This window comes from Setaria viridis, chromosome 3 (genome assembly GCF_005286985.2).
Source record: "Setaria viridis chromosome 3, Setaria_viridis_v4.0, whole genome shotgun sequence".
Classification (NCBI taxonomy): Eukaryota; Viridiplantae; Streptophyta; class Magnoliopsida; order Poales; family Poaceae; genus Setaria; species Setaria viridis.
In genome coordinates, this window is record NC_048265.2 from 13,282,209 (window position 1) to 13,343,156 (window position 60,948).

At 50.6% G+C, this 60,948-nt stretch overlaps 7 protein-coding genes and 1 pseudogene across 10 annotated transcripts; 4 read left to right on the plus strand and 4 right to left on the minus strand.

Annotated features, from left to right (window-relative positions):
- The first annotated feature begins 9,281 nt into the window (after positions 1–9,281).
- LOC117851071 (small nucleolar RNA Z247) lies at positions 9,282–9,380 on the plus strand (annotated as a pseudogene).
- A 15,429-nt stretch (positions 9,381–24,809) lies between these two features.
- Positions 24,810–27,279, minus strand: LOC117848894 (uncharacterized). Of its 4 annotated transcripts, XM_034730477.2 has the most exons (3): positions 26,894–27,279; positions 25,341–26,023; positions 24,810–25,256 (listed from the first exon to the last, which is right to left on the minus strand). In XM_034730477.2, the coding sequence occupies exons 2-3, from the start codon at positions 25,992–25,994 to the stop codon at positions 25,110–25,112; spliced, it is 801 nt and encodes a 266-aa protein (XP_034586368.1). In that variant the 5' UTR covers positions 25,995–26,023; positions 26,894–27,279; the 3' UTR covers positions 24,810–25,109. The 4 variants fall into 4 exon arrangements, with proteins under 4 accessions (XP_034586368.1, XP_034586366.1, XP_034586367.1 ...); XM_034730475.2 differs by having other exon boundaries at positions 24,810–26,039; positions 26,894–27,278; XM_034730476.2 differs by having other exon boundaries at positions 24,810–26,059; positions 26,894–27,278.
- An 8,810-nt stretch (positions 27,280–36,089) lies between these two features.
- LOC117850667 (uncharacterized) lies at positions 36,090–38,520 on the minus strand. The gene is made up of 3 exons (XM_034732527.2): positions 38,340–38,520; positions 37,623–37,896; positions 36,090–36,795 (listed from the first exon to the last, which is right to left on the minus strand). The coding sequence occupies exons 1-3, from the start codon at positions 38,389–38,391 to the stop codon at positions 36,432–36,434; spliced, it is 690 nt and encodes a 229-aa protein (XP_034588418.1). The 5' UTR covers positions 38,392–38,520; the 3' UTR covers positions 36,090–36,431.
- A 1,201-nt stretch (positions 38,521–39,721) lies between these two features.
- LOC117850158 (uncharacterized) lies at positions 39,722–42,730 on the plus strand. Its single transcript, XM_034731961.2, has 6 exons — positions 39,722–40,066; positions 40,166–40,238; positions 41,697–41,748; positions 41,829–41,898; positions 42,093–42,215; positions 42,327–42,730. The coding sequence occupies exons 1-5, from the start codon at positions 39,995–39,997 to the stop codon at positions 42,174–42,176; spliced, it is 351 nt and encodes a 116-aa protein (XP_034587852.1). The 5' UTR covers positions 39,722–39,994; the 3' UTR covers positions 42,177–42,215; positions 42,327–42,730.
- Positions 42,731–44,147: 1,417 nt separating this feature from the next.
- On the plus strand, positions 44,148–46,002 carry LOC117850156 (uncharacterized). Its single transcript, XM_034731959.2, has 2 exons — positions 44,148–45,195; positions 45,279–46,002. The coding sequence occupies exons 1-2, from the start codon at positions 44,368–44,370 to the stop codon at positions 45,678–45,680; spliced, it is 1,230 nt and encodes a 409-aa protein (XP_034587850.1). The 5' UTR covers positions 44,148–44,367; the 3' UTR covers positions 45,681–46,002.
- Positions 46,003–47,201: 1,199 nt separating this feature from the next.
- LOC117850157 (uncharacterized) lies at positions 47,202–48,427 on the plus strand. Its single transcript, XM_034731960.2, has one exon. The coding sequence runs from the start codon at positions 47,647–47,649 to the stop codon at positions 47,998–48,000; it is 354 nt and encodes a 117-aa protein (XP_034587851.1). The 5' UTR covers positions 47,202–47,646; the 3' UTR covers positions 48,001–48,427.
- Positions 48,428–49,451: 1,024 nt separating this feature from the next.
- On the minus strand, positions 49,452–52,531 carry LOC117847168 (uncharacterized). The gene is made up of 6 exons (XM_034728332.2): positions 52,262–52,531; positions 51,971–52,120; positions 51,623–51,881; positions 51,318–51,536; positions 50,602–50,744; positions 49,452–49,946 (listed from the first exon to the last, which is right to left on the minus strand). The coding sequence occupies exons 1-6, from the start codon at positions 52,508–52,510 to the stop codon at positions 49,647–49,649; spliced, it is 1,320 nt and encodes a 439-aa protein (XP_034584223.1). The 5' UTR covers positions 52,511–52,531; the 3' UTR covers positions 49,452–49,646.
- Positions 52,532–53,776: 1,245 nt separating this feature from the next.
- LOC140222357 (uncharacterized) lies at positions 53,777–55,145 on the minus strand. Its single transcript, XM_072292704.1, has one exon. The coding sequence runs from the start codon at positions 54,603–54,605 to the stop codon at positions 54,081–54,083; it is 525 nt and encodes a 174-aa protein (XP_072148805.1). The 5' UTR covers positions 54,606–55,145; the 3' UTR covers positions 53,777–54,080.
- Positions 55,146–60,948: the final 5,803 nt, after the last annotated feature.

The following is a 60,948-nucleotide window of genomic DNA, read 5'->3' on the forward strand; positions in this document are numbered from 1 at the left end:
CACCGCGCGCAGTCGAATCCCGCAATTCCCGCCATCTTTTTCCCCTCCCTTCCCTCTCTTTCTCTTCCTTCTTTCTTTTTCCTCCCCTTTCTTTCCCTTCTCTTTTTCCTTCTCTTTCTTCCTCCTCTCCCTTTTCCCTTTCTTCTCTCTCTTCTTTTACTCCCCTGGCAGCCCCCCCCCACTTGCGCCAGGCGCTGGCGCACGCAGGCACGCGCGCCGGGCCGCGCCGCGCGCGCCCGCGCGCCTGCTGCCATGCCGCTGCCGCCCGCGCCGCGCCGTCCGTGCCCGCGCCACGTCACGTCGCCCGTGCCACGCCCGCTCGTGCCTTGGCATCTAGCGCTTGGCTCGGTGCGTCGCGTCGTGTCGCCGGTCGCCGCCCCTGTGGCCTCGTCGACCACGCCGCCACGCCATCCACGAGCTCCACCACTCCGGCACGCCACCGACCAAGAGTCCGGCCGCCATCATTACCTCGGCCCACGCCCGCCCGTGCGCCGCCTATAAAAGGGGGGAGCCGAGCCTTCACCTCCACACCCTCACCACGAGCACCTTGCCTTCCTCCACTCCCACCACCAGAGCGCCGACGACCATCTTCCTCTCAACCTTCTGTTGCCTCCAGGAAGAAGAAGGGGTAAATCCCTCTCCTCGCGATCCAACCCACTAGTTTCCCTGATTCGCGAACAGGTCCTCCCACCATTCCAAAAATAATTACGAATAGGCCCCTGCTCTCGCGGTTCAGTCCTAAACCTCATTTTAAAGCCCCTAATACTCCTTTAACCCGTCATTTCATGCGCCAAATTTCCTCCAATCCACCCCAAATTCGACCACAGCCTCCTCTCATATATTTCCGCCGAGGCATATCAAAATTTCATGAAAATACCCTGTCTACCTATTTTCCGTTCATGTTTCCTGCTCGGAGCTCATCGGGTAAAACCTTTTTCCTTTTTATTTATTGTGTGCTCGTTTGTGTGTGCCGTAGATCGTGGAGTACCCGAGGAGGAGCGCGAGGAGGAGTTCGACCGCGAGCCCGAGCCCGAGGACCAGTACCGCGAGCAGGAGCTCCCGGAAGGCTTTGAGAACGGCAAGTCCAATCTCACCCTTTGATGCATATTTAATACCCAGTTTTTCAGACACAACCTATTGGCCTGTTTTATAACATGCATATTGTTTTATCGCGAGACATGGTTGGATAGCCACCCCTTGATTGTTATGACTATTCCTTGATTGTCCCATATTTATCTCTAAATATGAGTTGCTCTGTTTAGATGATAAATACCGCTAGAACGCTTAGGAACTCATTATCCAAATTCAAACATGACTACACCTGTTTACTCGGAAAATAATGTGTGAGTATGTTTAACTGAGGAGTTGGGTTTTCGGGTGTAAAGAGAGGTGGTGGATGAGATGGATGGGTGTTTCTTGTGTGTAACGCCGGGTTGATAGGCTCGTACCTCAGTGGTTGAGCAGTGTGGGAGATATCCATCTTGTCATGGCTAAGGGCCGAGTTGATGTGTCATCCTGCCTAATTCCATCATCGTACAACCACTCGACCGTTGTATGGGCAACGGCTTAGCATAAATCCCACTAGCTAAACTGCTAGGCTTCAGGTGTGCTGGCGAGCAACGGGAGGCCATGGAAAAGGACTAAGCTCTTGGTGACTTAGGTCCCGGTTTCGGCCCCGTGGATGGGTTGCTAACCCCTTGAGCGCTTCCGTGTTGACTAGTCAGTGTTGGCTAAGGTGGGTAATGGCTTTGTTAGGATCCGTACCGACACTAAGGTGATCGCGATACGGTACCCTACTTGTGGGAAAAGTGTACAACCTCTGCAGAGTTAAAACCTATCCGGGTAGCCGTGTCCACGGCATTGGACGAGTTACGGCTCGGTCACACAACTAGCTTTTGGGGATGACTGGTATTTTACTGCGTGTGTGGGTGCGTAGAATTTTGGAAGTGTCCGGCAGGTGTGCTGTGCGCTACGGCGGACGGGGAGTCCGGTAGCGATAAAACTTGGATCCTTTGTGTAGGATCAACCCCACTTGATATATTGTTGACTAAAATGTTTTTCATTAAACCTCTTCGAAATGGAACCCCGCATGTGTCTAAAAATTTAGCTTTACTGCAAATAAACCATAGCTTATTCCTTGATTACTCTTATGCATATTCTTGTTGTATCCCCCTCCGTGGATGGGGTTGGACTTGCTGAGTACTTTTGTACTCACCCTTGTGCTGTTACTTCAGAGGAAGATCCGAACTTCGTCGCCGAGGACTTCGAGTAGGAGGTTGCGTCTGCACCCAACGCTGCCTGCGGTGTTGGCCCTTTTGCAGGATGCTTCCGCTAACGCTTAGCTCCGATTGCAGCCCGGAGTCCGACTGGACTGCAACTTGGATTTGTGTTGTTATCGCTTTAGTCTTGCTTTGGGTGTGGCTTGCCCGCCCGCTCCTTCGGGAGCTGTACGGTTTCTGAACTATCTGTTGAATAAATATGTTATCAGCCTCCTGGGACTGATAATTTGGATCACATTTAGTCTCTACTTATGTGGGGACGCTTCACCATCCATACCAGAACAAGTCACACCACCAGTGATCAAGACTACAGAAGTTACTCGAGAAATCATGATGATAGAAGTCGACTAGAGGACACCCTTCATCGACTACATCAGAGATCATAAATTACCATCCGACAAAAATCAAGCTGAGCAAATTTCCCGACGAGGCAAAAACTACGTTTTAGTCGGAGACAAGCTCTACAGGAAAAGTGCATCATCAGGGGTACTCAGGAAGTGTGTTACCCGTGAAGATGGCCAAGAAATCCTAGAAGAAATTCACAAAGGAATCTATGGCAACCATGCATCCTCATGAACGATAGTAGGCAAGGCTTTCCGAGCAGGTTTCTACTGGCCCATGGCTTTGGCAGATGCGAAACAGTTAGTTCAAAAATGCAAAGGCTGTCAATTTTTCACTAAACAGCAACACGTCCCTGCGTACAAACTAGTTACAATCCCTCCAACATGGCCTTTTGCCTGCTGGGGGCTGGACATGATAGGACCATTGCCAACTGCGCCAGGAAGATTCAACCGAGTACTAGTGGCCATTGACAAATTCACCAAATAGATCGAGGTCAAACCAGTCACTTGCCCCAAGGCAGACCGAGTCCTCAACTTCTTGGATGAAATCGTACACCGTTATGGCTTTCCAAACAGAATCATCACAGACCTGGGGTCCAACCTCAACAATCATGACTTCTGGGAATACTGCGAGAATAGTGGAATTGACGTCCGCTACGTCTCGATTGCTCACCCACGAGCCAATGGACAACTCGAGCGTGCCAATGGCATGATACTCAAAGCTCTCAAGAAAAGACTACACGACGTCGGCAATACAAAAGGTGGTAAATGGCTCAAGAAATTACCTAATGCTCTGTTGGGACTACGAACCCAACCATGCAAGACTACTGGGCTCTCTTTCTATTTTCTAGTATATGGCTCAGAAGCTATATTACCCGCGGACGTCATGTGGCAATCTCCTTCAATCGAACAATATGACGAAGAAATGGCAGAAGAAACGAGACGCACGGATCTGGAGAGCCTAGAAGAAACAAGATGCGCAACATTAGTCCAATCAGCCAGATACCTTGACGGGTTAAGACGATACCAGGACCGCAATGTTAAGGAACGATCTTTCAACTTAGGCGATATGGTCCTCAAACGAATCCAAGACACGACAGGATTGCATAAACTCAATTCACCATGGGAAGGTCCCTACATCATATCCAAGGTCACAGGACCTGGATCTTACCGACTACAAGAACTCTCAGGAGAACAAGTACCAAACTCCTGGAATATAGAACATCTCTGTCGCTACTACCCGTAGTAGACAAAAGAACTCGAGTTTTTGCTTCAAGCAGAAACTCATTTCAACTACTCGAGCCAACAGCTCGACTACCGACTACAAGATATACTACTCTTGACACAAGACTACCAACTCAACAGGCATTCCAGCCTTGGTACAAAGCCTCAAGGGCAGAGCAATTTTCTACTCAAGTCTGAGGTAAAATCAAAAGTTACATACGAGTAGAGGTACTCGACATACAATATAAAAGGACTACAAGCAATTGCCAACTGGCGGTCTACATTTAAGCCTCAGGCTTTTACAATATCACAAGGCCACTCAGGTCTGCTGACTACAATGGGAAGGGCCCACACGTAAGGAAGCTATGCAAAACGCAGCCATATCCAGGTCCTCCTCCCAAGGCAGCACCAGGAACTCCTGCATCGCTGCTACCTCGACAGCGGCAACGATGAATCCTGCGTGTTGTGCAAAGAAGGAAACAAGGCTACTCTTTTGCTAGCCTTGTCGAACCGTCCCACACTGCGGCCACACCTCCACCTCTAAGAGAGCGGGATAAAGATCGCGGCACTCATCACCCATCACCCGCGAGTTCCAGCGCGTAACCGGCTGCATCATGAGGTGCAAGCTAAGACGCGCGATGAAACCACCTACGAGGATTTTTCTAGCATCGCGGCTATCCCTATGAGTGTTAGAGTCTGTGGAGGGAAGGTGGCTCTAACCTACGAGGAATCTTCTAGCACCGGTGTACTCTTTGAAGGCTCTCTACACTCAAACAACAACAACCGAAGGCAATCCATCGCTACTCAAAGCCTGATCCGGGTCAACCTCCATGGCGGTCTATTTATAGCCAAGCGCTACAACCACCAACCACCCCAGAGTTACTATTCGCTCATGAAAGATGAGTCTGGATGACCTATGACTCTGCCCACGTGAAAACATTCACGCCACAAAAGATAAAAGAGTACAGTACACCCGTGCAACACCCCCCATCAAAGAGTAAAAAGCAGAGTACTCGACAAACAGCGCGACTACTCAAACTCAGCACTCGGAATTGCCCCATACAACAGGGGATGGACAAGTACCCACTTTCAAATAAAAACATTGTTTCAAGTACTCGAAAGCTTACAAGAGTACAAAGCCTAAGGCTCCTCCAAAGATACAAATTCGGACATCTTCGAAGCAATTGGCTCAGCCTCCTCAAGGTATTGCGCATAGGCTTCTTCCGTGCAGTTGCGAGCAACGCCGTCACCAGCCGCCGTCAAATTCGCGTGCGGGTAATATGACTTGACCACAGCAAGGACTTGTTTACATACAGCCTTGCAGAGGCTAGCAACCTTGCCCGGAGCAGCCTTCAAATGCTCGACTAGTGAACGAGGTCCTGCGTCCTCTTCAAGGGGAGCAATGGCATTCACCAAGCCCTGAGCAGCATCTGTTAACTCTTGAAGCTCGCCTCGAAGTCTTCCTATGGTCTCGCCATGATCCCTATAGGCCACCATGGCCATAGCAAGCATCACTCCATTCTGGTTCTTCCTATCCCTCTGATGCTCGCAGGCAGCCTACGCTTCAGCCAGCAAAGTCCGAAGACGATTAGCTTCATCAGCTACTCGGTCATGCGCGTTCCTCCAATCAAGGAGCTGACTACTCGCAACAGCCTCCTTTCTCTTGAGCTCTGCAAAAACAACCAAGTTCAAAAAACCAACCACAGTCGGACATACTCGAAGAATGGAAAGTACTCACCTTGATACTTTTTATTCAAAGACTTATAGCGGCTCTCCAGTTTTTCTTGCAAAACTTCGTGATCCGACCGCTCAACGACGAAAGACTTCGCAGCATCTTCATGAACTCTCAAGGATTCCGTCAGACGGGCGCACTCCTGCTCCAATTGTTCATTTTGTTCCTGAAGGGCCCGAGCATTCATTCGAGTGCTATCATATAGATCCTGCAAATGAAAGCGAATTGTCAAGTTTTTAGCAAAAAACAGTCAGACAAAAGAAACACCATACCCGAAAGCTCTGCATAGCTCTCTGAAACTCCGACTCCGATGGAAGCCCGAGTAATGAACCTTGATCACTCTTTACAACATGAGGCTCTGGAGTTGTACCCAAGGCTGTACCTGAAACGACCTACATCAGTCAACACAACACAACGACTACAACACCTATATCTCAACTACATACCTGGCACATTCGCCTCTTTGGCCTTAGCCACATCAACCAAAGCAAGAACACCGACAGTAGACGTCGAGGACGGTACACCACCAAAACCTGAAGCAACCGCAGGATCCTCTACCCAGCGGATCACTTCTTGAAGCATGGACATGGTGGCTCCAAGATGACTAGTATCAACTTCGGATACATCATCAACAGACAAATCATCCAAGGGAGCAGAAAGAGTAGTCGAGGGACAACACTCTACTCCTGCCTCCACAGGGATAGTGTCCTCCGCATCCCTACATCAAAATACAAAGTCGTCATACGACTTTCAGAAAGCTCGAAGATACAAACCAAGAATAAAAAACTCACCGAGTTGATCGTGGCGGCAATCGCACACGTTTATTCTCAGCAACAGGCGGCCGAGTACTCGGCACCGCAAGAGCAGCTGAAGGTGCAGTTTTCTCGCTAAGTCCTGCAAAAACAAGGTCAAGACTACAATAAAATCAGACTAATAAAAATAGTCGAGGAGAAAGCTCACCACTAGCGATCACATTGGATAATAAAGAGCCAGTAGCAACTACTGGCGATCCTCCCTTCGCAACATCCGAAACTCCAGCAGGCAAACCCAGAACTGCCTGGTCAGGGAATGGCAGCGCGGTAGCCGACGAAGTCTAGACTGTTGGCTCAGGGGCTACTCCAGCATCCACTGGCGGCACCTCCCCTGTCACCTTTTCAACAGACGCAACATCTACGCCCTTGGCGGTCGTGACTACCTCATCAGAAGTAGCCTCATCACCAAGGGTCGCGTCGACAACCTTTTCAGACAAATAAAGTGGTCAGGAGGCTACAAGATAAACTCTACCAGCTACCAATGAACAAACAACTACATACCTTGGTATTCTGTGACTTCTCAGGGGTCGAAGTCGAGGCAGACTTAGCAGCAGACCTCTTGTGAACTACTCAACATTTCTTCGCAGGAGGAGAAGGCTCATCTTCCGACTCTTCAACAACCGACTCTTCCTCTGAATGCGCCAGATAGCCGGAGAGAACTCAGGACTACAGAACAAGTTGTTACTCAAACAATGTTCCAACATCTTGAAAAGTACAAGTCAAATAAAAACATACCTTTGATGACCCATACCAAGCATCAAATTGGCGAAGAGTTGAAGTAATAACAGGTACTCCTTGATAGTTCCTGAAGAACATGGTCGGTAGCACCTCCACTTCATCGTCAGATATATCCTCAGGGGACATACGCGATGGATCATCAAATCCCGAGTACTCCCCACCCGAGTGAGCCCGTTTTTGCAGAGGCTGAACGCTCCTCTTAAGAAAGCTGGCCGCCACATTAATTCCAGTCAAACCCAGTGCCTTCAACTCGGCAATCTGTGTCAGCAAGTGATCGAGCTCTAGGGTATCTTCAGGCTCGCTCACCTAGTTCTCCGCATGCTTGGGGGCGTGACCAGTGACTATCGGCAAGTGAGGGCTATGATTCCCGATGTAAAACCACTTCCTTTTCCACTCACCATGGGAATCCGTCAAGTTATAGTCAAGATAAGCACCTGAATTCCTAAGTTGGAACCCGACGCCTCCAAAAACCTCTGTCCTAATGGCACTAGGCTGAGGCTTGCAACAGAACAATTTCCTAAAAATCTCAAGGCTAGGAGGAATGTCGAGGTAAACCTCACACAGATGTACAAAAATGGACATATGAAGCACACCATTGGGATTCAAGTGAACCAACTGAAGCTTGTAGTACTCGAGGATACCTCTGAAGAAGTCGGATGTGGGCACTGCCAGTCCCCTCTCCACAAAGTGTGCGAGCATAACTGTCTTGTTTGGATGCTCCTAGAACTGCCACACGTTAGCAAAGGCAGGCCTCCACTCGAGTACCTCCTTTGGCTACAGAAGCTTGGCATCAACACGCGCCTGAACGGCCGCATCCTTCATCACAGAATTCTGCCACGTAATTCCAGGCGGTGGCGGCGCAGTCTGGTTCGTCGGACCAACATTCGGCGTCGACAACACCAGCTCCTTTCCCTTCTTCGATTTCACCTCACCCACCGCCAGGGCCTTGCCCTGAGTTTTCTCGGGTTTCTTCCCTATCTTCTTGGTGCACATCAGGCGATCTCAGCCGTAGCAGAGAAAAGTCAACCTCGGATCTCTCTCAAAGAACAGCAATGGCGGCGGTGGCGCTGGAAAATCGCGACGGCGCAAAAGAGGAACAGAAAAATGGGGAGAAGAAGAAAAACAGATCTGCTACAATAGAACGTAACCCTAACCGAAAGGGGACCTCCCAGTTATATCTCCTCCGCCTCCGGATTCCAAGCGTCAGTTACGCAATGGTCAGGTTTAGAACAGATTTATTGTCATAATACCCAACGGCTACTCAAATCAACGGGCTTTTGACCACTTCATCGACAAAAATCGCCTAAGTGCTCGGGGGCTGCGGGTACCGTACCCGATGGACAAAGTTTTCTTTTTCAGACTACCAGAGGGAAACAGCCAAAGAACAGATTTGACCCTAAGCCTGAGTTTTCAACTCAAACTAAGGCTCGGGAGCTACTCCATATGGAGTGAGATTGTCATCGCACTACCATATAAAAAATTTTCTTGGAACAAAAGCAACTCGGAGGAACAAGAAGAGTACCTTCCAGCCACGCGACAGTACTCGAGCACTTTGGACACTACAACCACTACGAAGAACTACTCGGATGGTGCCCACAGTACTCGTGACTGCGACACATGACTACAAAGTACTCGGGGGCTTGTCGGGCATGCTCCCTAGGCCCACGAGTAGGCCCTGAACAGCCCACTAAGGGACGTACTCGGGCACAACCAAGACAAGGGGGCTACACAGCTATAGGCGTATCCCACTCAGACTAGTTAAGTGTGCATAAGGAAACTATTCGGACCACACCGAGTAGAACTCTGTAATTGTATACCCGACTAGGATTCAGACTTGTAACCCTGCCCTCCCAAGTATATAAGGGCGGGCAGTGACCCCTCCTAAAACAACAACTTCAGTTCATCTAAGATCAATACAACCAAACTCACAGGACGTAGGGTATTACGCGATCTAGCGGCTCGAACCTGTCTAAATCGTGTTCCTTGCGTCACCATCAACTCCTTGATTCTCAACGGCCCCTACTGCATAAAAGACTACCTAGGGTACCGCCTAGGCGGGTTGCCGGTCTAAAACAACGACAAGGGGAGCATGACCACAGCCGTCTACTTCAACAAGATGAAGGCATTGGGTGATGAATTGGCGCCTGTTGGTAGTAAGGTAGAAGATGATGAGATGGTGTCCTTCATCCTCACCGGGCTAGATTCAGATTATAATCCCATGGTCACCTCAGTCATGGGAAGATTAGATCCAATCCCACTGTCCGAACTTTATGCTCAAGTTATGGCATACGAAACAAGACTTGAGATGCTTCATGATCAGGGTGGACAATACCAATCCTCAGCAATTATGCGTCACGTGGTCTAGGTGGAGGCTACAACTTCAACCGCGGACGAGGAGGAGGCTTTCGCGGCAAGGGTCGTAGAGGCTGTGGTACTGGAGGGCAGCACAACTTGTCTACTAACACAAAGCCTGGAGGACAAAGTAGTAACTCCAAGCCAAGGTGTCACATATGTGATAGACCGAACCAGTCAGCCCTTGAGTGCTGGTATAGGTTTAAGGAGGATTTCCAACCCAACAACAAGAAGACAGCTGCATTTGAACATACTATGGAGTTGACACAAATTGGTATGTTGATAGTGGATCGACAGATCACATTACAACCGATCTTCACAAGATGATAGTACGGGAGAAATATGGAGGCCGTGATCAAGTTCATACCGCCAATGGTTCAGGTATGAGAATTAGTAATATTGGTCATTCTATTTTGCACTCCTAAATTCAAAATTTTCATCTAAAATATGTTCTTCATGTCCCTTCGGCTCACAAAAATCTTGCATCTGTTCATCGTTTAGCTCGTGATAATGATGTCTATCTTGAATTTCATCCTACTTTTTTCCTTATCGAGGATCGGACAATGAGGAGAATTCTTCATCATGGAAGATATGAAGGAGGTCTTTATCCTTTGGTTAAAGGGACTAAAAAATCAATAAAGTATTCCATTCCAAATTTTGAAGCTGCTTTTTGCCTTTGGATTGAGCAAAACACATTCTTGTTTCACTAAGGAAAAGAAAAAAATGAAGATAATAAACTCTGGATCCTTTCTTTCACTTCCATTCTTACGTTTCCATATTAAAGTGTAGTTTTCTTACTTAAATTTAATAATATTAATCTAATATGCCCTATCTTTTTTAGTAGTTGAATAAATATTTTTTTAACTAATAACTAGATAACATAACTAGATAACGAAATTCTCCCTCCCATTGTAGCACGTGTGCCGCCCGAATTAGATTTGGAAAGATTAATTAATCAATCATACCCTGCAACATTGGAAATACTACTGTATTTTGGCTTCCTTATTGCACTATTACGTGTAATGTAGGTTTAGCGGTTCTCGAGCCATCTAATTTATATAGTACTAATTTCATTTTTACCAGATCAAAAAAATTTATGTTGAAAAGGAAAATTTGTCTCATGGTAGCCTGCTCATCTATTTAATGAATAGCATAAGATTCATTGAATTCTCGTCGCACTCCTTTGTGAAAGAAAGAGTAGAATGAGAAAGAATTTCGATTTCTTCTTTAAAAAGAAAAAATGTTTTACTTAAAATATTTTTCTTTCGCCCATTGCGGGAAAGTTCCCCACTGCTGAGAAAGAGTTAATATCCTGTTTGGGTATTTCAATTGAAATACCCTTTATGGGTGTTTTACGTAGAAATACTATTTTTTCTTATTTTGATAGAAAAGTGGATTCGTTCCAGAAAGGTTCCAGAAGATGTTAATCGTAAGCAAGAAGATACCAAGGTCTATCTTTTTGATCAGAGGTTAACGCCAAAAGCGAGAAAAACTCCATCCCTTTCCTTTGGCATTCATTTTCTTTGCATCGATTTCGATCTGTGTTTGGAAGTCCTCGACCAAACGAGTATTTCACGGAAAGCCGACAAGGCCTATTCCGACCGAGGAGAATAGGCCATTCTACAGGGCGGTTCGGAAATTGCGGAAGCTTGGTTTGATCAAGCTGCTGAGTATTGGAAACAAGCTATAGCGCGAGCTTAACTTCTTAATTGGAAGGATTCCCCGATCTAATTAGATGTTAAAAATGTATTAGTGCCTGATGCGGGGAAAGGTTAGGTTTTCCGCCAATAGCACTCATCCATAAACCGATGACTAATAAACTAGAAAAGATCGATATCAAGATAAAACTTGCACATTTTCCATTCTGAAATGTTGAATCTTTTGGGACTTATCATGAGATTTATGCCCAGCTCTTTAGAAGGGAGTTGGAATAAACAAGCTTTTGTAACTAGTAGGCCATCCACCGAGCGATGGCATAGTTGCTTAGATCATCCTACCTTTCCTATTGTGTCATCCCATGTTCTTAAGAACAATGGTTTACCTTTTATTAGTGATAATAGTGAAGAGTCTATTTGTGATTCTTGTCAAAGAGCCAAGAGCCATCAACTTCCGTACTCCAAATCTAGTAATATCTCTATTATTTCGCTTGCCTTAATACACTCTGATGTTTGGGGGCTGGTACCTACATCTATAGGAAGACACACTACTATGTTAGTTTCATTGACGATTATAGTAGGTATACTTGGATATATCTTCTTCGACAAAAGTCTAATGTCTTCAATGTCTTTCATGATTTCCAGAAACTTGTAGAAATAAAGTTTGATAGGAAGATCTTATCGATGCAAACCGACTGGGTGGAGAGTATGAGAAGCTCAACTCGTTCTTTAAAAAGATAGAAATTTCTCATCAAGTTTCTTGTCCTCATGAACATCAACAAAATGGCTCAGCTGAGAGGAAACACATCACATCGTAGAGGTTGGTCTAGCCCTTCTTGCTTCTATGCCTCTAAAATTTTAGGATGAAGCTTTTCTTACAGCTACCCATCTTATTAATATCTTACCAAGCAACGTCATTGGTTTCCATACCCCAGCCGAGCTTCTTCTCAAAGAAAAACCAGATTATATGTCTCCAAGAGTGTTTGGATGTGCTTGCTAGCCAAATCTAAGACCTTTTAATACTAAGAAGTTTTCTTTTCGGTCCAAGCAATGTGCCTTTCTTGGTTATAGTTCTCTTCATAAAGGGTTCAAGTGCTTAGACATTTCATTAGGGCGTGTCTACATCTCGAGGGACGTTGTGTTTGATGAAGTTGTGTTTCCTTTTGAGTCATTGCATGAGAATGCAGGCGCTCATCTCCAACATGAAATCTTGCTCCTTCCTGATCATCTTCGTAACACCAATCAAGGGGGGGCAAATAGCAATGAGCCAATATTTACTAATGATCATGACCCTAATTCCTCTTCTAGTGATGTGATTGGTGTACAAGAACAAGGAGGAGAAAATTCCGGTGAAGAAACTAATCAAAATAGCCAGCAGTAGCAATTGTTTCCATTTTTAGCTAAAGACAGCACGGAAACTCAGGAAGATCTCCTGACCAGGTCCGGCACGAAAATTCAGGTGGATACGGCGTCAAGCCTCCCCAGCGGCTCCGACATGCACAGCGCGCCTGCTGTTAGGGCTGCGGGGGAATCTCCGGCACGTGGCGCACCGAGACTGGTGAGCACGAGCGTTGGAGGCATAGCTTCCTCAGTATCACATGCTGCTGCACCTGGATCCAATGCTGCTGGCAATTCTGCACTTCAGTCCATGTCTCCAACAGCTCCTTATCCAAGAACCAAATCACAAACTGGTGTTTCAAAATCCAAAGTTTTTACTGATGGAACAATTCACTATTCTACCTTTCGTTCCACAGGAGAACCTGATGATCTAGCTGAAGCTCTAACTTACTCAAAGTGGACACATGCCATGGAAGAAGAAATAATGGCGCTCCACAAGAACAAGATCTAGGTTCTTGTTCCTCCAAAGCAAGGAGTAAACTTGATTGACTGCAAATGGGTGTACAAACTAAAGAGAAAATCAGATGGAAGCATTGATCGATACAAGGCTCGATTAGTAGCAAAGGGGTTTAAACAAAGGTATCGCATTGACTATGAAGATAATTTTAGTCCCGTTGTCAAGTTTGCTACAATAAGGTTGGTCTTATCTGTTGCTATATCAAGAGGCTGGTGTTTAAGGCAGCTAGATGTACAAATTGAGTTCTTACATGGTGTTCTTGAAGAAGAGGTTTATTGTAACGACCGACCCCTAACCTTTCCCAGTTAGGTTCGATCTCAGCCCTTAACCGTAGTCAGCTGTTTTGTTGACCGCACCTAAGTGCTCAGTCTTCCGCCAGTCCTGACCCCTGAGATCCGACCCCTACCGCTTCGTTCCTTTCCCGACCCCGGCGAGCTTAGCCCTCCGTCGAATCCTGCTGATCTTCCTCACCCGTCCGATCTATCCCCCGGTGGACCCGTGAGATCTCTTTCCAGATCCCCAGCGTCAGCCGCACTCGAGTTGCATGGCCGCCTCAGAGTCTTCCTGCCGCGTGGCTCGTCTTCTCCGACGCCATCGCCCAGTTTTGTCTCTGGCAAGGAACAGAGTTGGTTCCCGCGCCCCTTTTCCCCAATGGCAGCGGAAGCCCTCTGCACCCTTTCTGCAGAACCTCGTCTCCCGCGCCCATCATCACGATACCAGATCCCGGCCCCGGAGATCGATGTCGCCCGTCTTTTCCGTCCCTTCCAGCAACAGTTGTGCCGCCCGGTCGTCGCTACCCGACGATTCCCCCATCGCCAACCCCGACCGCGGCCGCGACAGTTCCTTTCCCCGCTCTGTCAGAAGCTGCCCGACAATCTGTTGTTCCGCGCTCTCCCCCGCGCCGCGACCGCTTGTCTTCCCACCTGTGCGCCCTCGATTCTAGCGCCGTTTAACCGGTCGCTCCTATCACCTCTTCCGCACGACGACGCCCGCTCTCCGCCAAATCCCAACCACCGGTCTACCCGCGCCTACGCCGCCCTGACGGTATAGCGCAATGATCGCTGGCGTCACCCCCGGAGTCCTGCAGCACCGCCCTGTTTGCCCAATCGCCGCCACGGCAGAGCACTCCATTGCTTCTCCCCGGCCTTCGCGCCGCTCCCTTCTCTCTCTCCGCGACGTTTCCGTTTCCTCTGCTCCAGCAGCTATAAAAGGAATGCCCCCGTCACCGGAGTTCCCTCCGCCTTTGTTGCCTTTAGCCTCCTCTAGCTCCCCGCTCAAGCTCCTAGCGCCACCCATCCAGTTCTTGAGAAGTTCTTCTCCCAGTTCCGTCTCAGTTCCTCCAAGTCACCCAGCAGCTTGCTCCTTTGTGCTGCGTAGAGCTCTCTTGTGATCCGCAAGAAGCACCGCCGCCGGAGCATCGCCAGTCTTAGTCCTTGCTCAAAGCTTTAGTCCCTTCGCCCAAGTCTGCCTCTTCCCGACCCCAAGCTTTCCTTTCAGGAAGAAGGTGAGTTGCCGACCCTATGTCCGCTTCGCCTGACCCCTCCTATCCGCCCGACCCCAGTTCCGTCTCGTCCGACCCTGTCTGTTCCGCCGACCCTTGTCCGCCTCGCCCGAGGGCTTGGCTGTGATCTTTTTCTTCAACTCGAGGGTGTAGGTGTAAAACATGGGAACCCTTCAGCGCTTGCGTCTGAGGACCCCGATTATCACATCCTCTAGTTCAAGGATCAGACCACTAGTTTCCCTTCCTACCCTTGCCTGTTGATCATCATCAGCTCTCTCGAACCACCATAACCTCCTGCTCTTTGTCGCAAGTTTCTGGGCTCAGGCGAGCCAGTGTTGCTGTTGAATCAAACGTTAAGCTAACCCTTGCATTGCATTCGTGTAGAGCTGCACCTCGCCGACGGCTTCTACGAGTTGCACCCGGCGCCCGACGAAGAAGCTGTAGCCGAGTTCCTGCCCGCGGAAGCCGAAGCCGCCCCCGAAGTCGAGCAGTTCTCTTCTTCCTTGCTTGCAGGCAAGCCCCGGTTACATGAAAATCCTACGTGTTTTGCCAAACTTGCGCATGCCTTCCGTATAGCATGTTTGTGCATTTACGTTTAGGAGTTGTGTGAAACCCTAGGTGCATGACTTAGGTAACCATGATCTGAGCACTAGCTGTTGGACCGAGTAGCTGCATTGCTTAAATAGGAGGCGGTAAAAGTCGAGTGATCTCCTGTCACTCGCGAGTTGTAGGAGTTGCATGATTTACTCTCCTGTTACAACTATAAGGACGATGGACGGGGCAGGGTATGGTAACTTTTTGGTGGTCGGATGGACGCCCCGTCTGTCTATGAAAACTCGCTAAGGCCCGACAGTGGTGGTGTTCGTGATCAAGTGTTTGAAAGTACTAGCCTCATACTTAGTATGGGATGAGGAAGCCTAGTACCTGATTGAACCTAGACGTGAGCGGTCGCCCCATTGTTCTTGGAACGGAGTTTCCCCTGCTGGTTGTCGCACGTGGTGGCAATGTGTGGTCACAGGACGGCAGAGGCCGGTTCTGTGAAACCTTGCACCAAAGGAAATGGGCCCGACACGGGTTAGGGGATTGATGGGGAAGGCCGACACAGGAAGCGACCTCCGGGTGCGCGGATGTCGTGAGGCTAGGTTCACCATGCATGGTTAAAGAACTCGAATCGATTCGTCTGCCTCTCACAGTCTGAGATTTCTTGATCGCTATGTCACCCTGAGTAAATGAGGAATCTGATGATGGCAATGTTTGTTGTTATATCTACACATCTTGTTTGGTTCTATGTTTGCTTAGAATAGGTTGCAAAACCTAGATCGGTTAATCAACTTAGAACCGGAGCTAAAACTTGAAAATAGGTTATACTTAGTGCTTTTGGCAAACAAACCCCTCAGCCAAAAAGCTTGCATGTCTAGAAGGAGGAGTAGTCCTTACTCCGGTCGGTTAAGTCTTGTTGAGCTTAGTAGCTCAGCCTTGTTGTGGCTTCTGTTTTCAGGTGAAGCTGCCGCGTCCGACCCCTCTCTGGTTGGTGCTTGGCCGCCCCAGCTCCCGCCAGGCTGGACGGTCGAGTGGGACCCCTCCTCGGACGGCGAGGAGAGGACCCAGTGATGTTCTGGCTGGCCTCGCCCAGGACATCCGACCCCGACGAAGTCTTCCGCTAGCTGTCTCTGTTGATCTTTGTTTTGTAAACCCTAATGTTGGATTTTATGGTAGAACCAAAATGAGTGAAACTTGTTTAAATCCGTGGACTTGTTGTATTCTCTGTAACCGCTCACCTTGTGTGGGTTTGCTGAACTCGATCCTGTTTAAGTGGTTAAATCGGATGAAATCCGACGGCACCCCGTGTTAGCTCGGTTTAAGCAGAAGTGTCGCATGTTAGGCGGCTTAACCTTGCTTAATCAAGCTAATTCGAGGTGGTTCCGCCACATTTATATGAAGCAACCACTAGGTTTTGAGGACCCTTCAAAGCTAAATTATCTGTGTAAATTGGACAAAGCACTATATGGTTTGAAACAAGCTCGCAGGGCATCATACTCAAGGCTAAGTGCTAAGTTATATAATCTTGGATTCTGGGCTTCAAAATCAGATACATCTCTGTTCATTTATTCAAAGGGAGATGTAACTATATTTATGCTGATCTATGTAGATGACATTATTGTTACTAGTTCATTTGCTCATGTCGCGACTATCTTACTTGGCAAGCTTAGGGAGGAATTTGCTCTCAAGGATCTAGGAGATCTGAATTATTTTCTTAGCATTGAGGTGAACAAAACAAATGGAGGGATACAACTCTCACAAGAAAAATAGGCCTCGAACATCTTGACAAGAGTAGGCATGATGAAGTGTAAGAGTTCTCCAACTCCGTTCTCAGCTTCTGGAAAGATATCAGGAGAAGATGGAACACCTCTCCTTAGAAGATGGAACATGGTACATGAGTATAGTAGGATCCTTGCAGTACCTAACACTTACTCGACCTGATCTTGCTTACTCAGTGAATAAGGTGTGTCAATATTTGCATGCACCAACTACCTCTCATTGGAGTTCAGTTAAGAGGATCTTGAGATATGTCAAAGGAACTATGGATGTTGGTTTGAGTATAAAGCTGTCCAACCCTACTCTGCTCAGTGCATTTTCAGATGCTGATTGGGCCAGTTCCATAGATGACAGAAGGTCTACAGGTGGTTTTGCAATATTTCTTGGGCCAAACTTGATATCATGGAGTGCGAGAAAGCAACCAACTGTCTCACGGTCAAGTACCGAAGCTGAGTATCAGTCTTTGGCAAATGCTACTGCTGAATTGATATGGACTAAAGCCTTGATAAAGGAGTTAGGTGTTCAAGTGAATCAGATTCCATGCTTGTGGTGTGACAATCTTGGCGTCACCTATCTTTCAGCCAATCCAGTGTTTCACGCAAGAGCTAAACATATCGAGATTGATTTTCACTTTGTGAGAGAAAGAGTTGCTAGGAAGCAATTACAAATTCGGTTCATTCCTTCCAAGGATCAGCTAGCCAACGGTTTTACGAAAGCTCTAGCAACGCAAAAATTTGAAGAATTTAGGAACAATCTCAACCTGAAAAGAAAACCAATTGAGAATGAGGGAGGCTATTAAAGTATGAGTTTGATCTTTGTAAAACGTAATGCACAAGGATTTATAACATGTGTATGCACCTAGCTTCTAGAATATTTGTACATACGTGCTTGACATGTTCTCGGTGTAGATACAGAGATAGATTGTATTTAGAACCGAGTATCCTTGTAAGACACGTTGTAAACAACTTGTACTCTTGTTAAGGCATTGCCTCTATATAAATATGGAACCGATGGTGTGGTGAGCCGGGTAAGGCAGCCACGTTTATCAAATTTCCACAAATCTTTCACGGCGTGGCTTCAGGTTCAGTGGACATCCACCTACTTGCGTCGCGTTGGCAGGACGCCATTCACGAGGCCATGGTGAAGTCCGACACCGACGCCATGCTTGTGAGCACCAGGCGGTCGAGTGAAGTGGAGAGGAGCGTCGTGGAGCTCGACGGGTCGTCGTATGGGCACTTCTAGGCATTTGTGCCGGCGAGCTCATCAATCAGCACCATCACGATCTGTTGGCCATGGCGTTGTGGCTGCTCCAACACCCCGGCAGCCACCAGGAAGCCGCGGGAGCAGCGGACGACGGCGCTGGGGACTGACATCTCGACCTCGCTCGTCGTCCCCCGACACCGGCGCGCAGCCTTGCAGCTTGGTGCCTTCGCAGGCCACGCAGTGGGATTGGGCCGCCGCCGTTGTTGCAGGCTCGCCGAGCAGCAGGGAGTCGAGAAGAACATAGAGATGCATGCCCTAAAACTGAACTGTGCATCGCACTTTAACAAGGGCAAAATTGACTTTTCCACTCGTTCTATCTATTCTAAATCAGAAAATGATTATTTTATTTTTCGAGTGTCCACCAGCAAATAGACACAGGAGAGTGATGTCCACACGCCAATATCACATTTCTTCAGTCCCCTCCAGCAAATTTACCCTAGAAAGTAGTAGTGGACCTTGCGTGCAGTAGAGGGCTGACAATTTCTTCTGATCTCCACAACGGCCCATTTTGGGTGTGTGTTGCAAGCCCATTTGGTCCCGGCCCATTGGTTTGGCGTTTGGTAACCCAATCCACCACGTCATTTAACAGCCCATTTGGCTAGACTGAAGAAACTGAGGCGAGTGTTTGGTAACCCAATCCACCGCATCATCATTTACCAGCCAGTCACAAGTGGGCCCAATCCACGGCAGTCAAGGAGAGGTGACACATGACAAGGAGCAGCCAACCAACACGTCGATGAAATGAATTGTGTTCAGAACCAACCAACAGCGACCGGAGTTTCAGCTAACACATCTCAGACTCTAGGGGTATGAAAGGCTGTGCGCAAGTAGGGATGCACGGGCAACGCACTTAATTAAGCCTACTCCAGTGTCTTTTAGGGTTCTATTTTTATCAGAGATACTCAGCATTTGCCAGTTTGACGACAAACTGGTGGGTTGGGTTGGTTGTTGCACACGTTCTGAATGTTTAGTTTCTCCAGGAAATGCAGTGATGGTCGAATTTCATTCAGGAAATGCAGAAGACAAGACCATACGGGCACACTAATGCTCCGCTGGAGGGTTAAAATGGAGGAGATCAGGTGTGTTAGTTGGCGATGCTACCGCGCAAAGGACGATATAATTAGGAACCACGCGCTCGTGAGTGATTGATTCATTCAAAATATGGCTGATCCTCACGAACGCACTTTTCATGAAGGGGTGAAGAAATTGAGTGATGCATGCGGGACCGAAATTTCAGTTGAACCATCAGTACTGCTAGAGTGCATGCAAGTACGTTGCTGAATGGTGGGCATATGAGCAGGCCGTGATCAGTTCCATCAGTTTGTGTCACCGTCGATTGTTAACAACATTAACAGTAGCATGCAGAAACTGATGCTGTGCATCATATGACAATTGTGGAGCGCTTATCTAGTGCTTGCAACGAATGCAAGCCCTGATAAAGCGGATAACAACGACAATCTCTAGATTCAGAAAGTGCCTCAGCCGTAAGTCAAAACGAAGTTCACAGAACGAAACCTCCACGTGCTTGGTTCGGAAAAAAGATCTCCACGTGCGCCTGCAACCTATCTACACACTATATCTAGATACATAATAATATGTATGAATCCAGAAGAGTCAAAATAAACTGCAATTTGAAATGGAGGGAGTAGTTCGGAAACGAGCTTCTCTTCGTGCAGACGGAACTGCACGAACCCCATGTTGCAGCAGCGAGCACTCAACATCAGTCTTCTTTGTCGGCCGGGTCAAGTTATGATTTCAATTTAGCTTCTATGGCGGCTGGAGTCGATCGGATCGATCTGCCACGCCGGCGCCGCAAAGCCGCGCGCTCCAGATGGCTGGTGCCCAGCACAGCTTGCGACTTGCGAGGGTTATTATCTTGTGGAATGACGGAGCTTGGGTTCGATGATCTGAAAAGCATTCAACCAAACACACTGCACGTACCGTACGGTACGACTATTACACATGCATGTGCGGGTTACTCCTATCATCTCTGTGTATGTGTGGGTGTGCGGGGGTTGCAGAGCAGCGCACAATGAACGCGTGCATCCGGTCCGCTGGAGCAAAGCCAAGTGAAGACCGGTAGCAGTGGGGCAACCGTGGTCAGAGACCAATGTTATGATCAGCCGCAGCTCGGGTGCAGCAGTGATGTGGCCAGGACCTGCTGCTGGTTCATGGATTGAGCATTTGGCAGCCACGGATCAGCAATGCCCCCATATAACACCCGTGCTTAATAACTAATCGAGCTACATATACCTAGCTACCTAGCCCGCGAGCTAGCATAACATTCGGCATGGCTGATTCAAGTAATTAAACTAGCATATGCGGTAGCTGGATCGGTGGACTACGCAGATGAGATGATCATTGCAGATGCAGCTAGCATAGCATCCACTGCAACCAACTGCTTATTACTGCTAGGGACCAGCACATGCACATTCATGTGACTGTGCGCGCATTGGTCCACGCCAAGGGCCAAAGTCGACGGCACAGCTAGCGCGGCACTGCTCCCTCCCTGCATCCGACTGCCTCGCTGCTCAAACAGCATGCATGCAAAAACCCTAGCTTGCTACAGGGCTATACATCAGGAGGGCGCAGAGACCAGAGAGAGCGAGGCAGGCAGCGAGCGATCATAGCCGCTCAGCTTTAGCCCCACCAGACGCGCGCGCGCGCGGGGGGCCCGGGGGGCCTCAGCGCGCCGATGAATTCGCCAGGCCACCAGCATCCCAAGGCCGCCGATCTCGCTCGCTCGGACCCCGCCCGGCCGCCTCCACGCGACCGATCGGTGACGCTTTGCCAACGCCGGCCGTGCCCCGGTTGATCCCTCCTCGGATCGCATCTCCCTTTGCAAATGCCGGCCGCGGCCGGCCGGTCGAGTCGTCAATCAATCGGGCGCGGTGACGCTGATGCATCGTCGTCACGTCCTTGTGTTCCTGCGCAGGAGCAGCCCAGGCCACGACGACACAAGGCAGGTCCTTGTGTCTTCCCGCGGCGAGACACAAGGCAGCAGATAGGCTAAACCGTTCGATCGCAGCCCGCAGGGGCGAGTGGATGCTGGTGATTTGACCGCAGTACAGTTGTACCAGCAAGACTGACTGCGAATGCGAGAGAACAATGGTAAATTGGTAATAAAGGAGAAGTGATAAGTGAGGGGTGAAAGCAAGAGAAAGGTCGGTCACTTGACTACCAGTGGTCATCACTCATCACTGCAGTCTTTTTGCTCGGCGACGACCCGGGGACTGGGGCGTCTACAGTTGTGCACTACATGCAAAGCGAGAGCTAGCGGTCCACCTCGGAGTTCAGATGTGTCATCGATCTTTTATCTTTAGCAGCTCAGCTTCATGCTCATGCATGCTGTTGATCTAGCTTTTTCGCGAGACGCATGCGGGCACGCGGCGTGCGAGATAACTGTTAGCATCCACATGCTGTATCTCTGGGCTGCCCCAACACCACATCCCAGGCACAGAATGGGTTCCTGCTCGTACCACGTTAAGTACTGCTGCTACATTTTCGCGTGGATGCCGCCGAGATGCACGCGCACCAGGAGTACTGAGGGATGCATGGTTTACACTGCACAGACAGTTCGCAGTTCTGGCCGTGTACAGCAAATAAGAGGCATCGTTCCTCCTGGTATATATAGGCTGCGATATATCTTCATCTCTGGTTGTTAATTGGCAACAAGCTAAAGGATGAAGACAGAGACCAACATGCAGTTGCTCATGAATTGGCCAAACATGCCATGTACGTGTAAACGGTTTGGCAGTATTCTCTGCCCGGGGTACCTAGCTACACTGAACAGATGGTGGTGCCGGAGCCGGACGACATTGTAATCTTCCCCGTTAGTTCAACGAGCATCTCTTCTGTCTTTTCAGGGGAAAAAGAAGCAGTAGTGCCAAGCTAGCTAGTAGCCTATGGGGGAATGAAGTGCACACATGCATAAGCTGCTTGGTAGCTATACTCATGACGGCCTGCCATGCATGAATTCGTAGAAATTAATTGTGCACAATCAAGAGCGTATAAGAGGAAATTAGGTTCCAGCATCTATGAGTCATAAAATGAGTACTATGACCAACTTGAAACATCCATCAACATATACTACATGTGTTAGGATCTAAGTATAGAAAGAGGATCAACCTTTTCTTTTTCCTGCTATTAAAAAGGAGTTGTGCAGATCATATCATGAAGCAATATAATATTATTAGCTGTGTGAAGTAGTGTGTGTTAGTGATTGGATTCATTAAACCCTTTATTCACAGCTTCAATGTCCTTTGATAGATACATTAATATTGAAGCATCCAGATTAAAAACGTGTCACAATGCAACAAATGTATTATAATTAGTGGGTCCACTTTTCTAAACCTATTATTAAAGTGAGGAATGCTTCTGCCCACTTTTTGGTTTGGTCCAACTTCTATCAATGAGATGTGGACCTGATGTTTAATAATAGGTAAGATTAACGTCCGTCGTGGGTCCCACCTGTCATAGGCTCCGTCTCCTCTCGTCCGCCGCCTACGCTCTGTCTCCTCCCGTCCGCCGCCTATGTGCCTCCCTCCCGTCCCTTCCTCTCTCTCCCTTCCGACGCCCGCTTGCTAGCAGGCGCCTCTACCCCTGGCCGGCACGCCTGGCCTACCGTGGCGGCGCGGCCACGGTTTCCTCCCTCTCGCCAGGCTCCGTCTCCTCCCGTCCGCCGCCTGCGCTCCTCCACGAGAACCGTCTGTCTCCCTCTCCGCGACTCCGCCCATCCACCTCCTCTTCCGGGCCGCCCGCCCGGACGCGCCCGAGCTACCTCCCCGGCCCTGGCCACGCCGCCCGGCCTGCGCCCGCGGCCCGCCTTGACCGGGGGAGAGAGAGGAGGAGCCGGGGGAGAGGGAGTGGGGGGTGACCGGATCCAGTGGAGGAGAAGGAGAGGGAGGAGAGGAGTTGGGGGCTGAAGGGCCGCCCGCTTGCCCGCCACGGCCGCCCCGCCCGGCCGCGCTCGAGCTGCCTCCCCGGCCCTAGCCGCGCCGCCTGGCCTCGGCCCCGGCGGGCGGCGTTGACTCAGCAGCTCCTGGAATGGAGGGAGCGTCAGGGCTGGTAGCAACAAGAAGCAGACATTGAAGGGCTGCTGTGGCTCATGGAGAGTAAGCTACCGGCGGCGATGTCGACCGCTGCCGCCGCCAGCAGCAGTGGTGGCGAACACCTCAACTCACCATGGCCATGACCAAGGAATGGAGGCCTCTCCGGTTAGGAAATTGGATAAATCAACGGCCGAGAATGTGGGGGTGCTGGATCTGTAGGTTGATTGGATTTTGGGAGTAATTTTGAGAGGGTTGCGGTGGATTCGGTGGACGAGCAGTCGGCGGTGAGCTGTCGCGAGAGACTCGACAGAGGTTTGAAATACAGGCAGATTTTGGATTTCTGCTGTTCGTCATGGTGAACCAGTAGAAAACCAAAGAAAAACCAGCTTCCTCCCACTTGAACTGGCGCATAGGATGCAAAACCAGGGAAAAGCTAACCAGGAAACCGCATAGGGCATGCACCAACCCCTGCCATACGTGGCAATGGTCGTAGCCATAGTATTCCTTTTGGTATCACGGTAAAAAAATATTCTTAGTTTGCAAGGAACATGCATGTAAATATTTATTAAAAAAATATTTCAAGCTATCTATTTAGTTTCCAAACTTTAGGAACCGTTTGTCGCTTGAAAAAACATAGCATTTATTAGGAGTCCAATATGTACTAGAGTAGAAAAAATACACATGAAGATAAAAATTATCGCATATTGAGCAGCGTCAGTGCAGGTTGGCTGTACGCTACGCTACTTGCACTTAGAAATGGATCCGCATCTACCAACGCATATACGCAATGTTCAGACAACAATGGTGTTTGCTAAGCCAGAATATATGTGAAATGTGGTCGCTTTGTATGGTACAACATGGTTACATGTTTTTTCTGTAGCAACTCTCTTGCTTAATAAAAAAAGATTTTAATTTAATGGGTATTTGAGTTGAAGGAAATAATTAAGTCAAAATTCTTTTGATTTTCTATTAAATGTGTAGACATCAAATAAGTGCAATAAAAATTTAGTGATGGAAATAAAAAATATCATAAGTTTAAAAAACACAATTGATCTTTTACCGTAGCAACGCACGGTTATTTTGCTACTACATTGTATAAAAAGTTTGAATCACACTTTCGTGAAGAGCCAAAGGGTAATGCAGGATGACCTATCTGTAATACAATTGAGCTAAAGTATGTGATCATTGACGTATTTGATAAATTGAAGTAGTACTACTGATCATAAAACTACAGACCTTAGGTTCAAACAAGTCGTCCTTAGTGCTTTCATTGTAGGAAATTGAAATCATATGCAATGTGTTGGTATTATGTCAAAAGGTTGACTTGGATTTAAGAAAACCACGCAAATTAAAAAAATGAAAGTAAAAAAGAAAAGCTTAAGTCTGCCATACTATTACATCACCACTTAGGCAATTATGAATTCAATGGTTATGATGATTAATCATGTGTGCATATATATAGATAACAACATTTGCTATATTATTATCGGCAATGCATTGTATGATATAACACCAGTAAGTTTTTGAAGAACAGATAACCCTAATAAAAGGGAAATAGTTAGGAATTGAAGAAAAGCTTCCCCAAAAGACAAGGGATGTGGGAAAATTAATGGATAAGAAGAACTTCAACATATCGGTATGGAACAAGCATTGCTCAACAAGAAGCAAAGGTCCTAACTAGGACACAAACTAGGTAAGAACAAATTCAAAAATTATCAAATTGTTATTACAAAACCAACACACACCATGAGCAGTTACTTCCTTGCATAAAAAAGAAGCAACGAATTGCATTGCATGCCTTGCAAAAAGGCCTTAATTACTATGCATGCTAGCAGCTCTACGTAGTTCTGGAGTCCTCTATTTGGATAACATCTCAAAAACTGCAATCACAAGCTTAACGAATCTCGGAACGAGTACTCGATTACCACTACCACCAAGCATTATTGTTCTACGTACCTTCTTGGAGCAGTAGGGATCAGTGACCTAATCATCATCCCTGGCTGCCAGGGTGAAGGAAGCTTCTTGCTGAGCTCAGTGAGAGCTGTCCTTGCGAATGGTCGAGGTTATCTACAGGGAACTGATGATCGGCGGCTTCTTTCATGGCGAAACCGCCGCCTTCCGGCGAGTAGAAGACGAGCTGAGGCCCCGGAGCGAGAGACAGCAGTGATGAGAACGGCGAGTGGTGAGCCACCGTCTGAGGCGAAGTGCCATGATGGCTCACCTGGTCGTGGACGGAATTGCCATTGGCCCAAGGCTCGCCGGCCGTGTAGTACAAGCCGTGAGCCAGCGGCATGGCGCCGTTGACGAGGCCGACGGGATTGTTGAGGCCCATGAGTCCCTTAATGCCGGCGCCGTGGCAGTGGCGCTTGTCGCCGTCGACCATCGCCGCGGACGCCGCACCCGTAGTCGCGTTTGCGGCGGCGGAGGCGCGGTCGGCGCCGCCGCCGTTGGCGAACGGCGCCATCATGGAGGAGGGCAGGTGGGCGACGAGGTCCTGCGCATGCGGCGGGAACTGGAGCGGCGGCAGCTTGTCGATCTCGTGCTGCGCGGCGTCGAGCAACCAGTCCACCACCTTGCTCGGCTGGCTGAGGCCCAGCCGGTCCTGCAGATCGTAGAGCTGGATCGCCGTCGGCACGGACAGCCGCACACGCCGGTCGCGCAGCCCCTTGACCGTCCTCACCTTGCTGTGCCGGTCCTTGCCGCCGAACACCCGGGAGACGCGCACGATCCTTGACTCCGTGGACGGCGGCCAGTGTCGCGAGCTCGGCACGGCGGGACTCTTGGCGGCGACGGCGACGGCGCCGGCGGCCGGGCCCTCGGCCTTGGTGCACCTGCTGGCCGCCAGCTCTTCATTTGTGAGGTTGCCGCTTATCATCTTAGGCTAGCCACCGCTCATGATCACACCTAATTAACAAACGATCTGCAGAATTCAGGAGCAGGCTGCAGTGCAATTAATTGGGCAGGCATGCATGAAATGAGATCGAGGGCCGGACGGACGCAATGATCTCAGTGCTCGCTGGCGTGCAGCATGTGGATCGATCGATCTGGCCACTGTTGCCCACTGGTAAATGAGCAGCCTTATTCTTTTTTTTTTTTGAGTAAACGAGCAGCCTTATTCGGTACACATGACAGGAACACAGAAAGATATGACACTGAAACATGAACTTGTGGATAGGGAACTGTAGCTATCTTTATGCTTTTGCTTGCTCTAGGTACATGCATTAGTTAATTTGAACAACTTAGCTTTGTTTTTTTGGAAAGCAAAACTTAACTAATTTGAAGGAGTATTTTGAAAGGGTATGAATTAAATTGAAGCTTTAGGTAATATTAGGGAAAAAAAAAGAACTTTTAGTATGTAGAACTCCTACAAAAGAACCCAGCTAACTTGCTTCCTCCTTGGATGCAATAGTGTGTCGAATTATCATATAGCATAATCCTATCAAAGATTAACAAGAAGTACCAGAGAAAATTAGCAACCAGTAGTGGGGATATATAATGAATTAAAAAGCCACGAAAATCAGGTTGACTACTGCCTCTTTGGATAAACTGTTTTTTTATTGGAAGCAACCTTAACATATCAACCTAGAAAAAAATTTATGTTCCCAAAAGAACAAAAGATACTCCATATATACAAACAATGGAGTGAGCAGCGTACTAGTGTAAACTGTAAAAAAAATCAGGGCAAAGTGTAAACTGTAAACTAGATGTTGTGGGAAGAAGAGAGAGAAGACCAAACAGAGGATTACTCAGGCAGATCCATTAAGAACCACTTACAAGCATCACCAAAGAGTTCACACTTCCTCCCTCAGAATCAGCTCAAATAGCTTCCACCATGGCCTCTTCGTCGGCTGAATCTGACGGGAAGGCCGCCCTTGCGCTAAGCGAGCTAGCAAACGCGCCTGACGCCACACACCGGAATTCGGCCGGCGGTGTGGCCAAGGAAGTTGCTCAAGAGCAGGAGAATGGTGCAGTGATCGACCGACGGCTGCCGGTACTAGTACTATATATCACTGTAGTGTAAACCCTAGCGAGAAAGCTCTGGTTGGAGAAGGAAGGGAGGGAAGGAAAAAGGAAAGGGAGAGCTGTTTGGCCTGTCTAGCCGGGCGGGGTGTGTGTACTGATGGGAGCAAGAACTTGTATGTGAAGAATGAACCTGTGGTGCTTGCTGCTTGCACCAACCTAAATGATCAGCTGGCGTCGCTTTCGGGTCCCTGTCCGCCCCACCCCCCCCCCCCCCCCCCCCCCCCCAATCGTGCTCCTCGTGTGTGACGAGCGTGGTACCGTCTGTCCCGGACGGTGAATAGTTAATCATGCATGTGCACCATCTCTAGCATCATTGCATCTTTTAAGCCCAATTAATTTACCATTGGACTTGAAATTTAATTAAAAACTTGCGTTTTGCATGTACCTTGTGAATAAACTTAGACTTCTACCATTGAACCAATGCTGGGAGATGGCTTGATAAATTAGTACTTCTCCAAACATGAATTTAGGTAACTTCTCCTAGATACCGTCTTGAGGCCAAACAACTTACCTGAAAACTTGACAAGCCTCATGCATTCACCAAATGTAAGTATTATGGATAAGTCATGCAAGTACGCAATGTCCTTACAGTGCTGCTGTTAAGTTATTTTGCAGGTTTCCTTCTTGTGAGTGATTGCCACGTTCATTCCATTAGGATTGGCAATGTGGATGAATGGTGGATGTCGCTCTAATCTTGTGCATGTGGTGTCTTATGGGCAAGGACATCATTGTTGCATACTATTACTTTATATCTCCGCTTTGTTTTAACTCTCAATCTAAGAAAAATATGTTAGGATAGCCACTTAGACCTAAGCTAAATCTAAGTTTGTTAAGAACCTCACTTTAATTGGTGAAACTTTCATGTTCTAGTTGCTTATATGTCGTAATTATTTATGAATTTTTGTAAGATGATCAAGACTTGTAAACAAGGTTTAAAATAAAAACGGTATGCGGGTTGTTCCTGAGCGATGCTTGAGGTGCGTACCGGGGACTACTGGGATTATTTCGAGTAAGTCGGGTCGATCGATGGATGATAACTCAGTCTAGTTGAGACTCCCGGCGGCTAGCAGTGGCCTGGTCGACGGTCATGGGCTGCCCGTCTACATTCGTGTGTACGTGGTCGTCTGAAAGGCACCAGTCGGTGAGCGATTCCATAACCTGCAGCAAGAGCTAGAGCTCACCAAGGTTGATTAGTGAAAGGTGACTACTTAAATACACTCCAGCGCATGAATTTCACTGGACCCTAAGTGAAACAAGGAAAATAGTCATCTGAGATGATGACAGGTTTTGCAAATTCGTTGAGCATTCATCCCACCCGTACCATTTCATTTCATTTCATGATATATCATGATGTACTATATCACAAGCTCGATATTTACGGGCACATCCAATGTCTTTCCCAATGATTTTGTACCAGCATATATACGACGAGGCTTTGCATGTCCTTGCGCACCAGAACCTAGGAGGCTACTCCATATAGGGCAGGGGACCATGCTGTCTTTTTGGGCATCCAATAACCAGTGGGCAGGACCACCCATGCCATGGCTTTTTATCCTTTTGCAAGATTACACATAATCCGGGTGAACCAAAAGAGAAAGACCCGCACCACCATCATGACCATAATCCAGATCTCTCTCTTCATCTATCGAATTCTCGATCAAAAGATTATTTTTTTGCATCTACATTTTTACCTGAAAAAATATGTCTTACGAAGTAGTCTTATTAACACATTATTACAATTTAACCCAAAAATGCTTTAACACAACAAATGCGTATAGTAAGGCGGTAAGTGTGCAAATCCGCAGGTAATATGAAGCTTATTGCGATCCATGGTTGTGTTGTTGTGCAGACATCAAGACTCAAGAACAGTTTAGATGAGCATGTGTTTTTTTTAAACACACTAGTATATGAGCATCTTCGAGGGACTGAACCGGCAGATCTTCAAGATTGACGAAAATCTAGGAAAATACAAGCACCAATGCCGAGTCGAGGATTTGAACTTTGGTGGGTAGGTTGCACCACAAGGAACCTCACCATGTGAGCTACGCTCGGTTCAGATAAGCATGTGTTGTGAGGTCAACTATACTACACACCAAATAAAGCTGAATTCCTGAATAAAAAAGGATCAAGATTGGGTACAAGGTCAGCAACACAATCATGTTTCTCGTGTGCAAATTTCCTGGGCCGATTTCCTTAGCAGGCTGTTGTTATCTGGGAGGAAAAGTCAAGCAGGAATATTCTTGTTGGCGCCCATGCACCCTCCTCTCTTTCCATCAACCATCATGCATATTGGGACTGCTGCAACGCATTGCATTTTGCATGCGACATCACTGATTCACTGCAACATAACACCCACAGATCGATCCCCGGCCACGACCTAAAGCTACCCACACCTGCCTGCCATATGCATGAGCCATCCGACACCCCCTCTGATCAGCTGACAGCATAGCGACAAGCCCGCCCATCTCCCACTAGGCCGGCCGCCGGCCCGGCCGGCCACCACCAGGAAGGATATCTTCGCCGTATCTCTCGCATGCAAACCCATCATCCATCGCCTACCTCGGTGTCCATCCCATCCATCGGCCATGATCTGTTCCATCCATCCCATCCAGACATGAGACGAGACATCCATGTTTGAAACGTTTCCTTTGATCCATTGGTCCGGCAGATCGACCCGACCCATCGATCCATCATTGTTTTCGGTGGTTAAGCCTTGAAAACCTTGCAGCTACTGGAGTAGCTAGCTACTCCGATCCCACGGAGAGACGGCCACGGGGGCATCGGCTTCTCCATCTCGGGACAAGTGACAGTTCATGGCAGTGTACGTACCCGGCCGGACCACGGTACTCGCAATGCAAGACCGATCAAATCATCAGAAAACCTGTTGATTGGAACTCGCGTGCTTGGAACACGCATGCAGGTTGGTAGTTGGTTGCCATCGCCTGCAGCCCTGCACTCGAGATCTCATGGCAAAAAAAAGTATCGGTTTTGATTTACCCCTGCCGATCGATCGATCGATCGATCTCAGTTTACCCATGTACGAGGCCCTGTAGGCCCGGCCGCACTCGATCATTGGATCCGCATCCGCTGGGGCATGTCAGCATGTGGTGGCATCAACTCCTGTAGACAGTAGCCTCTCGACGCCGACGCCGCATCAATGAACGCCAGCCGGACCGTGGACGGAATAGGATTGGTAGCTGCAAGCTGATCGGCCGTAGTGTTGGCTGTCTACTCTCTACTGCCGATCCCTCCTGGTTGGCGATCGAGTGATGTGAATTGAAGGATTCTTGGACCAATCCCCATATGAGCAAATACTGATGATCGACTCGATGAGAGAGGGAGCTGGAGCTCAGACCTCAGATCACCTCATCATCCGTATAGTACCAGTGCTGGCACCTGCACTGACAGGGCTGAATCATGGGCAGTGGCTGCACTAACAGACAGGCAGGCAGGCAGGCTGGCTGTCCCTCTCCCTCTCCCTCCATTCAGGGACAGAGACTGAGAGGGCGGCAGGCAGGCAGGCAGGCAGCCATAGCCCAGCGCGGCTGCAAAAGGAGGTGGTGGTCCTGTCCTGTGCTGCTGACCTGCTGTACTGCCCCTACTGGGGTGGCGGGAGCAGCGGGTGAAGCTGAGGCCTCGAAGCTAAGCAAAGGGTGCCGCCGCGCGCGCTGAGATCGGCGGGGCCGGTAGCTGCTGCTGGGTCGCTGCTACGGTGAGTGAATAATGGTGGCATCATGCGGGGCACGTACGCGTACGCCGCTGCAGTGTCTGCAGGCACGGGAGGCCAAAACGGAGGCACAACCGCACAACCAAGAAAATTCACCAGGGGTAACTTCACCACCGGCCGGGATCGTCAGTTTTTACCACGAATGCTGAATGCAGACGCAGTATATTTCACCTGCCATTTTGTTTCCGGTTTTCCTTTTTCCTCCGCTGATTTGTCTGGGCACTAGTCGGTGGCTGACGATTCAGGTATTCGGCAGCCTTTCTTTGGTCGCTGCCTCGGACAGGCTTTTCCCTTTCCCGGAGTGAATCCCAGGCGTAGGCGTGAGTGCCTCTGGTGCCTAGCCTAGGCCTCTAGCTACACTTGCCATCCATCACCTGTCCAGCGAGTCCAACGATATATGATGCATCTCCTCCCCACGTCCCTTCTTTTGGAAAGAATGCCGACATGCCGTTCATGTCCGATCTGATGTTTCGTGCGTAGCACCACGCACTACTGCACTGGTCAGCTTTTAGGATTTCATCATGTCGCTAGGTCAAGTTTATCATCTCTAAGATAGGGACCGGTACGAGTTTGGTCCCAAACATGACCGTAAACTGAGGGAATTATGCAATTTACCAGATTATTTCTCTCCTGTTGCTCGAAATTTCTCGTTCCCACATGCAACCAACATTCTTAACCCTCAGCGCCTATATTTCATCTTCTACGCCTCTAGTTAGATTTGACTATGTTTGCTCTATTCATTTATAGAGAAAGCCGAATCACTCTTTTTAGTGATACTCACAAGTCTATCAATTCTCGAGGGATCACACCTCTCGAGTTTCTTTCGGGTTTACGTGAGTTGGAAGGCGACATTTTCTAATCGGCTCTAGGGGATCCAATAAAGACTATTATTTAGTAAGTCCGCTCGATCCTTATCTCTTAGGATTTAAGGATAATTCGAGCTATTGAGAAAAATAAAGGTGCGGTTGCACCACAACGATCGTAACTAGCCATCCGTTTATGGGTAGCTAGAGAGTCGTAACTAGTGGGGTCGGTGATAGTACATCTTATCCCGATAGATTAGCATGGCAACAGGATAGGGTGGAGCGGAACACCATCATGGTAAAGATGCTTAGGTCGGGTGTGGATTCGACCCCGCCCATAGCATCATCCGCCGCATCACACAGAAGAGCGGTTGAAGAAGTTTTGGGTTAGACTTGAGTACTGGACAGCTTAAAAAGACACGAGTAGATAAGCTACTACAAATAAAAGTGAAAAGTATTTGTGTGCAGCCCTTCCCGTCTTTTACCGTTGTCCATGTCCCCTGCGAGATCCATCGATCGACATGCATGTCCGCGCGCGTGGCCGAGACGGACGGACAGCCGGAACGGCACCCAGCCCAGCCACCCACGCAGACGAGTCGGCTGCTGTATGTCCGCCTGCCCTGGTGCCCCTTCCGCATTGTTGGCACGCACAACAGCGAGAGGCCAAAGGGCCTGCGCCCACGGCGTGTTGTTCCGTTCCGCTTGTCGCGACGCCCCCCTTTTTGCACGGCTACGTTATTCCAATTTCCAAAAGCTAGCGCATCTCGCATCGACCCGTCGCGTGCGCGGCGGCCGGCCGGATCAGATCAGCCAGCCGGAAGAAACGCGGTGCGCATGCGGCCACGCTGATGAATTGATCAGCAGCTACGGTGATCCGATCCGAGATCGATCAGCTACGGGACTCGGCGAGCATTCATTTGTCATCCCATCTAGCATATCACTGCGCCCGGCGATCTTGGCCCACCGCCGGGCCGGCCCGAGCCTCCGGTACACAGGCAGCAGCTAGCAGCCATCGCGACGTCATCGCCCACCACTAGCTGCGGCGCCGTGTGGCCCCGCCGCGCGCGTACGTCGCCGGCAGCGGAGAGGCGACAGGGACGGCCACTCCGCGGTGCGCGCCGCAGAAAGGACATGGGACAAGGGCGTCGAAACGAGGCCGGAGGGCGACAGCAGCAAAGCCGCCGTTACGATACCCCCGGCCGGCGCGTCCCCCTGCTTCACATGCCAAGCACCAGTGACATGACAACATAGCATTGGAGGCTTGGAGCCCATACCTGCCGCCGGCCGAGCGAGGGGGGCGGCAGCCCGTGCGGAGGCAGTACCAACCTACGGGCCTGCACCGATCGCGCATGGGACGAGGACGATGAAGTAGCGTGTAGCGAGCATATCTGCAAGTGGGCGATGTGGTAAAGCGATCCCGACACCTTTCAAGGTCAGGTCAAATCGTTGGGGGTTAAGGAATAGTCACATCGAGAGGGACTAAGCAATAAGGGACAAGACACAAGACACAAGGTGCAGCAGGGGATCAACGGCTGATGTTGTGGAGGGAGGGATAAATTGCTTTGCGGCGGCAGCCACTGTTTAGGTAATTAGATTGCTACAAGGAGGAGGACTACTTTGGCCCCCAAGTGTGCAGCGACTGCAATGTTTCGCCGAAGAAACCCGCCTTGAACATGTATCACCGGCTTTTCAAACAAACAAAAAAAAACAGCGAACTCGGAAACAAAATGTGTCTTATATTATTACAGGATCTAACCTTAGGTACGCGATCTTTGTACCCTGCCTGTATATACTTTTTATATGTAAAAAAACGCTGAAACTAACACTGCTGATTGTTGAAGATCAGAAGAATATATATTCACCTCACGCTTACTAGGTTGGAATTTGAACGAGAAGCTGAGATTCGAGCACTGCACTATCTGTAGTATGCACTGCTGCTCGCGAAACACGAGCGCCGCTGAAACACGCTGAAAAACATACGGACTTTTAGGGTTGTTTGGGAGGGCTCTCCCAAAACAGCTTCACCAGTGAAGTCAAAATCGGTGAAACCTCATCTGGGTACAACTGTATCCGTTCACGTACAAATACTCACTAACACTACACACGCACACCACACATACACTAGCAGACCTACAACTACACACAGACCGAAAGATCGTGTCCTAAAGGAGATCACCAAAACTATCGTGGCTCTATAGACAACGGGTGCACCGCATTCCCTTTGTAGCTCCACGCGCAAAAGGTTGCAAAAATTAGTTGGGAATCAAACCCAGTGAGAACAGCGTCAAACTTGGAGTTCGAACGCTGGTGGGTAGGGTGCCCGGCAGCTATTGCTACCAACCAAACTAAGGGAAAAAAATGATGAAGCTAAAAAAGTAGCTTCACCCGGCTTCTAATTTATTTTAGCTCCGACTTACAAAACGGCTTTACGCTGCCGTGCCTGTGCCTCGATATAGCAAAACAGGTGAACTCGAAGCTAAAATAAACTCTGCCAAACAGGATCAGAGTGTCAACAGTACGAACGAAACGAACAAGGAATTCCTTGTTATTTTTTATTTCAAAACACCGTTTCCAAAACCAGCCTCGAAGTGAGTTGCGGTCCAATAGTACCAATTTTTTTTAATTTAAGTACAAAGAAGATGCACACGCATATAAAGTTATATACAACTGCTTACATCGCACCTGCGCTTTGTGGCTATGGAATAAAACGTGCTTACCTGCCTCCCATGGCCTCCCAAGGGCTTGTTCGGATTAATCCCTTCCATAGGAGGATTGATGGGTTAGAGGGGATTAAGAGGAATTTTGACTTATTAAGAATTTAATTCCTTCCAATCTCTTTCAATCTTCTTCGAACCAAACAAACTCTCGCAGTTAAACCTGAGATGGAGGTAAACGTACCAGAGAAGCTTTCCTCCCTATACCCTCGTACCAAAGTCCCGATCCCTATCCACACAAAGGGTCTGATTGGTATCTTTGCACAAGGCTGAGCCAAGCTCGCAAGATGCAGCATCTTCATACATTCGCGTGATTGGTTGCTCAGCATGGCTCGTGTGGTGCAAGTTGCGCTTGTTTGCAGGCCTGCATCTCTAGTTTAGTTTGTCTTAGACGATGCAAAGGTACCCATCAAACCTGGCTAGGGGCATACAGAATTCATGGGCGTTTCTCCGGAGCCTGGCTCGAGCGCAACCAGCCAACCAGGACGTGATGATGCGAGCTAAGATGTTTATCCGGGAAACCAATCAGGCCCAAAGTGTCGCCATGCCACAAACCACAATTGCCCAAACCTTTTCAGCCGGTCGGCCCACGAAAATAATCCTTAGTGGGCTGCAAACAGGTGTCTCACGTTGGTTGTCCGCAGTCCACTTCTCGCTCGTACGTGGTCGGGGCGGGGTCAGGTTGTCCATACATGCCAGCCCCCCATCCTGCTGCTTTGCCGTCCCGGGCCGATATCTATATGCTATTTTGGACGTCGATTTTCCCCGTTTCGGCCCCGACGGCTTTTTTCGTGGGCCGCCCACACGGTGGAGGGGGAGAGAGCACGCACGTCGTCGGAAAGATCCATACCATCAGTAATCAGGCCCAACACCATCCGGCTTGGCGCGCGAGCAGCTCGGGCTGGTGAAATTTTTTTCCCACGGAGCCGATGATGAGATCATGAGAACGTACTCCAGTTTCCCCAACAAGCAAGCACAGCGTCGACCGGCGGCAAAGCGGACACCCGGCCTGCCACGGCCACGCCACCTACCAACGGCGCCCGCGACGGCCTCTGCCCCGCGGAGCCGGGCCCCTACACCTACCCGCTGCGCACCAGAGCTCCTGCCATTAACCGCGACCAGCCACAGCGGCGCGGCGCGTCACGGCGACTGCGGCTGTGCCTGCGCGCCCTCGCGTCGGTTCGCGACTTCGCGTTACCACTCCCATTCCACGCCCCGCACGGGGCAGTGGGCACGGCCCCCGCCTGGGCCGCGACAACGGTCACCGGCACCGGCTCTGCGGATCCAATCGCGCAGGGGCATCTGGTCGCCGCTGGTCCCCGTCGCGGATTCCGAAGAGATCACCTCGTGAGCCTCATGCGTCGGTGTCGGCGTGTTTCGCTGGACACACGTCGTCGCTCGACGGAACAAGCCAGAACCTGCGAAGTGAGGACCCTCGACGGAGAGGCCCCCAGTTTTCCCCACGGGACCAACCTGGAATACCACGGTGCCGCCGGTAGATCGGTAGCATAGCACCACTAACAATTCTACCCACCATCCACGAGCATTCCAGATTTCACAACGTGCGACACGATGAACGGCGCCGCCGCAAAATGCTATGGCTAGGCATAAGCATGTGATCTCTGATCTGGCTGTACCCAGCGCAACAAGCAGCCTGTCGTCGTCCAAACGTGCAGAGTGTGTGTAACATGAGACGCACCTCAAGCATGGAAAGTGGCCGCCGCCACGAACAAACTAGCATAGTAACACACACACACACACAGCCTAGCATGACATAACAGGGCATACTAGCAACAAAGCGAGGAAAAAAGGACCGAAGAACACGACGACACGTATGTCCGGAACTACAAAAGAATCCCTAGATCTCTCTACCAGTACAGAGCACCACATGGCGGCCACCACCAGCACGAGGGAGGAAGAGGCGGTCAGTTGTTGAACAGTAATAGCCCGTGCTAGTGCTGCTGCCGCCGCTAACACCGATGGCTGATCGATCAAAACCCGGCAGGCACCTGCGCACCGCCGAGACGGGAATCCGAGCGCCGCGCTCAGCGGAAGAGGACGGCGGCGGCCAGGACGAGCGCGGCGAGGGCGTGGCGCCCGGACGCGACCGGCGAGGCGGCGTCGTTGTAGTCGGGGCCCGTGCCAGCTCCTGACGGGCCGTACGCGCCCGTGCCGCCGAACGGTGGGCTCAGGGTGCTGCTTCCGGGGGTCGTGATCCCTGCGCCGGCGCCGGCGCCTGCTCCGGTGCCAGCACCGGTCCCCGCGCCCATGCCGCCGGTGCCTGCTCCGGTGCCCGCGCCCGTCCCGGCGCCGCCGGTGCCTGCTCCGGTGCCGGCGCCCATGCCGCCGCCGGTGCCCGCGCCTGTCCCGCCGGTGCCGCCCATGCCGCCGCCACCGCCGCCCGCGCTGCTGCAGGAAGGAATCAAGAACGACACACGTTAATCGCACGAAAGAACTACACTTTAGATATCGTGCACCAAAAAAAAAATCTGGGGATATCCATTTGCTTTGCTTGGAAAATAAAGGTCTTTGGGGTAAACGGATGAACCGCAGATGCATCGACACCGGTGCCACTCGGGTCCAGCATGTTCAGTGTACTTTGGTTAACGCGGCGGGCGGCTGGCCGGCCGGCCGGGAGGGACCGACCCCGGCCAGCGGCTTTGGCTCGGAAAAGACATTGCTTTAAGCTCGGACTGGAAGATCCGTTTCAGATGCCCTTTAGTTTCACATGGGCAGGGAACCGGATGCCAGCAACGATAATGCTGATACTGCTAACACTACAAGCTATAAAGGTGGATGCTTTTTCACTACAATTCTTATGTTCAGACTTGGCATTGCAAGCTTGCAACTTGCAGCGTGACACACGAGCAATGCTGCTGCTTGGGTACTGGAGCAGGAGTGCATCCTTATTATTCAAGGCATCGTTGAGTTAAACTACTGTCATTGTGTGACTGGACACGGCCGTGCGTTCCCCGTGTACAGAATCTAAAGATTGAAGCGCGATAATCCGATTAAAGTATGCGAAATGACCTGACACCGGTCGAGGACAGTAAGTACCCAAATATACTGCATCCTGCTTAGGATACTCGACTCCCCAGATTCCAACTACAATACTCTAATCAGCAGCAGTAACAAACACAAAACTCTACCCGAGCCAGCCCCAAATCTGGAGAACGAAATATAGCTCCTAGTTCTACACTCAAACAGTTAAACTACATCAGTGACAGTCTGGTTACCTGGGGCCGGAGGCGAACTTGCAGGTGCCGGAGCTGGGGTCGGTGCTTGTGAGTGTGGCGACACCGCCGAAGTCGCAGGTGGCGCCCATGGAGCTCCTGCTCTGGAAGTAGCTGTTGCAGATGTAGGAGCAGACGGCCACCTTGTTGCCGTTGCCGTAGCACGGCCCGCCCATCGCGGTCGGGGTGCAGTCGGCGCCCTTGCTGCAGGCGTAGTCAATCGCCTTCTGCATCATTGTGTCGGGGATGCCCGGCTTGCACACGCAGAACGCCGCATCTGCGCGGAGAGAGGGGCGGTTAGTCCAAATCTGACACTACTACTAGGAGGCACAGCACGGCTGCAGGAATCGAAGGCTTTTCTTTGCTCTGTACTAACTGGCTGGGCATCGGAGCTCTATCAGTCCGTATGTATTCAGTTCATTTTTATGCGCAGCCAACTTGCCCAAGAAACATTACAAGAGAAAAACTAAGTGACTGGAAAGCAAAATAAACTGATTTCCTTGTCCCTAAGAATCCGAAGTTCCATCAAATGTCTGGCGCACCAGATAGCAGCTGAGCCGGATAACTGCTTCAAGGAGCAGGCCGGTCGGAGCACAAGAGGGGAAGATTTCATTCAGGAGGCTACAGACCGAGGGTAAATAAACACCAAAAGGGCAAGAAAACCCAAGACACCCAGCGCTTCGAGCAGAGAGCTAGGCCGCAGATCCGGAGCTCGCTCACCTGAGCCTGCGAACATGGCCAGCAAGAGCAGCAGCAGCAGCGGAGCCGCCATGGCAGCAAGAAGAGCTCGAGAACTCGAGAGAGTGCGAGCACCCGAGCAGAGCTAGCTAGTGCGAAATGGGGACAGCTCGGGGTGGGGAGTGGTGTGCAGTGTCGTCAAGCTCTCCGAGGCGTCACCCCCCTTTTTATCGACGGAGCACCGACCACACGCTGAAGCGGCGCTCCATTTTTTTCCACATTTTTTTTCCTGCAACCGCCACAGTCGACAGTGCGGCCGTGTGCGTGCGTGGCCGTGCAGGGTGACTGACGGAGTGGGTGCCCGTGCCCCTTTGGGCGAGGAGCCCGCCCGTGTCCGGACGCCAACGGCTCGATTTCGCTCGCTCGCAAAAGGCAGGGTAGAGGTGACTCATCGTCGTCTGTTCTCTTTCGCTGTGCGTGTGTCAGCGAAAGCAAGCGGGGAGGGGGTGGTGCGTGCACGCCGAGCGGCGCTCTGGCCTGCGCTGTCCTGCTTTGTCATGGCATGGCATGGGAGCCGATGCGGCCCTGTGTTTTGGGGCCTGGCTTTGTGGGCTCTGTGCCTCTCGCATCGAGACGGTGGGTGACGGGCTGGGGGCAGAACCGGCATTTCGCCGCCGCCTGAGGAGTTTCAACGTTCGGATGCAGATTGTATGCTTGACTGCTTTTGCGTCGATTTGTTTTTTTGAAGTGGGCGTAACCTTGCCACTTTTGCAGTAAAGTAAGCTTTGAGGATGAGGAGGAGGAGGAGGAGGAGTAAACTTTTTTTTGTTATTTTTGTTTGCGGTGGTATGGAATGATTGTCGCGGCTAAGATTTAGGTCGGCAAAAGGGTGAGCAAAGTACCGGTTTGAACCGTAAATAATACTACGGAGTAGATGCGCACCTAGTTACGCTCAGTTCCTATCAATTTGAACGGTTAATATCAATTTGTCAATAGAAAGCAGCTATGTGCAAAATTTCCACTAGAATAGCATTTGACCCACACCACATACTGGTCTCACAAATTTCGTACACGCCATTTTGCTTGCCTGAAAATTTGAAGTTTGTGGTGTTGCTATATTAAAATAAGTTCAAATTGTTTAACCAAGCCTCACAAGAACATTGGGATGCACGAATTATTAAACGTATTACGTAATGGATTAATCATAAAGATTAGCTTCTGAAAAAACAATGACAAAGATTATATCTCTCTTTATCAATGAAATAGGCACCGTCTTATGCCCATTTTTTAAAAAAAGATTAGAAGGATAAAGACGAGGAAAAAGAAAAAAAAACTTGGGCTGCACTCTACCAAAAGGATAGGCCGAATTCCTTACGGAAGATGGGCCGAGATGGGCCATTCTATTTCGTTGCAACTTTCGGACTCCCCCTCACGGCCCGGCATCCGGCTTCCGAGAATCCAACGCGACGAGCCGCACGCAGGCCGAACACGCCGCCGCCGCCGGCTACCTCCCTACCGCCGCCTTCTCCTGTCTTCCTCCGCCGGATCCTCCACCCGCCGCTCCTACCTCGGTTTAGTGGGCGTGGAGCAGGAGTCGATTGGAGTGGGGATCCGTCCGCTCGTGGATTGATTTTGTCATTTGCTCTTCTCGGCGCACCAGGTGGCGGCGCGGATTTTTTGTCCAAAACTCCGGCCACATGGACAACGTCGAGTCTGCCCCTGACTCGCCAGCGCAGGCGCCGCCGTCCTCCGCCTCGTCTCTCCCCAAGGTCCCTTTCTGCCTCCTCCTCGTTTTCTCTCTCTTAAGGAAGGAGAGTGTGTTATCATCGTGACTGATAGTTTCCTGTTGTTTTGTTATTATATGGCAGGAGCAATCGCAGGTGGAGTTGGAGCTGAGGCTTCTCCAGGCTCTCGAGTTCTACCCTCCGTCCAAACTCAAAGGTTTCACCAAACCCTTATCGCCGTTTCCATTCTGAAATGTTAAGTCCCTTGCTTGTTTGCCGTTGGAATAATCGTCAGTTTTAATAAAACCCATGCTAATACCACTAATTCACTGAGGGGTAAAATAGGGAACAATGAATGAGCTACATGGGTACCATTTCATGCCTGCATATAACAAACGTTAGTGTTTATGCCACAAAAACCGGGTACTTGCACTTTGAAAGAAACAATATGTTCACATTGTTAAATCAGTGATTCGTATCTTTGCCAAGTAATTTGATGCGCAAGGTTGAAATTTCTTTTGTTGGGGTTTCAACTAAGTATGTTGAGTGATGCACAAGGTTGGAATTTGTATTGTAGAATGCAGGTGGGTTAGTGCCCCTACTAGCTGCAGGAATCCACTGCTGATTTGAGAAATGGAAAAATATTGCAATTTCCCATTTGATTTTTTTCCAAGGAAAAAAAACTGAAACCAACCTGTCTTTCATTTTTCTTGGGAGGGGGGGGGGGGGGTTAAGTTAATCATCTGAGGGCATGCTGGAGTATGACCAGTGATGAAGCTAGAGCGAAAATGTAGAGGGGGCGGGGGTGCTTTGGCACTTCGTATCTTGATATCCTAGATAATACGGAATTTTCTAAATTTTGGGATATGCTGGTAGGCGAGTATGCAATTTTACATTCCTGAGATTGATGTGATCGAGCCAAGAGCTTAAAAATGCGTATTCGGCTTCTTATATATACTTAAACTATTTTTCTAAGCAAATACGAATAATTGAGAGTTAATTAAAATAATATAGAAGCAGTGCCAATGATTGCCTCGTTTACAGCCACAAGAGAATAGAGGGCTAGAGGCAGACACCATGCATTCATTGGCCAGTCTCCAACAAGGCGATCATGGTGACTGGCCACTAATGATGGTGTCGCCTGCTCGCTGCTTGAGAACTTTGCCTGCATGGGCTGGGCTGAGGAAGCTAGGAATGAAAAGCGCAGGCTTTCTAGTAGAAGTTTTAGCACCTGCTGTGTGAGAAGCATTGGTCGATCAAGATTAAGAGCAATTGAACAGAGCATATGTGATGGAGGATGAGCTCAGGTCCTGTTGGTGTCGCTGAACTGCTAGCAAGTTTCTTGCTTGCCCTGGGCCAAAGTTGGCTGCTGCTGAGTTGTTTGGGGGTGCACCACTTCAAGCTGTGGGGCGCAGAAGTGGTAGAAATTGAGGGTGCACCACTGCATGATGAATGAACACAAGAGGTTCAGGAAAGAAATACTAAAATGAAATAGATAAAATGGATTATCTGAAAAGAACCGGGAATCAACTAGTTCCTGTCTCATGTGTAGGATTTAGGAATTCTGGCAAATAATGTTTTACGGACCTTGTTTCAGCCAACGTAAACAAGGTGCTAAAGAACACATTTCTGTTTTTTTCCACATATGTTCTAATTTTGGCATGCTCATTTGTAGGTGTTCATCGTCACTTTGTTCTCTATGGCCTCATGGAATATTTGAGAAAAAGGTGATTGCATTGGAATTCTTCAATTTCTACTACAGTGAAAATATACGAGATCTGGGCTGACTATATATTATATTCTGCAGCCTTGACCGTCAATTCTCTGCTGATGAGGTTTTGCAACTATTGGACCGTTTCTTTAACCTAGAAATGCTGGTAATCTGGGACACCCAATATCTTGATTTCTTATATTCCTTTTATCTCTTTCATATATTTGTGAATTATTAGAACCAATTGGATCTAGATTTGTGCATAAATTTACCACAATTTCACATTAGTGTCATGGCTTACAGTTTGGTTGCAACTTGCAAGACTTATAATTATTTTTCATATCGTCATAACAAATGCAGAAACCAGAGGATGATGAGAAGGACAACTTCAGCCAAGGGGAAGAATTTTCCTTGCCAGAGAGCTTTTTCAACAAGGAAGAATAATAGCAAGTAACTCATAAATGCTTCACAATGTCGTCGAAGGTAGGCATAGTACAGCTTCTAAATTATTGCATGGTTCTAGCAAAGTTTTGCTTCCTGTTGTTTTTTGATCACCACGTACGATCGTGACCATAAGTTGCTCTGGTCTTGTAGGTACTTTGAGTATCTTCTGGAAGAGAAATCAGGATGGTGGTTCCTAGTGACTCCCACTTCCTGGTAGTCGTTGTCTAGGACATCCGTTGCTAGTAGACACATTTGCTCAGATGTGTTCATGTTTACTGACTTGTATAGCTTTTGTTGACTCTAGGGTATCCAATCAATGGAACTGCGCGGTTGGTTCCATTAAGCATTTTTCCTAGCCTTGCCTTCTAACACAGACAGTTGCCTGATACTCACTGAAAGGCAACGTTTAGTATTGCCCTCGATATTTCTTATGGGCGTAGTTTCAACTCCATTGTGGAATGCTTATTCTAGTCATTGATGTGCTCGACTTGTTCTACACGGGCTTGGGCCAAAATTTTACCGTGAATATTGAAAGCTCAGACATTAGGTTGATACGGGTCACAGCTCTATTTGGAATACTAATGAAATAAACCATGGCGCGAGGCGAGGAGTTGATGAACCGCGCCCATCCTACGGGGCCCCGGCCTCCAAGAAGGCCATCGTGGGCCTCTGCCGTCAGGCGAAGAGCAACGCCTGTTGGATGAGCAAGCAGCCAAACCATGATAGCTCCTTCAATGGTTTTATTCCTTATGCAACTCCGATCCATCTATATACGATATTCCCTCTCTTGTCTGGAACTGTTAAGTAGCTGAAATGTGCAAATTGTCCCTTTTATTTGCCACATCTGGTGCCAATTTTGCCACCGATGCATTACTTACTCGTCCGAACCTCCCTATTGGTTGTATATCTGTTTATGATATATGTAGATACTACTATACTCATCCACAAGTTAGCATGCACAGAGTCTATATCTCTATTAATACGCATAATAACTTGCCTCCATTATATACATATATTTAACAAAATGTGTGGAGGAACACGAAGTTTGTCAAACTGATATGAACTTTTGATGATCATGATATATGAGCAAATAACCATTCAAGATGAACTGGATATCTGGCTTCTATTCATGCAGTAGAGACTTAGAATTATGTCACACATATGGCATCTTTACTGAAGGTCTGGCTAGGATCATTAGATAAATGACATTTATACTTAAGTTGAGTTTGCTCAAAGTCACCAATAATAAAAACAATGAAAAGGAAAAGGTAGCAATAGAATTGAAGAACTTCAAAACCTATAGCGGAACCAAAGGAGTGTACTACCGCTATGGTTATATATGAGTATATATCATGGTGGATTTACTGAAACCAAATTAATGTTGCAGATGTCGGTGTATATTTCTATACATGTGTTTTAGATAAGTTTGATTTAGGATAAAATAAAATATTCTATGTTTTGGAATAATGAGGATAAGGTCATCCTGATACTTAGGTGTGATCGGCAAACAATTAACACTGCACTTGAGTTGTTTTTGTGTTAACAAAACTTGAGGTAAATAGTGGTACAATGGTGGATTGGTGGTCTATGTCCCGTGCTAGATACCATGGCTTTCCTGCGGCTGCCGGACTGCACTCAGGAAGCACTTGAAGGCTGGTGGAGCAGCAGAAATTCCCGTGCTGGACAAGCGGCGGGCACAGCTTCCTGTCCCGTTGGTTGTGGCGTACTACCGCTCTCGTTGTGGTCTGTGGACCGGTATGTTTTGCCGGTGCACGAGGCTTTTGGTCAGCGGTCGCATGAAACTCCATCAGAAGTTCAGAAACCGTGAGCTTCCGGCGAGTCCGGCACGTCACGCAACTCCCCAGAAGGCCAAAACCCCCCACGACCGGCGGCTCCCAAAGCGAATCCCACGGGCTCGGATTTGGAGCAATCGACACAGATAAACCCCGTGCCGAGCGTGGGGACGCCCCCACCAGTCAGCCACCGAAACCACGCGACGCCACGATCCCACGGCGTGCGCTTGCTCGCGGCCGCAGCGGCCGGCACGGCACATGGGCACCGGTGCTTGTGCTTCCGCTCCAAAGCGCATCTCCTTTCCACTGGATGAGGCAGTGACACCCACCCCCCCGCCGCCGCCGCCGATCTCCGTCCCCGCGGCCCGCCCGAGAGATCCCCGCCGCATCGAGCGAGGATGCCTCGCCACGGCCACCACGAGCCGGCCCCGCCCGCCTGCTGCTCCTGCTGCTGCGGCTGCGCGGGCGCCGCGCCCTGCTACTACCCCGCCCCTGCGCCGTGCTACTACCCCGCCCCCGCGCCGGCCGCGCCCGGCTCCGCCGCGTCCGACCACCTCCTCCACGCCATCGCCGCCCACCTCCTCCTCAGCTCCCCGGCGCCCGCCCAGACACATCCGCAGCCGCAGCCCCAGACCCAGACGCCGCCGCCTCCTGCCGCCGCGCAACACGCGGCGAATCCCTACACGTATCCCCATCCCTACCAGTACCAGCAGCAGGAGGCCAAAACCCATGCCTACGCCCACCCCACGTCGGCGCCGCCGCAGCCCAACCCGTCCGCCGACCACGGCCACCTCCTGCTCCACTCGCTCCTGCGCCGGGTGGCCGTGCTCGAGTCCGCCCTCCCCCGCGGCTTCCCCGCCCCTCCCCCGTCGCGGCGGCCGCCCCACCCAAACCCTCGACCGCGCCGCGCGGCCCGCTACCAGGAGGAGGTGGAGGAAGAGGAATCGGAGTCGGAGCCGGAATCGCCGCCGCCGCGGCCGCGGCGACCCGCGCGCGCGGGGCCGCCCTCCGCGGCGGTTGAGCGCGCGGCGCGGACGATCCAGGCGCACTTCCGCCGCTTCCTTGCGCGGCGCTCCCGGACGCTCCGCCAGCTCAAGGAGCTCGCCGTGCTGCGATCCAAGGCCGCGGCGATCCGGGGGTCCCTCTCCGGCCGCCGCGGGTGCGCCGACCCCGCGGCCGTCTCCGAGGCGGCCATGGGCCTCCTCCTCCGGCTCGACGCGATCCAGGTGATGGAACCCTTACCATGATCTCATTCGATTCGATCCGGATGCCATCGGTGTGCTGGTTTTTGAATTGGGTTTTGGATCAGGGAGGGGACCCGATGATCCGCGAGGGGAAGCGCGCGGTGAGCCGGGAGCTCACCCGGATCCTGGAGTTCGTTGACAAGGTGCTGGTCAAAGAGCACGAGCAGGTGGCCATGGGTGACGCATTGGGCGCCAGCGAGTACCATGAAGGCTGCAGTGCTTCGTTCGTGGGAGGACGCCCGTCAGTGAGTAAGAAGAAGGTGAGTTTCTCTGGTAATGGTCAGGTTCATGAGCTCAACGAAGAGACAGGGGATGGAAATGAGGTAGATGAGGGCTCTGAAAACTCGAGCTCTGCTGAGTCTGATGAGGTGAAGCCTAACAAGAGAAGTGCCAATGGTAAGCCTGGTCTTGCTGCACCAATGCCAGTGCACATGGAGTCGAGGAGGATTGCTGATGCAAGGAGATGACTTGAGATTTGCATCATGTAATGCGACGCGTGGGTTTATAACCCTGTTGTCATCTCCTTGCTGCATTTCCACTGATGCTTCACGAGGGAGGATTGGGTCTCTCAAAATCTCAAATGGCGGAGAGTACAACTGTGAACTTAAGAACTAGGGCAGTTGTATTGCTCAGATAACCTTTCTGTTAATTGCATTGTGTTGTAGGATTGTACTATTACTAGTATCAGTTTTTTTTGGCACTGAGAGTGAGAAATTGAGAATTGAAGCTTGGCACATTTCGTTGAACTGAAATGTTTAGGTCCTTGAATAATCCTGTTTTTCTGACCAACCATGCTCATTATCATTCTGGATCGGTGAATCACAGTGCCCCAATGTCTGTTCCTTGCTGGTTGGAGAAGATTGCCTGGCCGTGTTCTTTGGCCAACCCATGCTCATACACTAATAGTTTGGATCTGTACATTTTGGTTGCATTTATGGATTGCTGCTTCTAACATGTGATTTCTATAGCTGTTTCTCCAGAAGTTGAACCATTGTTAATTTTGTTATGTTTGGAGTATACAGTTGTCACGGGTCCCTTTCGGCCTGCCTTAATTTTGTGCGGTTCTGTTGAGTCAAATAAACTGTTAATTCCATCTTGAACCCTCATGCTTTGGACTTGTGAAGCAAATGAATAACTGTGACAATTGCCTACAGGCCACAGCATTGGTAGAGCATCGGTAGTCTGGTAGAGCTTGAATACTGATTGCTGCAGGTTTCTGAACAAGACCGTTGCGCAGGGTTGGATCCGCACAGGAATCTGAATACTGATTGCTGAACGTGTCCAGTTTAGATCCGCAAGCAATTTTTTTTTTGCTGAAGTCTCAACACAGCACATTTTTTACAGTCCTATCAGCTAATCCTTGACAGCGACCAGTATGCATTATGCAACCTAATGGACAAGTGAAGTAGCGGTAGATTGGTGTGATTCTTTTGTTGCACAATGTTCGTATCATGAATCCGTAAAGGTGCCATTAAGCTAGTTTTTACTAGGATTTCGTGCGTTTATACATACTCTAGTATGTGTTTAAGCTCGTTAATACAAAAGTAACCACGAAATCAAATTCTATCACTTATTTATGGGTAGTTGGGGTCAACAGCGCCATTTATAAACTGAACTATCTCAAATAGTTATTGCTTTTTTTTCAGGGTTTGATCCAATAATCCTACTTTCACCATAAAAGAAATGCTATTTATTTGTCGATAAATTTCTTGAAAAAAAATCTGTCAGATTTATACCCATTGGATATGCTTCGTGATGCATGTAAAAGCTAACAAGTGGACCACTCTCCAGGGACTTTCTTCTCATCCTTTTTCCCTCCCCCTTAATTTCAAATAATTTGACAAATTTGTTGTTGATTTATCTGCATATTGTTCCTTTGTGATGTGGTAGCTTTCTATTTTTTTTGATAATCTGATAGATTTTGTCGCAAAAATTTGTCATATTTTTCTTTGTGATGTGACTGGTTGAGAATATGACAGGTTGTGTCTCATAAATCTTTCATATTTTTCTTTGTGATGTGGTAGCTTTCTATTGGATGAGAATCTGACAGATTTTGTCTTATAAATCTGTCAACAGATATCTACACACTCCCTAATCGTCCACATCTATTTGAGATCCTAAAGCTCATGGCGTCGTCTGAAAAAAAAAAACGCCCGAAACAAGGCGTCAGAATTATAGCCTTCCTAATTCGTTACAATATTTTCATTTCGCCGTTGTTGTTTCTCACTTTTTCCAGCTCCTCATGCGCCTCATGCCCCGGCTTTTAAAGCCCACCGCCCTCCTAATTTCGCCCTCACGTCCCTCTCCCTCGTCTGCATCCCCTCCCAAATTCCCAATCCCTCGCGCCTCGCGCCTCCTCCCCTGCTCGGCCCCAAGAACCAGAGCAAGAAGAAGGCGGGCCACCCGATCGATCAGGCGCGCTCGGCCGCAGCCATGGGGCCGTCATGGTGTCGGGGCCTTCGCCTCCTCTTCGTGGCGTCCCTGCTCGTCCTCTCCGTTGCCGCGCTGCAGCCGCCGCCGCCGCCTCCGGAGCCGTCAGCGGCCGACGCGCTGCTCGCCCGCATGTGCGACCCCCGCAGCGCGCGCCCGGCGCCGCCCACCTTGTGCCACGGCATTCACCTCAGGCGCCGCGTCGGGACCGCGGGGCATCGCCGCCACAACCACCACCACCGGCCCGTGCCGGTGCCGCTGCCGCCTCCCGGACGCGAGGGCGGGGAGGAGATCGACGTGCGCTACGGCGTCGCCAAGCGGCTCGTGCCGACGGGGCCGAACCCGCTGCACAACTGAGACGCGCGCCGCGCCGCGGCGGCGACGACGACGCGGCGCGGCCAGTTCTTGGTTTCTTGGGCGCCGCGGGTTCCTGGCGCGGCAGGAGGAGCGCATGCAAGCACCGCCTCGTCGGCCTCTCTTGTTCCTGCTTTCCGGCCGACGGAAACCGGAAAGGACTTACAATGGAGGCCCGATCGGCGTCGGCGCCTGCATGACAATAACAGAGGAGATACTGGATAGATAGGTGTGTGCCATGTATAGGCTAGTAGTTCTTCGCCGTCCTCCCGATTCTTGACTTCTTGGCTCGCCGTTGCTCTGTTTCTTCCTGGGGTCGGTCGGTCCCCTTGTAGTCTCCTAGCCTTCTTGGCTTCCATTGTTCACCAGAAAACTGGAAGTGTTTTTCCCCCTCGGTGACGTCCGCAGAATTTGTTGTTTCGCCTCGCCATCCGATGAAGTGTTCTTTTCCTCACCATGGCGGCCGCGCCCGTCTCCGACGAAACGAGTGCCCGAACGCGCAATCCTTTTCAGCTCCGCTTCGTCGCTTTTCTGAACTCGGTGGCGACAGACGAGATGAGGTCATGCGCGTTACTCCGCCGTGGTCGGCGTCGGCCGTCGGCGTCGTCGCTGCGATGGATACAGCGCCTCGGGTAGTTAATGCGCCCTGGTTCTTCCTGTGACTGCAAAAGGAGGGATGCGAGGGGTTGGTTAATGGCGCCCCACGGCCTCGCCTTCCCGCATTGATTTCGTGGCGTCGACGGGCGGACGCGCGCCTCCGTGCTCGCGGTCGCGTTCACGGCGGCGGTAAAAGCGCACGGCCGTGGCGTGGTAACTCCGCGACTTCTGGTCGGGCCGTCGGTAACGAACTTAACTGCCGTAGCCTGACAGCGGCGTCAGCAATGAGCTCTGATGATTCAGAGTCCGAACTGACAGTGACAGGCTGACAGCCCTGCACCGTCCCCCTCGCCGATCAGACGATCTTCCGGTCCCCGCCGCTGGCGCTCCCGCGAACGGCCGCGGTGAATCGGTTGGGCGGCGCGGCGAGCAAAGCGGGCGTGCGGCGGCGGCGCCCGCCGGAGACACGGATCTTGCGGCGAAGCCCGCGCGGTTTCAGATGATTCGGACGGGAATTCCTGTCAGACAATTTGAGTCCACGGCAAACGTCTGAAACGAAGGGATGATGCAGGAGCTTCGATGTGTGAACTGTGAACGTGTGATGCTGGTCATAATGAGTAAGGTGTTCGACGCTCTGACGCGTGAAAGAAACCTCATGGAGGCAGCCCTGCAGCATTAACTGAAACAGAGCTTGGATCGGATCAGGAAGTAACTCCTTGCCGATCGCCCGTGCGGTAGACAGTGCTCCAATCTTGTGCACTCCGCAGCCTGAATTACGAGCAACACCCAATTCACCACCCCGTGTTCAATTCAAACATGGCAAAATATGGCTCTGCTACAGGGTGGTAAATTTCACATGCAGTAAAATCTGGCTTTCTATTGAAGGCAAGAGGATACATGTACTTTCCTAGATTATAGCCTAATGGACCATTTTTGGCCCACTAACTACATGTTTACAAATTTGACAGTGTAAACCATGCTCCAAGCAAGCATGCTCTGCAGCAACTATCTCTTCTTACAAAACTATGCACAATCCACCAGCTTTCTTTACATCACCTCTTCCTTCCGGAGACGGTCTTCTTGACAGCACCAACCGAAACCAAGAACTCGTCCAGTGACGAAAGCGTCTTCATGTCATCAGGAGGGAAGTAGCTGGCTGCCTTCCCCATGAACGACGCGAAGAGCAGGGAGAGGCCAGGCGCTGGGGCAGGACGGTCGGGGAGGAACTCGTCAAGGAATGCAAAGGCGGCCAGGAAGTCTGATCGGCTCACGTTGATCGGGGCTGCAAAGTGGCAGGGGATTATCCTTCGGAATTGCCAGTCTGCAGCGATCCTGTCAACCCAGTCCCTCACCTGTGGATCGAGGCAAATGACATTGATTAGCTTGAAAGGCTACTATGTAGTATTGACTTTGCGTTATCTAGGGTTGGATGCAAATGCAGGACACCTAGTGATCTAGTACCAATCATATATGATTGTTTTCTAAACTCAAGTGTGGATTGATGCACAATTACAGAAACATCAGAAAGACTACCGGTAGGGTGAGGTCATTCCACAGGTATCTAGAATATTCAGTTCTGTAAATCAGAATACCACATGAAAAAGAATGCTTATATTTTGAATGTTAACTATAGTCTGAACAAGATATAAGTTGTTAATTTACCAGTTACTGGAAAGATTAGCGGCCCAAGATAGAATTGAAAGATGAATGCTGCTGATGGTTTGTGTTGGTGAGCATGTGGTGACAACTAAAAAGTTTTGAAGATTCGGCAGCTAATTTGTTAATAGGCAGGCCTACTGGAAGACGGTGAACACATTTCTGATCCCTTAGGCTGGGGGATTTCGGGGTGTAAATGATCTATTTGGTGCGAAGATGCAAACATCAAACACTGGTACTGTGAGGAGATAAATGATCAAGAAACCATAAGAACACTAGTGATCTCCAGAAGCTCAGTAAGTTATCAACAGTGATATGTGATGCTAGATTTCAATTGCCACAATAAATTACCTTCTCTGGAACTTTGCTGAAAACGAGGGTCTTGACAATTGGTGAGACGATCAATTTTTGTGACATTTGAGCAAAACTTGCATTTGGCTCAAGAAGATTTGAGGGGCCAAGAAACAGTATCTGAAGCACCATTCTCTCCCATCCTGTTGTAAAATAAACAAGGATTATATCAGTTCTTTCATGCGGTACGTGATTTTTTACTATTCAACATACCATTTTGCTGTTCTTTTTCCACAAAACATTGAGCTTTGACAAGAAAGTAAATATTTGAATATATTCATTTCTTTTGTTTAGAATCTTGAATTAGTACATAAAAAGTATTGCATAATCACTGGTCACTATCTGGAACATGCTTACACCAAAACTTCAGAGAGAATGAAGTGACCAACAGAGGACAAAAACATGTTGTGAAGCTCTTAATCGGTGACATAACAAACCCATCACTTGCAAGTTAGGCCTGTCTACAGGGTTATTCCTTTTTGATAATATCGATCAACTACTTAAATTATGTGAACATGAACATGCATTTGTTCCTAGTTGCAGATGATGATCAGAACTAGTCTCGAAGGGGCGCAACATTACTAAACTACTATGGTTAAAATATGAGAATTGCATTTCACAGATTTCATCTGATTTGTTATCTTGTGTAGCAATTTAGTGAGAAACTGACAGCTACTTCATACACTGTTGTAAGGTTTGACTGTACAAGTAAGTACCTTTCTGACGGTTCAGCTTATTGTCCACAACTGGTTCATCTGGAACCTCTTTCCCTTTGCTCAATATCTTCACTGCCAATCCGTTCTTGGCAGAAGCCAACAGTGATTCTTTGCTGATACACTCCGGAGGCTGTCGAGGAACAAAGATGACAGCATCTGTCACCAGCAATGTCTTTGAAGGCTTATGGTAGAAAGCCACCTCCACATATGGCCCAATCCCTGAAAGCATCATTACATTCAGACTTTCAGACGGAAATGTATACAACAATGGACGGAACAATGCTGAACATTTGCAGGAGCAATACCGACTTCCGGCGAGCTGAGCACCTTCTGCTCGATCTCGGAGGCCCATGGGGTGGCGTCGTCCTCGTCGTTGAGGGGCTTGGCCCGGAAGATCCCGAAGAACTCGAGCGGCAGGTTGACTGGCCAGCTCCACTGCCTGGGAGCCACCCAAATCTGCGCCTTGGGGAACTTCCTGGAGAAGGGCCCGACGAAGATCTTGTGCTCGTACGCGAAGGTCGGCAGCACGATGTGCTCCACCGGCGCGTCCAGCTCCTTCAGCAACTGCACCCAATTGCAACCACATGAGCGGCGTACCTGAGTGAATTCACTGGCGGGGGATAAATTCACCGAGCAGGTGCCGTAGTACATACCTGGATGCACTCCTTGGTGGGCGCGATGGGCGCGTGCACCCAGAGCCCGCCGGACCTGAGCTTGATGACGGTCATGCGGGTGTTGGTGGAGACGCTGCTGAAGCCCAGTGCCTGCTCCTGCTCGAACAGCCATATGCTGCCCTTCACCGCCTGATCCATTCAATATTCATCCACCACCAACGGCCAGCGCGCAACAACGAAGGGGAAAGAGTAAGGAAATTCGCCGTCCGGTCGTCGTCACGGAGCCAAAAAGAAAACGCGAGGCGGCCTGCGGTGCGGGCGAGAGGTTACCTCGGTGCGGATGGTGCGGCGGTTGAGGAAGGGGCCGAGCGGGAAGGGGAACCCGGTGAAGTTGAAGTAGAACCGCTCGGACCCGCTGGTCTCCGCCTCCGCCCCGGCCGAGGCCGACACGGCGAGCCGCTGCCTGCGGTGGCGCAGCGGCGGGGCGTTGACGTGTCCGGTCGCGCCGCCGAGAGTCCGGTGAGGCGCCAGGCGGAGCGGCCGCGGGGTGGAACTGGAGGCGACGGCTGCGGCTGCCATTGCTGTCCCCGCCTTTCGGAGCTTGCGGCTGGGGAAGTTCCGGGGCCCCGGCGGTTATAGCGCGCTGGATTTGCTGGCGGGGCCGCGGGGGGTTCGAACTGATGGCTGGATGGGGCGACACGCGGACGCGGCGGGTGGCTGGGAGGCGCTGGTGGCCGCCGTGTACCGTGGCGTGGAGTGGAAACGAGACGAGCACGCAACGGATGGTTCTGGAATTTGGGGGGAGCTCGGGTTTCCAGTTTCCAGTTTCCAGTGCCGTCTCGGTCTGTGTTCCCCGGGCCGCCAGTTTGTTCATGGGCTTTGGAAGTTAGGGATGTCTTCGAGTGAAAGCCCGCGAGGACTTGTGGCCCTATAGGCCGGCCGTAGGCGTCGCTGTTCACGAGTCGACGGCAGCGCGGATGCGAGCGTCGGAGCCGCACCATCGATCAGCCCTTCACGCCCAACGCGCGCGACACGGCGGGCCTTGAGCACGGCCGGCGCGCAGCGAGGGGCCACCGACGCGCACGGGCTCCCAGCTACGCATGCTGGCTGCTAGGAATGCACGGAGCGACCACCCGCTCGCTCGGCAGTCGATCGGCGCGGCGCGCGTCCCTCACCCGCAGTACCCGACCGAGACCGGCCGGTGCCACGGCGCCGGCCGGCTCGGCGTCAAGCTTCACGGCGCCAGTCTCAGGTCCAAGACTACCTTCGGCTACTTGTTCCATTGCTTGTCAAGCAGGTCTGGAGTCTGGACGATGAGGCGCCCCTCCTCTCTCTACGCGAGGTGTGCTGCAGCGCGCACGCCACGGGGCTCACGACTCGGTTTGTCATGCTATCTTGCACGGCAGGATACAGTGGTGCTGGTAACATTGTCAACTCATGCACATGAGTCTACAGGATACCAGTACGCCGTATCCAAACACCTGGGCACTGACGCGGCACTAGAACGCGAGATAATACTCACGGACAGCGACAGATACGATCAACAAACACTGGAAATGCTCGTTTTTCAGCGGACACATGCAGTGCTGACGAGCGAGGACGAACGAAGTTTAAACTATCGCAGGATATGCCGTCACGACATGCTCGACGTCAAAGCCTAGGGTAAAAACGCATTAAAACAATGGCGGTCGTACGGTTTGGGATGGACCGGCTCTGGCTTCTGGGGCTCTGTCTGCGGTGCAGATGCAGACCACCCGGCTGCGGAGACGGCAACGAAATGGACGAATCAGAAGCGTACGTTGTATACTGTGCACAAGATCTTGTCGTTTGGAGTTTGGACGCACGTTTCAAATCTTTCACACGAAGCTTTTTTTTTTTTGGGAGGGGTCTTTCACACGCAGCTGGTGAGGCGTCCCCGGCTCACATGGCCGTGGGCCGTGGCCGCCACCGCCAGGTCGTGACAAATCCTGATCCTAAACAAGTTCACATCACGGCATCACGCGGAAGAAGAAAACAAACAAACTGAAATCCTGAACTAACTCCGAATTACGACGGGCTGAACACGTCAAGCTGCTAGTTATGCACACGCACGACACGACGTTACCACCGGCACCGGCGTTGCATGCTCCGAAGCCGGCGGAACGGCGGGTCAGCCGCGCGGGACGCCCGCTCCTAGCTGCTTCTTGGCGGCGCCGTAGCCGCCGGCGCCGGCGCGAGCGGCGAGGCCGGCGCTGCCCACGGCGACGCTGCGGGCCCTGCGCACGGCGGGGCCGCCGACGCGCACGGTGTCACCGGCGCCGAACTCGCACGGCGCGTCCTCGTCGATCCGCCCCACCGCGACGCTCCGGCTCCTGACCGGGGCGGCGACGGCCGCGCCCTCGCCGCCGGCGCCGGCGCCGCGGCCGGACGCCTGGCGCTGGGACATGGCGCGGACGAGCTCGCTGACGTCGTCGTCGCCGGTGCCGCCGCGGCGCGAGCGGGAGCTGAACGTCGCGGCCTGCACGTGCCCCGGCGCGAACCCGCCGCGGCCGCCGTAGGCGGCGGCGTGCGTCGGCATCCGCCCCGCGCACGCCGACATCCTCCGCACGTACGAGTCGCACGCCCTCGACAACGCCCGCACCGGTGCCCCCAGCCACCGCCCCAGCTTGCTGCCGCCCTCCGCCTTCTTACTCATCGATCCCTCCTATTCCGCCGCTGCCGGAGCCAAGAACGCCGAGTGGGAACCGAGCGACGCAGCCCAGCCTTTTGTGGTGTGGACACGCGCTCTCGACCTGCTCGGGTCAATGGGGGAGGTGGGTGCGCGCTCAGGCTCGGGCAGTGGATCGCCTGATGAGTAGGCGATGATTGCCTTTTACCTGCCTTATAAAGAGTAGGGGAGGGAGAGCCAGCGTAGTGGTGGCTGCAGCGGCTTCCTTCGTGGAAGGTCTCGTTGAACCAGTAGCCGCGCCCATCATTTTATAAAGGGAAGCAACGGGCGCAGCGATAGTCAAATCCACCGGGGAAAGGTTAGAAGCGTTCAGCTGGAGAGTGGGAGACTCTGAATGAGATGAACACGGGAACCCGTCAAAGTCGCACGCAACTTTGCTCGATTGGTCGAGCCGGGTGCTTGGGATTGGAGACAAGTTGCTGCCATGTAAGTGTAGGATAGTTGCTGTGTTGGATCGTTCTTGGAGGGACAAACCTTGCGTGCCAAACTGTTGAGATCGAGTATAAAATTGGAACAAAACCTTGGCAACACTCAAAACGTTTAGCATGCGCTTCCCTGCCCAAATCGCAATTCGAATTTAACTTGGCCTTGCCATTTGCAGCACGAAATCTACAGGTTGTCAACTCCTTTTCTGTTCTTCTTTACCGAAAGAAGAGAATGTGCAATCTTGGGGGCACCTTTCTGTCCCGCTCTTATCTTTTCTTCCCCTCACTTCCTTTGATCGTGAGAGATTGCGATTCGCATCTGCCCAGGCAAATCAAGATCGTCGATCGTTGAATACGGACCTGCGAGGGATAATCACTGCCATGCATCATCAGAACCCAACAACTTGGCTACTGCTTCACGCACGCCAAAACCGATTCTGCAACTTCACATGCCTGGTCTGGCTGCCCTGCTTTGTCTGGACAAGGAAAAACACCAAAGCGTTGCAGCGCGTCATTTTTCTGTTACTTTTTTTTGGAACGCATTAAGCGATAGCCGGGTTGAGTTCGTCCGTATTGTTGGTAGGCTCCTGACTCCTGACCCAAACCTTTTACTGTTTCAGCACTTTCAGATAGCTTAAAATAGGAATGGGGGATTTGACTTTTAGACTGGAGAATTCTTCGATTGGGACGTGATCATAGGACGAAGACACGCACACAGGCACGGGCAGATAAGTGCTGATAAGTGTCGGGCCTGCCTTGTTCCGACAGGTCGCGATCCACACGGCAGGCGGGCAAATTTTTTTTGAATAATAAATTATGTAACTTATGATGGGAAATAATATTACAAATTGCTGCATTCCATGTGAGGAATACTTAGTCGTTTTATCATGACTTTTGGAAATATTTTGCTTCTATAAAATTCAGATAAGCTTCGAAAGCAGGTTAATTTAGTGAATTTTAATCTATTATCTTAATACAATAGTGTTAAAAAAGCACCACGTTTGCTGAGAGGATATAGAAATTACCACATTAATTAAAAAAATACGTACAATTGATTTTTATGATGATCTAACGGTCTAGATAAACTTAGAATCCATGTCCAATAAGATTAATAAACAATTAATTTGGGAATTGAAAAAAAGGAGCTAGACATGGACCCTTCAATTTCAATCCAAATCAACAAGCAGAACAGATAGTTAATTTGGGATCAATAATTAAATTATATTTGAATTACGTTCGAATTGAAACCAAGCAATTATTCTTACTTTAGTAAAACACGTCTTTCCATCTACCATATGATGCCAAGAGCTAATTTCTTTTATGTGACCGAAAAAGAGAGGAATGATGTATCCTGATTGTTGCCATCGAAGTCAGTAAGAGAACTAAAACGAGGATTAGGTGGTTTTGTTGTCTAGAAAAAGAGGCAATTCTTTACGCACCTCTAAAAAAGTTTGTAATTCCATATGTACCATTAGAAAAATTCTGACACCATTCGTGCCATCAGTTAAATTTTGTTTAGACCTCAGTGCCACTGCTGTCCAGTTCAGTGGGAACGGGAGCTCACGGCGTGCCGAAATGTCCATTTTGGCCTTCTATTCCGCTTCTCTTCTCTCAGTCTCGCATGATTTCGTCTAGCTGACGCCGCTCATCGCTCCGGCCTGCACTCTTCTTCATCTTGGGCTCAGCCTCCGGAGTTCGGGGACCCCGGCCGGCCGTCCAACTTCGCTCGCTGCGCTGTCGGCCGCCCTCGCCAGCGCCGTGTTCCCGCTGGCGGCGCGGCTCGACTCCTCCCGTCCTCCCGCGAGTGGGCTATCCCCGTGCTTGCCGTTTTCGTGTCCTCGGACACAGCGTGCCAATTCCCGGTGTTGCAGACTCGCAGGAGTCCGCCGTCGTTGTGCAACTTGTGCCCCACCTCTGCGCGTGCTAGAGTCCGGCGGTGCAGGGCTGCCGGCGCAGAGCACACTTGCGGGCGGCGCTGCTCCCGCTCACGGTCGCGTCGTGGGACGCCGCGGCAACCGTGCCCACGTGCGGCGGGCCGGGCGGGGTGGCGGCGCTACTCGTTGCCTGCACGGGCAGGACATCCGCCACCCAGGCCACGGCGGTTGGGGTGCTCCGGAACCTAGCCGCATTCCCGGACCTCCTCCCGTGGTTCCGCGACGACCGACGAGGGCGCGCTGCCACTTCTGCTGCAGGCTGCAGCAGGTCTCCCTCGGCACCCTGCGCGCGTGGAGCTGTGTAGCCCTCTGCCTCCAGAACCCGACCGCGCCAGCGACTGTGTGATGAGGGGCAGCAGCTCAAGGTCGAGGCTTACAGATGGGCCCAAAGCTGTAAGAGGGGTATCAAGCAAGACGAAGCGGCATACTGAGTGCCTGAAATGAAACGATGGAAGGTCAGCAAAACAACTCGAGGATAAGTGTACCCCGGATCTCCACCGAACAAGATACTGGCCGGCCTAACAAGTGGATCTCGTCCAACCATGACGTGCGGGCAAGGCATGAAAACGCGTGGTGCACAAATTTGGAGGTTGGGTAAAACAAATTCAATCCGGATATCATGGGATACTTATTGTAAACCAACTCAGATTGCTTTTCATGTAACAACCGATTACGATTATATCCTATCCAATTTGTAACCCTAGGTCATCAGCCTATATAAGGCGGCCAGGGACACCCCGAGGGTACCTCAACTCAACCCAACGTTAACTCTTCGCACTTGCGATCAGCAATACAATCCACCAGAACACAAGACGTAGGGTATTACTCTCTAGAGGCCCGAACCTGTCTAAACGTCTCTGTGTTACCATTCGAGTTCTTAGATCTTGCGATCTCCCCCGCTTACAAATCTACCACTTGGGTAACTTGCTGGAGGACTGCCGATCACTAAATACCACAATTGGTGCGCCAGGTAGGGGTGATCGTGAGATCCTCCCCAGCGAGCTTGATGGTATCCTGCCACGGCGTCATCTTCCCCGAGAGCATGAAAGACTTCCTCGCCAATCCGATCTAGCTTTGGGAGCATGCTGGTGGACTCCGACTCCACCACCTCCATCGCCGACTCTGTGTCCGCCGCTAGCTCGGCATCCGTCAGATCTGTATCGACGGAGCAAGCTCTTCACCCGAGGATCATCGTACCACTCGCCCAGCAGGTCAGCGATCTCTCTCTCTCTCTCAGAGAGGATCCCGCGAATCCTCGCGGCAATCCGTCTACCCACACCCTCCGATCTAATCGCGGAGCTAGATCGCATCAGCAACACCATTGCTGAGTACATCAACCTCTCCGAGGTGGCACTACGTCCCGGAAGATTGGCGCAGGGCTCTCCCTGTGCCCCTTTTAGCATCAAGAACTCGGTTGCCGTGTTTTTCGAAAAACTCGTGCAGTCTTTCCAGATCCAATCTGACGACCCACCCGAACCCACCTAGTTTTCGGACTGTGGCGAACATCGAACACCTGCGGCGCTTCTACCCTTTGGACCTAAAATCTACGTATTCTCCTTAAATTTTTATATTGAATAAATAAAACCTCAGAGGTTCTTTGTGTACTTACTACCTTTTCGCTTTCTTATCCGAGCTCTTAATCACGCTCGGGGGCTGTCCGACCTGTTCGACAGACCACACCCTCACCTTTACGCTCGGGGGCTTCCCCCGCTACGCGCTGACCTCCGAGTCCCAACTTTTTTCCTACCCCTCTTAAGGTTGTACGAACAATTCGTGTGGACAACGTCCTAGCATGCGAAACCTAGACAACCTTGCGTTCACCCCCTCTACGAGCTCGAGATCCGCTCTTAGCAGAGTGTTGGCCAGGCAAGGCTAGGCGCTTAGCGGCTACAGGCCTAGGCCACACGGTGTCTTGTCAAACATACCACGAGAGGGAAGGAGTTGCCTTTACATGAGTTAATCAACAAGTTTTCTTGCCCCACGGCACAGATTGATACTGTCGGATTTGGTGACCGGCAGTCCACCAAGGTGTTACCCAGGTGATAGATTTGTAGGCGGGGGAGATCGTAAGACTAAGAACTCGAATGGTAACACAGAGACGCAAGGTTTAGACAGGTTCGGGCCTCCGGAGAGTAATACCATATGTCCTGTGTTCTGGTGGATTGTATTGCTGATCGCAGGTGCGAAGAGTTAACGTGAGGTGGGATGAGTTGAGGTACGTTGAGGTGCCTTACCCTCAGGGGGTGCCCCTAGCCGCCTTATATAGGCCGACGACCTAGGGTTACAAGTCGGATAGAATCTAATCCTAGTCGGTTGTTACAAGGAAATCAATCTGAGTCGGTTTACAACAAGTATCCCGTGATATCCTAGCAAAATCGGTTCGCCCGGCCTCCGAGCTTGTGCTTCACGGAACTTCACACCTTGGCCCGCACGGCATGGTCGGGCGGGCCTATCTGTCAGGGCCGACCAGTATCCTGGTCGGTGGGGACCCGTGGGTACCCGTATCCCTCAGATACATTTTACAGTTTTTCATTACAGGTCCAGTTCCTTAACTACGTCCTCCGCGGCTTGTTGATATTGCTCGGCGAGCTCCGCGAGGTTACCATCATCAAAGTCCTCGGCAATGTCCATTTCGACGCACTCCACGGCCAGCCAGGGGAAGTGCATCTTCAGAAGCGCCATGACATTCTTGGTGCACTCCATGGTGGTCTCCTTCGTCAAGCCTTCAGCCGACTTGGCGCATTCTTTGACTCGGCCACAAACCAAGCTAAGTCATATATTCATTGCTTCCGTATATCTTCACATGACTCAATTCTCCTATGTCTCCGTGACTTTCGCCAACCACCCTAGTCACACCTCCGACTGCTTATACAGCTTGGTCCGTCCACTACACGGGCAGTCGGAGGTTGCACCCTATGAGTGCCCAGCGCACGCTCTTTGCTTTTCCACACAGTTCCAACTTCTTTGCGGCTTGTCCGGCTCTCTTAATAATTGCTAAAGTACTTGGGTAGCACACGCTTTAATCCTTGAAACCTCGACTCATCTTGTGATGCCCCGTCTACAAGCTCGAGATTCGCTCTCAGCAGACTGCCGGCTAAGCAAGGCTAGATGCTTAAATGTAACAGGCTAACTACCCAAGGAAATTACATGGCCCACAAGAGCAGGACGAGCAAGGATTTATTTATACGCCGAATAAAACTCTAAGTTATTCAATTATTAAATGTTCTATAGTATGCTACATAATGTTTGCATTCCACTTTTACCTCAGAAACTACTCGGCGTGCCTCCTGCCACCTGGCCGACCTCCCAGGCTCGGGGGCTGGTGCGGGAGGCGACTTGGCATGCTTCCGCGACTCGTCCAGCTCCCAGGCTGGGGGGCTGGGCGCCACAGACGACTTGGCGTGCTTCCTGCCACCCGACCGACCTCCCAGGCTCGAGGTTGGGTGCGTGAGGCGACTTGGCATGCTTCCGTGTCTCGTCCGACTCCCAGGCTCAGGGAGCTGGGCGCCACAGACGACTCAGCGTGCTTTCGGCCACCCAGCCGACCTCTTCAGCTTTTGAAGGCGTTGACGGCGTAAACCTATTGACGGAATCCGCGGGTCCCCTGTTACGACGCAAGCGATGGACGGAATCCGCGAGTTTTTCTGTTAAGTCTCACGGCGTGCCTCCGTGGCTACACCAGTCCTCACGCACGGGAGCTGGGTGTTAATTTCAGGTCGGCGTGGCTCCGTGGCTCCGCTAGTCCTCGCGCTTAGGGGCTGGGCGCCTATTTAAGGTTGGTGTGCCTCCTTGGCTCTGCCAGTCCTCGCGCTCGAGAGGCTGGGCGCCTATTTTAGGTCGGCAACAGAGCTGACGGTAATGGACGGCAGTGGCACCGAGGTATCCAAAAAATTGATACGATGGTTGGAAAGGAAACAAAACTTTTTTAATGGCACATAAGGAATTGTGAAC

Coding starts and splice junctions, on each gene's coding strand:
- LOC117848894 (XM_034730475.2), bottom strand. CDS start 25,994: ATGATAAGCGGCAACCTCACAAATGAAGAGCTGGCGGCCAGCAGGTGC.
- LOC117850667 (XM_034732527.2), bottom strand. CDS start 38,391: ATGGCGGCTCCGCTGCTGCTGCTGCTCTTGCTGGCCATGTTCGCAGGC. Junction 37,897..38,339: donor GGCCATGTTCGCAGGCTCAG/GTGAGCGAGCTC, acceptor CTCTCCGCGCAG/ATGCGGCGTTCTGCGTGTGC. Junction 36,796..37,622: donor AAGTTCGCCTCCGGCCCCAG/GTAACCAGACTG, acceptor TCCTTCCTGCAG/CAGCGCGGGCGGCGGTGGCG.
- LOC117850158 (XM_034731961.2), top strand. CDS start 39,995: ATGGACAACGTCGAGTCTGCCCCTGACTCGCCAGCGCAGGCGCCGCCG. Junction 40,067..40,165: donor CCGCCTCGTCTCTCCCCAAG/GTCCCTTTCTGC, acceptor ATTATATGGCAG/GAGCAATCGCAGGTGGAGTT. Junction 40,239..41,696: donor CCCTCCGTCCAAACTCAAAG/GTTTCACCAAAC, acceptor GCTCATTTGTAG/GTGTTCATCGTCACTTTGTT.
- LOC117850156 (XM_034731959.2), top strand. CDS start 44,368: ATGCCTCGCCACGGCCACCACGAGCCGGCCCCGCCCGCCTGCTGCTCC. Junction 45,196..45,278: donor TCCGGCTCGACGCGATCCAG/GTGATGGAACCC, acceptor GTTTTGGATCAG/GGAGGGGACCCGATGATCCG.
- LOC117850157 (XM_034731960.2), top strand. CDS start 47,647: ATGGGGCCGTCATGGTGTCGGGGCCTTCGCCTCCTCTTCGTGGCGTCC.
- LOC117847168 (XM_034728332.2), bottom strand. CDS start 52,510: ATGGCAGCCGCAGCCGTCGCCTCCAGTTCCACCCCGCGGCCGCTCCGC. Junction 52,121..52,261: donor GCCGCACCATCCGCACCGAG/GTAACCTCTCGC, acceptor TGAATGGATCAG/GCGGTGAAGGGCAGCATATG. Junction 49,947..50,601: donor TCAGCAAAGTTCCAGAGAAG/GTAATTTATTGT, acceptor CTCGATCCACAG/GTGAGGGACTGGGTTGACAG.
- LOC140222357 (XM_072292704.1), bottom strand. CDS start 54,605: ATGAGTAAGAAGGCGGAGGGCGGCAGCAAGCTGGGGCGGTGGCTGGGG.